Source organism: Haliaeetus leucocephalus, unplaced genomic scaffold (genome assembly GCF_000737465.1).
Source record: "Haliaeetus leucocephalus isolate CR32 unplaced genomic scaffold, Haliaeetus_leucocephalus-4.0 Scaffold555, whole genome shotgun sequence".
Taxonomy (NCBI): domain Eukaryota; kingdom Metazoa; phylum Chordata; class Aves; order Accipitriformes; family Accipitridae; genus Haliaeetus; species Haliaeetus leucocephalus.
In genome coordinates, this window is record NW_010972991.1 from 1,697,358 (window position 1) to 1,769,446 (window position 72,089).

The window sequence follows — 72,089 nt, forward strand, 5'->3', positions numbered from 1 at the left end:
CAGGTTGTGGCCTTTCAATATGCCTTTTCTAGTAGTCTTCTTGACAGCATAGCTCCTAAAGGAGAGCTTCTAATACAGAACATAATTTTTTAAAATCTGGGGAAAAAAAAGGGTATTTCAATAAGCCAGTCTCTTAAGCTATAAGAGCTCTTGTTGATGTATATCAGAAAACATTGTTTTTAACAATATCTGATGCAATGCAATACAGTTTGAAACAAAAGCATTGCTTGTACTGAATTACAGTGAAACTGAGAACCTATCCCTAATTATCCTTTGAAATAAAAACTACATGTTGTATTGTAAAGAGGACTGCATATTAAATGAAGACTTATCACTGTATTGTTGGACAGCAATTTTATCTATATTCAACTTATTTATTTAGTAGTTAAATTTAGAACTGGATTCTTTCCAGAAGGTTTCAGTACCAGATCAGCTCTAAAGTACAGCATCAGAGCAACAAATACAGTAAGACAATATGCTTCCACTACAGTAATAAGTGAAATTCAGCACTGACATACAAGCAGGTTCAACTGAGTGTCCCTTACTGCAGCTTCATTAGAGTTCAGCTTACTAATCAATAACTGAGTCAGCCATTGCTGCAGGCACTCTGAGGAGATGAAAGTGAGAAAAAATACTGTTCTTGGAAGTATCATTTCCAGGGGATATTAGCTCAAGGGTTCACAGTTATGTGCCACCAAAGCACTGATTCAGCCACTGATTTAAAATGTCATTGGGAGAATTTATCCCTTGGAGCAATTGGAAATTTCCAACTATCTACAGACATTGTTCTGGTCAGAGTTTTAAATTCAAAATGCTCACTGTGGACAGGTACATGAGAAATATTGGATTCAGAGAAATCAGTAACTTATCTAAGAATCCATCTGTACTGTAGGCATGAGCTTGTGAATCATTCAGATTCACCCCACAAAAGGAAATAAAAAATCATACCAATCCCACATACGCACCATTAGAGTTAGCTCATTGGTCAGTCATCCCCCTATTTACAATAAATTGTCTGGAATTTGACATAAAAACTCCAGTTTCTGCTATTGTGAAACAAACTGGGTAAGAAGAAAAAGAAAACATAATTTCTTTTTGTATTTATTTATCAATTTGTTTCCTTCAGTTTGTCATTTCAGCACATTTACAGGAAATCATAAAATCTGGGTAGCAGTTTAAAATAACCTGATTACATTTTTAAAAACTTTTACAAAAAGGTCTACCGAGCTTGCTTACTCTTTTTTAGAACTAGCAGATGTTTAAAGTACTTACCTGAGAGCCTGAACTAGTAGCTTTGAAGTGGCATTCATGGAATCAGCAATTCTGGTCTGTGGTTTTGACTGCTGTTCACTACTGTGTGACTTCTGGCACTCTTCCCTGTACTCTGCCTGTACTGCAGCCTCATGCTGCTTTTCCAAGGGTTATACTGTTTGATTTGTTGCAAAAAGTTGTGTTCCTGCAAATCTGCAAGAATATTCATGGGGTTTTTAGCAAAGAAATGAAGCAAACTACTAAAACAGAAAGAAGAAAACTGGGAGTAATAGCTTGAGTCCTCCTAATGTTTCCAAGAGGAGAGCCTTGCACATCTATTTCATGTTGTTCCTTAAAAAAAAAAAGATGCTCGTGCAATTATACAGCTTTTGCGCATATTTGTGAATGTTTACCCCAAATATCTCTCAAACAGTTTTCATGTTCAACCAAAAAGACCTTTGACAAAGGTCTTAGCTATAGTTCCTTAAGTGAACCTTAAAGTTTCCTAAGTAGCACTTAATAGGTGCTTCAGAAAGAAGAGAGGCTATTTACACATCTTCCCCTTCTACAATATCATATGAAAGGAAGTGACATAAACTCAGGCTTTGCTAGATGTCAAAAAATCCACTCTGGACAGAGATGTTATGAATACCACCACTGTGAAATGAAAACCCCTCTGACCTCATGCTGCATTGGGCATTGGCAAGTCCAATAGCACTACTCATTCCCAGGAGAACAAGGCTTCAGTATTCCTGTGCTTCATGAGACAATCATTACTTTGAGGATGAAGAGGCTTGTCTCACGATTTTGAAATACTTGCTTTGGGCTATAGTGTAAAGCACAATACAGGGGAGCCCTGCCCAGAAAATTGATCTAATGCTCCTTTTCAGAAGCACAAACATGCAAAATTTGAACGTCTTCATCAAAAATAAAAAGGTCTGTTGAGGCAACTTTCAAAGACAGTTAACTATCATCATTTAAGCAACAGGGAGACCATTTATTTTAAAATGGAGTTATTTTTAAATGAAGGTTGATCATTTATGATGTGTGTGGTATAACTCCAGAAGTGTCAGGACGTTATGGGAGCTGGCGGTTCCCTGGGGCTGGGGATCAGGGGCCATGAAGACTCTCCCAGGGTGGCGGGGCAAGACCTGGTAGCCAAAGCTGGTCCCAACACCCCCACCAGAAACAGGGTTGACCAGGGGACACCAGGGGCAACAGGGGGACAGCACCAACCCTGGGCTTTGGTACCATCCTAGGTATGGGAACAGGCCAAGGCCAGGACAGAATGTTGGCCCATTGATGGGACTGGCCTGGTGGCTTCCATGGCCAGCCGGGACAGGGTTCTGACAGAGCTGGAGACCAATGTCCTACAGTGTTGCTGAGGCAGGGACTGACAGCCCAGAGGGGCTGAAATGGGGTCTAGAGCCATGGGCAGAGATGGGGAAGAAGAGAGGTGCAACCTGTGAGTGCCCTCAGAGCCTTGACAACAAATCCATAGAGACTTGAGTTTGTACTAGTCATTGCAGTATTTATTTGTAATCCATATGTGGACAAACACTATGGAGTGCCACAATCTTTAATATGATTACCCTACAGTACTGTTGCAGGGTATAGAAATGATATTGTTGTATTTTATAGACAGAAACCTGAGAGACAGAGCCATTCCAGAAGGTCATGAGAGGAAAGAGATTTTAATCACTATATTTCCTGCCATAAAGAAATTGCCAACCATGAGATTATCGTTTTGGGCTGAGAAAAACTGCTGTGGTGCTATTGACAGGCTGAGAATTGTAGGGCCAACATTCTTCGGCACCTACTACAGCACTGGCTCCATTAACATGATGGGGAAACACTTGTTGCAGCACAGTTTTTTTGGAGGAAAGAAGTCCACAAGGCTTTTGTGCTCGCCATTCTTTAATACTGCGAATTAAGTGAGATTGTGCTTATTTCATATACATTCCAGTTCTATTTCCAAGTGGTCAAGTCCCTTTTAGTTTTGTGGGGTAAAAGCACATGCTTAAACTGATATTGCTCCTGAAGATAAGTTAGGGCACAAAATTAACTAACTCAGATGCATGAGTTCTTTCCTAGATCTGGACCATATTTCCCAACTCTGGGAAATGCAGAGTCCATCATGTATTGAGTTATCTGTTAGATCAGGAAAAAATTGATAAGAAATTATTAACCAGATGAAGTCAAATCAACCAAGGCATCATTTCAGGATCAGGCTAAAAAGATAGGTTGTTCATTATACTTGGCCCAACTATTTGTCTTTGCTTGTTCCGTGGATTTTTTTTTTTTTCCCTACAGGCCAATCATTGTCGCCTGTCTGCTGCTTGTCATCACATGCCATGAATAAAAAGAATAGTAGAAATCACACTTTAATATGAGACACCATTCCCCTTTTGCAATGTTCTTCTATGTAGTGGTTGTTAGATTGTTAGATAGAGTTTTTAATTTCATTTTCATAGTTAAAGAATGTTTCTTGAAATTGGTTTCCATTGTTTATCTTGTTCTCACTTAAAAAAAGACAGGACCACCTGCATATAGAAAACAGGAAGGGAAATGAGGTTTTGTATCTTCTATTTTAAGTACAGATATTGCTCTTTATAGTCAAAATCTTCTAAGGGATTGATGGTATTTTGACTGTACTTGTTTTACTTCTCCTCAATTCAATTTACAGAAAATGTCCTAGTGTAACAAGCAACGGAGTAAATACAGCAACGCACAGTATAACAGCATTAAATTTCTCTCATGGTGGTGACTTGCCAATGCCTCACCTGAGTACAAAAATGAAGACTCCAGTGTCTCAACAATTCAGCCTTAGAATTTTGTGATTTTTCTGGAAGAAATAAAACCAGTCACCAATGCTAGGACAAAGAATAATGGAAGGGGACTTGGTTTGTGTCATTTGTGGGATTAATCCAACAGAGAAATGAATACTCTTGGATAGCTACAAAAAGGTATGGCTTCTCATATAAACTTTTAGTGTAATTGTAATGTGGAGCAAACACATTACATAATACCCCAGTAATCCAAGTCTCCCCATAATCTTGTCTGGGAGACCTGTAGGTCAGCCCCTATGTCCATGCTTCACTAGTATGAAAATCATATTTTAATCATTGTCATCTAAAAGTAACAGTTATACCGTGATGCAACTGTGATCTAAAAACAACTTTAGTGATCTAAAATCACCTTTAAAAGTCTCTTCTTGCTTAGCTTGAAATTTTCTCCTGTGCCTGGAAAGTATGTCTCTGAACAAGCCCAAAGCTGTTTTGTTAATGATTCGATACATCGCTTCTGCCTTTGTCCCATGGGAAACATGGTACCTAGGCATTTTTTGCAAGGATTCTTCAATCTCCTCCTGAAGTTCATATTGAGACATGGTACAAAAAGGGATCATGATAAAGCATTCAAATTTCTAGGTGACTTAGTAGCTGGGACATTCAGCCTGGGTTTTGGTCATGGATCCACAGACGACAGCTACTTTCTGCCCCAAGAACTCTTTAATGTGAACTGTGTAATACTGGAGGAACAAGATCTAAAACTCAGAATTTCCCATACAGATCAGTAGCCTTAGCACAAGGCATAGAGTGCTTTCTGTGCCTTTTTGTGTGCTGCTTATTCTTTCACTCTGTACCTGTGAATGTAGCACGTCCTTTCTGCCAACAGGTGTATCTACAGCAAGGAGAGTAAAAAGAAACTAACTCTTTGGATGCTGTCATGGTTCAACCCCAGCCAGCAACTAGGCACCACGCAGCTGCTCGCTCACTCCTCTCCACCCCAGTGGGATGGGGACGAGAACTGAAAAAAACCTAAAACTCGTGGGTTGAGATAAGAAGAGTTTAATAATTGACATAAATATTAATAATAATAATAATAATAACGATAATAATAATAATGATGATAATAATAATAATGATAATGAAGAAAAAGAAGATAACACAAAAGAGAGAGAAATAAAACCCAAGAAAGACAAGTGATGCAGAATGCAATTGCTCACCACCTGCTGATTGATGCCCAGCCAGTCCCTGAGCAGTGGGTCACACCCCAGCCTGGCCAACTCCCCCAGTTTATATTCTAAGCATGATGTCCTGTGGTATGGTATATTCCTTATGCTAGTTCAGGCCAGCTGTCCTGGCCATGCTCCCCCCCCAGCTCCTTGTGCACCTCCTCACTGGCAGAGCATGGGGAACTGAAAAGTCTTTTACTTAGGATAAACACTGCTTAGCAACAACTAGAACATCTGTGTGTTATCAACATTATTCTCATACTAAATCCGAAACACAGCACTGTACCAGCTGCTGGGAAGTAAATTAACTCTATCACAGCCAAAACCAGGATAGACGCTCAAGTTATTCTGCTACTAAAATTAAGGACATACCTAATAATGTCTTTTGTGTAGATTTTCATTGGAATATGAACTAATGTCTTGTTAAGTTATGCTTTAGATAGATTCAAGGCTTCTTAGAGTCTTAATATATTTTTAGACTTTCTTTATACTGGATTACCTTAATTCATCCTGGAGTGGAAGTGAAGAAATTGAGATCCATCCTGAGAAGAGATATTACTGCATGTTTTCCAACAATTTTATGAATAGCTAAGAATCTTCTATAATCATTAACAAAACAAGCACTAAAACGTGTTATCTTGTGTACAAATACATTGGGATTGCAGATGTTAGCGGGTTCTGCTTCTCTTGTCTCTTCTTTGCTCTCATACAGTACATTTGATGTAAACTAATAACAGAAAGATGGGGTTTATTTTTTAATCAAGAATAATTCATAGTTCTGTTTTTCACTTGTATTTTCAAACTTTTAAATTTTATTTAATTCCTTCAGTGCTAGTTAAAGGGATCTAACTGTGGGATAGTAAGTTCTTGATTAGACATTTTGATGACATCAGGGATAGCCTTAAATGGCTAACTTTGTGTGTAAATTCTCCAATAGGACTGATCTCTGCCTTTTGAAAGTCCAGTTAACTCCGCCTCATGTACCACACTGGATTTAGAGAAACATGGCAACCTGAGAAACTTGGCATTTATTTACTTTTTTCCAGCTCTAATCTTCAAGTCCTCTACATACTGGTAAGAGGTGACATGTTACTCGATCATGCTCCTGCATAAATTATAGCAAAAAAGAAAACTGACTAGCAAATCTGCCACTAGGTGTGAAAACAAAAATAACTTTGAGGTTACATGCTCATTTGAAACCAGCACTTCCTTCTGCATCTACCACTACCAGGTAACTACTTTACTTGGACTGCACTTAAGCAAAATTAAACCAATGACTGTAAAATCTCCATGTCCCATTAGCCAGAGTCCCTGAATCGTAAAGTCCTGGCTATTCCTAAATGAAAAGTCAGGGGGTTTATTTCATTGACTGGCTTTATGGCAACGAAATACGGTTACGTCAGGAAAACTTTTGACCTTTTGCTGTATCTTTTTGAGAACTGCCCTGCTAATGACCATTGATATTAATTGGATATCTGAAAAACAGATGTTTCAGTACAATTCTTCATTCCCTGATGTTCAGTCACCCTGCTAATAGTACTTACTGCCACCCATCAAGAGATAATAGACTCAATATAGTGTAGCAAGAGCAAACTGAATATTTGACTAACATCAGTGTCTGTTCTCTGCCAGTGCCAGATAACTCACCCAAACATTTTAAGAAGTTTTACTTTGTTGACTCTGTCACAACACACATTGAACCTGACCCTCTTAAAACAGCAATGATATTATCTAGTGCTAATAAACCAATGCGTGAACATAGGAATTGAAGACTTGATACTGACTCAGGTCTACCACGCCTGCTGTCATGGCAGCAACCTTTCTTCGAAGACCAGGATAGACAAGGTAATAACTCCCAAAAGAACGTCCACATATTTCATCGCAGTTGTCAACACTTTTAGTCACTGTAAATCAGAGTAACTCAGTTGTGGAGATGATGTGAATCAGTTCAGTTAGCTTTTGTTTTTCACTGTTTGCTTTTGTCCTGTTCAAAAGCTGGAATTATGAGAACTACATGTAAACTCATCACGCACCATAAAAGTGGAGAAACACATCTTTCAAATACTATTTTTGATAGGATATTCAAAATATATTCCTATTTTTTTCACTAGTTAGTTAGGTTTCAAACTTGAACAGCCTGAGGTGGATGCCAGACAAAAATTTGGAACCGTGTTCTTTTTAGACCAGTTTCAGAAAATGAGTAGTGACTTTCCTATGGTTAACAGAGTGCAGCTCCCTCTTTGGCCCTTTTTTCGTCCCATGGGTGACTTCATCTACTGAGGCTGATCTTTCATTTCAGGGATACAAACTCATGTGTTCAAAACTAAAAGGGGTGGGGTCTTTGCTATCAAACCAGTTGAATATTTCTATATTTTTGATTGATTGATGGATTAACAGAAGGATAATATAAACCTAAAACTAACTGGTTATATCCAAAGCCAACTCAAGTTAATATAGGTTATTTTAAGATTAAATTAAATCTAAATTAAAATTCAGTTCCATCTATAAATATGGGAGCTATGGGTGTGAGCCTGTGACTATAAAAGCCCCCATATATATACTGGACTTTTACTCTAAGAGCTACTATTGCTGAGGGTGGAAGAGGTTAGCAATTGCCCTGACAAACTGCCTTCCTGAATATATAACTAGCACACTCTTTACAATATTAATTGAAGGAGGATCCAGGAATAGTAAATACACATTTTACTCTATAAATCAGTTTGACATACTATGGCTTACTTGAAACATATCCATCAGTGATGATCAGAAAATTAATTAATATAAGAGAAAGGAAATGAGAAGAGAAGACATCCTAGAAGATTGTTCAGATTTCCAAAGGAGCTTATTAACAAAGATATATTTCTGTTGTCAAAACCCTTGTTTCAGCCATCTTTCTTCAGAGCTTGTGCATGGTACCTATGAATAGAACCACAGCCATTTTCAAGAGGGCTGAAGACATATGGTAAATCTCTTTACCAGAATGTCTCTCTAACTTCACTGTGAGATTGCACGTAATTTCATAACTTTCTGAGCCATAAATCTTTAGGTGAGCAAAAGAACTTAAAGATCCTTAAAGGTTTATATAAGATTCTAATGCTTCTTATATACTGTGTGATATCTCTCATAAAGTGCTTTTCATGTGACCCTAATTGAGAGAACGTTCCTGCCAGCCAAACTGGTGGCGCTTGGGGGAAAACAGGTTTCAGAAAGGGCCAAAGGCGGCACAGGCAGAGGAGGAGGAGGAGGGAGCCGAGGAGGGAGCAGCAGCAGCAGCAGGAGGAGGACGACGAGGAGGAGGAGGAGGAGGAAAAAGAGGAGGAGGAGAAGGGCGGGAGGCGGTGCAGGCCCGCAGCAGGGATCCCCTGCAGCCCTGGAGAGACCCCGCTGGAGCAGACACCCCCCCTGCAGCCCGGGGAGGGCCCCACAGGGGCCGCAGCAGGGGGATATTTCCTGCAGGAGCTGCGGCCGTGGAGAGCCCGGGCGGGAGCAGGTTGTCCCTGAAGGACTGCAGCCCGGGGAAGGGCCCGCGCTGGAGCAGGGAGACGTGGGAGGAGGGAGGAGCGGCCCAGGGGGGCTGGGGGGCCCCCACCGCAATCCCCAGCCCCAGCCCCTGCGCCGCCCCTCGGGCGGACATGAGTTGGGAGGGAAGGGGTGAAGCTGGGCCTGGGAAAGAAGGGGAGAAGAAAGGTGTTGGTTTAGTGTTTGCCTTTTGTTTCCCACTACTCAAATTAGTAATTAAATTTTTATTGTAATTGGCAATAAATTAAATGAATTTTACACAAGTAAACCTGTTTTACCTATGATGGTAACTGGTAAGTGATCTTCTTGTCTTTATGTCAACCCACAACCTTTTCCATTCTATTTTCTCCCATCCTGTTGAGTAGGGGGAGAGAGAAAGAAGCTGGGTGGGAGTTTGGCCCTTAGCCAAGGTTAACCCTCGATGGTCCTGTTGACTTTTAGATGTTGTGCAAGTTTAAGGGTCTCATAAGAGAAAGGGAAAAAGACAGCTCCCAGTTTAGAGCAAAACCTTCTGTGAAGGCTGTTTTACCACTTGGACTGGCTGATACTTATTGGCTTACCTAAGGTGGCTCAGATTTATGAACTACAGACTTTAAGTCTGTTTGTAGATTTGGCCTTGTGCCAATCAATAAATAACATGAAGAGCTTGATGAAAAGCCTTCATGACTGCCAGAATCCCTTTGTTTCTGTGTTCAACAACTTCAGATCAGGTTCTCATGCTGAGTTATAACTCTTAGCAAGTAAGCTGTTGCCTTTTTCATCAGCTCCTGGATTGGTTTACACTGCAGACCCATACAAAGCACATTGCAATCTCCTTTCAAACAACTACATCACATGGATCTCAGCAGCACCCATAACATCTGAAATTGTCAAAACCCCTTACCAGAAAGAAGTGAAAAAAGTTGTGCTGACCATCTCCAAATATGACTAAAAGCATCTGCATAACTAACAGTCCCCATTAATCTGTAAACAGTAATTATTACCAATTCATGTAACAGAACGTTAATTGCAAGAATGAATGTTAATGTAATATATAATTAATCTAACAGGATTCTAAAAACACATACATTAGGAAAGTAAGAATAAGTCATTTATGCCTTTAATTATCTGTGTATATTTGGGTTGTTTTTAGTGAGACGGAAGCATAGACTGTAATACCCAGAAGAACCCTCCATTTTCTCTAGTCTCTTCAGCAACAAGCTATATATTTGGGTTAATGTGGGAAAAGAAATTACTTCCCTACAGCAGAATATGACCTGCAGAGGTATAACTCTGATGTCAGAGTCATGCTACTAGTCAACAAGAGCTCTGTTTACATTACTTGAGCATGTGATCAGTATTTGCACCACTATAACTGAAAGATTTTGTTCATTTTGACAAATTTTAGCTGCAGAAAAAGTAGCTATCTAGCATAAACTGGGTTGTGAAAGAAGTATAGCCATGATAAAACTGTCTAATCGTGATGGGCTGTGTACAGAGGGACACTACAGCTCTCATGGTTTTTTTATAGAAAATTCCTACACCTGTCAACAGGAATTGTGTGGATGTGTCTACAGCAGAATATGGCCCTATTTCTATTAGAAAGAGTAAGATTATGAGCAGAAATATTAAAGCAAAGTTTGAACCATTTTATTGTGGAGAAAGAATGATGATAACAGCCCTGCATAAGGAACAAATTACAAGACCAAGAGTCTTGGAAAACAACAGCTGGAAGCAGGGGAAGAAGGGGAAGAAAAAATGCTATAAAGGGCTGTAAAATCAGATCTGGCATGGAGAAGGTGAATAGGGAAAAAATGGAAAATTTGAGGAAGACAGATTTCAGCATTAATAGATTTCTAATATAAGGAACTTTTTGACTGGGATTAGACAAATTAATGGGACAAATATCTATCACAGGCTATTAAATATGAAGAAAACTATTCTGGTTAAGGAGGCCTCTGAATCACCAATCAAGGTGCTTGGAAAATATTCTAGAAATTATTGCAACGTTCTTGTCCTTTTCTTGTACCTTTTTCTTACACCACTCACTAGGGGTCAGTGTTACAGACTTGATCTGAGGCTATATGAGCCTTTAAACAAACCCAGAACTAGTTCTTACTAGGAAAAAGAAAAAAAAATTTGGTATCAATCAATAACATGGAGTATCTCTTCTATATGCATCATAACAAAACCAATCATTCTGTTGTTTCCAGTAAGCATTGCAATAGATCCTATTAACACTAAAATCCTCTTGACTACTGAAATCTATCCTAGGTTACCTTTCTTTTTAAGAACTATTGCCAGCTATTACTAATGGCTATGATGCAAAATGCAAAACCAGGGAGACTTCTGCATTTGAGCAGGAAAGATTTCCTAATTAGTTTTTTTCTGTTTCCAGTTTTTAAAGTTGCTTGATTCTTAACAAGTCTGATATAGAAATGTGTCTGGAATATTCTCAGAGATTATTGTCAGAGTGAGCAAAGGTCAGACGAAAGAAGTGCACTATTAAGTCTTTGAGGAGATGACAAGAGTGTTCAGCAGTTATAGGCTGATTAAATTATGCTAATCTACTTTTACTTACAAACGTACAATTCCCCCAGATGGGTTTTGAATAAAGTGCATTTTAAACAGGATAAATGGCAAAGCTTATCTTTCCAAAGGAAAGCTTCTAGCAATGATTTCTTACTGAATTATGTGGACAACTCTGTGTAAATGTGCATGTACGTTCATGCAGGGATGTACACAACATTGATCCAACGTGTTGAGAACAGAGCATCATCTGCACAGCCAGAATCACACCAGGACATATAGCACACACTAGAGAGTAAAAGCTTTTTAACACTCTTACCCACACCCATTAAATATACATACTCATGTACTCACTTTCACACACTGCTTTGATTATATGCTAATTTCTCCCTTTTTAGTATTGCAAAGGGCTCTGAGGTAGAGAAATAGTGATTATATCCATTTTAACCAGAAAGAAAAAGGATTTTGCGTTAGCAACCAAGCCAGAGAGAGATGTTCCCAAACTCCAGGCCCTGATTGGCAGGTTCTGCTTTTCCTGATTTCTGGAAACGTATTCTCAGAGTGGATTAAAAAGTCACTTATTGACATGGAAGGAGATAGTGCACCCCTTAATCTCATTTCTTACTAGTATCTTTGATGTAGTTTAATTTTCAGTTAAATGCCAGCATAAACAGAATCAACATTTTGATTTATGCATTTTAATAGATAAAAAGCCTTGTATCTTTGAAAGCTCTGTGACTGTTTTATTACATTTTTTAGTTAGTCTAATGAGAAAAATCCCCTACAATTCTATTTGTCACATTATTCTTTTGAAACTATCAAAATCTTTTATATAGCTAGCAATATAAAACAAACATAGTTCATATTAAAATCAATATTCATTGACTTTTCAATGCAAAACAGTTTCTACCTGAAGAGTTTTGGTTTACTTTAGGTTTTGTGTTGTATCATGAAACATCACTTTAGCTAGCAATCCATATTTTTACTAATAACACTTATCCAGCACATTTTCACTTCAATTTATTTAGTGCTGATCATCCAAGCATAAGAAAACATTTTGCAAACAGTGTCTAAATAAAAAATGAAGAATGTAGGTAAAAATAACACCTTTCTTCATAGTTTTTCGCCTTGTGCAATTTCAGAGCCAGTTTTGCTAAATTGACTGGCAGTTGCATGTTTTTCTTATTTTTACTCATATTTTTCTTGCAGAAGTCACACAAGGGTGTGAAGGTATCACTGCAGGTTCTTTACTACTACAGTGACTCTAGCTTTACTCTGTGCTTCTAATCTGAATCTTGGTCTGCTGGGAAAAAAAAAAAAAAAAAAAAATTACACACCAGAAACCCAAACTGAGCTCCAGACTTGTTTTATTAGACATTCTAGAACTATAGTGTGAGGATGGGATCCATCTCCTAGCTTTATAGTTTAAAGTGCTGAAGTAATAAACAGTTATTCCTACTACCACTACTACCACTGAGGATGACAAAACTCTCACAAAGGTCGTTTAAGTAGGTAATACTGTAACATTCCTGTGAAAATAACTCATAATTACTGGTAAAGAGACAGGTACTGTTAAGAATTAATTTCTATTATTTACCATCGGTAAACGGCACTGCAGATTCTAAAAAACCTAATATTTTTCCAAGATGGTAGTGTATTGAAATCCATGTCTTACTTCCTCATATTTTACTTTCTGATATATCTTCATCTGTTCACATTCGCATTATCTTTTATAATGTTATAAAATGTAGAACAAATTGAAAAAGACAATACATGAAATATTTTGGTTGATGGACAATATTTTGTTTCAGGTTTGTACGTAATAAACATTGGTTTTTTTCCAAAGTTAGTATCAATGTTTAGCATACTTTAAGGAATTCATAATTTTGTTTTCAGCTTAGATCAATATTTTTAATGCTAAGTCAATATATCATGACAAAATATTTGAACTTTATGGGTACAGCTTCCAAATACATTTTAAATTCTCTGTAAGGTAGTGTACAGTGCAGTAATGGACAGCACACACAGAGTTTAGAGTTGTCTGTACAGTTTGGGAAATCCAGAAATGGTCAGTGTGTAGTGAAACTTCACAGCTCTTTTCCATTCCATGTTGCCCATGTGTTCTGCTTCTGACCCAAGCCATGTTTCCCTGTGTCCTGGTTTCAGCTGGGATATAGTTAACTGTCTTCCTAGTAGCTGGTCCAGTGCTGTGTTTTGAGTTCAGTATGTGAAGAATGTTGATAACACTGATGTTTTCAGTTGTTGCTCAGTAGTGTTTAGACTAGAGTCAAGGATTTTTCAGCTTCTCATGCCCAGCCAGGGCACCTGACCCAAACTGGCCAACAGTGTATTCCATACCATGGGACGTCCCATCCAGTTTAGGAACTGGGAAGGGGGGGGCAGGGAATCGCCGCTCGGGGACTGGCTGGGCGGTGAGCAATTGCCCTGCGCATCATTTGTACATTCCAATCCTTTTATTACTACTGTTGTCATTTTATTAGTATTATCATTATCATTATTAGTTTCTTCTTTTCTGTTCTATTAAATCGTTCTTATCTCAACCCAGGAGTTTTACTTCTTTTCCCGATTTTCTCCCCCATCCCACTGGATGGGGGGGGGAGTGAGTGAGCAGCTGCGTGGTGCTTAGTTGCTGGCCGGGGTTAAACCACGACACCCTGATAACCCTGCTTGTTGTCTTTCTCATTTGCAGGTCTTTGTTTTGATTTTTTTCCCACTTAACTTGAATTCCCTGTAGCTCAGTTCATCTACAGAAGAACTTGTAAACTTCACTTTCTCTCTCTCATCTGCCCACTTGTTAACTTCCTCTCTTGACCCATTCCACAATCTTTTATAGGTGAACATTAACTCTGTGAGGTTTTATTCCCCATTTGTTAAAAATAATTATTCAAGTCTCTCATTTTTTTTTCTATTTTTATTTTGAATTTCTATGTGTGGAGCTGTCTTCGACTTAACATTTGCCTAGGAACTGGCACAGTGGAATTCACCTTTTTGAATTGGATCTTCTAGTTGGATCCTACTGTAGCACAAGCAGTAACTAGGGCTTGAAGTCATAGCTTTTAATGTCTTTTGTGATCTTCCTTACCAAGGTGACAATAACTAAAGACATATTTAGTCTCTCTTTCTTCCTTCCTCCTGCACATAGAACACTTCAAAGACTCTTGATCTCCTGTTTCCTTAGGAGAACAAAACGTAACAATACAGGCTGGTATTTGTACTAGCAGTTAGTACCAGATGTCTACTCTATTGAGCCCTCAACAAGTGGAGATATAATCCGTGCTTGAGAAAAAAGACTAACAACAAATGCCTCACACTCCAAACTGGAGGACAGGTAGGATCAAGCAGAATAAGAAAAATAATAGTGGTTTTCAGGGATGAACCATGAAGTATCAGCAATCAAAGGCCAAATACTCTTCTAAAGAGATGTAGAAATCAAACACCATACTCTTTCAAAAGGAAACTCAATATTTTCCTTGTTGGAAACCCGAAATAAATGAAAATGGTCTTTCCTGGTTATGAAAATGAAAGCAAAACTTGCCATTAAGGTTTCCTGCACTTGAGAACAATATGGGTCAGGGAGAAGAAAAGATGCACAAGCACTGGCTAGTAAATGCCAAGCTCACTAACACTATGAGCCAAGCTCGTGAAATCACAAGGCTCTTCTAAAACTTTTTGGTTTGCTTCTTTTTTTCTTTAATTCAGTTTCTCTTCTTTCTCCAGGCACAAAAGCCTGAAAACCGCTTTGCAAGAGCACTTGGATCTCCAGCACATGTCACAAGGATTTTTGCTATGACTTTTTCTTTGTTTCTGCAAGTCTTAAGTGGTTTTGAAGATGACTACAGCTCAGAATATTTCCTCACACCACAAATTTAATATTTTCTCACAGTGTATAGATAATGCCATTTCAAAGGCAAGTCCTAACTAGGATGCTTGAGAATGATTTAATGAAACAACTTTTTTTGCTACTTTGAAATCATGGGTTTATTGCAATGGAGAGAGTTTACAAGATTAAAGTATCGATGAAACTCATGTTAGAAAATGTTTCTTGGGCTGCAAAATTTCTGCAAAACACGGCAGAGATATGTCAACCTCTGAAAAACTCAGTGAGGAGGCCACTCAGGTAGACTGCAGGGGAGGAGAAAGCAGAGCTGAAACTGTCACTCAGTTGTCATCTAAAATTAATTCCTGCAACTGTACACTGGTGGAAGGGCCTCCCACTTTCACTTCCACTTCACCTACACCTTGAAATAAAGCTTCTTTAACAAAGCCATATATTTTCTTACAGCTTAAGCACGCCTCCACAGTCTTCCTTTTACTACTCTTACCTAATTTATCTGTTTTTCACATGATTCCTGTAATTTACTGCTATGATTTCTGGAGCATCCACTCCAGAAATGCATGCATTTAATGGCCCTCCTGTGTCATATCTGCCAGACCCATGGATTTATATGGTGGGTACCTGTTGTGGTTTAAACTGGCAGGCAGCTAAACGCCACACAGCTGTTCACTCACTCCCCCTTAGTGGGATGGGGGAAAGAATTGGAAAAAAGGTAAAACTCATGGATTGAGATAAAGACAGTTTAATAGGACAGAAAAGGAAGGGAAAATTATAATGATAAGAGAATACACAAAACAAGTGATGCACAATTCAATTGTTCACCACCCGCTGACCGATGCCCAGCCAGCCCCTGAGCAGTGGGCCCCCCAGCCCAGCCAAATCCCCCATTTTATTGTTCAGCATGACGTCACATGGCATGTAATATCCCTGTGGCCAGTTTGGGTCAGCTGTCCTGGCTGTGTCCCCTCCCAGCTTCTTATGAACCCCCAGCCTCCTCTCTGGCAGAGCAGCATGAGAAGCTGAAAAGTCCTTGACTGACAGCTAAGACATCAGTGTGTCATCAACATTATTCTCATCCTAAATCCAAAACACGGCACTATACCAGCTACTAGGAAGAAAATTAACTCTATCCCAGCTGAAATCAGGAGAATACTCTAGAACTTCTGAAGTGGCAATAGGCGTCTGTATCTGGGCAACTGAATTGAATCCTTCAGGTAGAAATACAGGAGTTCAGGGGATCATTCAGCTGATTTGCCAGTAAGTGTTAAATTTGGAATAATTTTCTTTCTAGTCTCAAAGTACTCGAAATTCCATTGATTAGAATGGGAAACTAGGTACTGATTGCATATGAAGACACCTGTATTCACCTGTCTTAACCTAGAGCTGAAGTCCCAACTCAAACTTCAAATCTGTTTTAGACTTCCTGTGTGATCTCAGGTAAAGTCACCAATAGTTTTGTACCAAATATTCTCAAATTAACTTTTCTTTTCCAGTGAAAGGCACTGTGAAGATGTATGCCATTCTTAAAACCAAGTGATGTAAACAACCTAGATGGATGTATTTCTCAGAAGTACCACTTAGCTGCAAGGTATGGCTTATGGAAATATTATGCCCAACTCTCTTTGTCATAGATGACAAATACTGTGCAATTTTAGGATGCAGTGAATAAGAATACATTACTATGAAGCTGACGATCTGCAGTACTGCTCTTGGACAAATCAATAGATTTATTCAGCTTTGAGAACAGTATGCAACATATGGGATTCTAAACTATGCACAGTCAAAATATGAGCCTGCAAATCCACTAGCAAAGTGTTATTTCACATAATTCAGTGAAGTTCTTGTCATTAGATATTTCCAACAAACAAACAAAAAACCTCAAAAAAACAGTTAAGAAGTTTACGCAATTCCGTAGCCAGCACAGCAGGTGATATTCATCTCACTGAATGTATGATATCAGCAGAAACTTAACTGGCTGTACTAGACCACTGCTATACCTAATGGAGAGACATGGATGTTTTCACCGGCAAGACATTTGGCCCATTTTAGGCCCCTACTTTAGGAAAAAATGTGCATATTTCTTAAGTGTCTTTTACAATCTGTTTTACTGTAATGACCAATAAAGGATTATAGACAACTAGCTCAAAGCATATATTTTTAATGCTCAACAAGGTAAGATCGTCTCCACATAAGTGGTGCCATTTTGAGCACTGTGGGGTAACTTCCATCTGGGGCTGGAGAAGAGTGTGGCTCTCCTAACTTCTGTGTAGCATTTGCCACCTGAGTGTAGATGTCTTTGGTACCCCGGAGCATCTCTAATGATCCTAAATGCCCATTTTTAAGCAACTTGATTTACCCTGGTGAAGTCTGTCTTAGTCTTAGATGAATGCCACCTCTCTTTTGCTTAACCCATCTGGAGTAGCTATTTATCATTCAGCCTTGCGTTACTTTAAGCCTTTTTCTTCATTGCACCTAGAATAAAATAGGACTGTAAGCCAGGAATGAGGAAAAAAAAAAATTTCAGATCATTTACTATACAAAAAAATATCAGTGAAAAAGATACTCTTGGAACAGAAGGCGGAAAAAAGAATTTCGGTTTGGTCCACCAAAATAGTTCATTCAATCTGAATGGAACTGTTTTTTAAAAAAAAAACATAGTGGAGTCAGATTACAGATTTATATTTTTAAAAAATTAAATATATGCAAATATATGCTAAATTATATACTATAATTAAAACTGATGCTATTTTCTTGTATTTTCAAGAAATAGAAATTATCCCTTACATGCTTATTTTGATTGCTACATTAGTTGCCTGTTGAAAGAGAAAAACTGAAAAAAGGCCATAATTAATAGACTCTCTATATTTCCTGCTATTCAAAAGTACAAAAATATTAGATTCAAAACCTTGTTGTGGGCAAAAGGAAACATACCCTATATCTAAAGTCAAGAACGTCTTATTAGTGTAATTGAAATCTTAACAGCCTACTCAAAGAATTGTTACCAGTCTATACCAAAGTAATACAGGAAAAACATACTACATTCTATACATTTTCAGTGGTGCTTTACACCTGCTTTTTTCTTCTGTGATCTGCTACTCCATGCTAGCATTGAACTTACCGTATGTGAAGTGTCTTACCTATACAAAGTATTTGCTCTGTTTACTCATTGCTACCCCTAAAACCAGTTTTCCCTCTACATTTCTCTAAATGACCATTGGTGAGGTGTTTATAACCTTGGGATTTTCAGCATCATGTTGTATCCCCTTCCCTTTGCCTATAGTCTTCTGCAGTGCATCCTGTGCCCCACTTTCGAGGACTCTGCTATTATCCCATGACAATACTCCTCTATACTACATCATTATGCTAAGGTCATAAGTAGCTGACGTTACACAAAACAAATAATTTTAATCACTTTTAATGTGAAAATTATGGTTACACCACAGAAATATAAAAAAAAAAAAGCAAAATTAAAATAAATCAGGCAATAACTACCTGGTCATTACAAATTGCTGCTACGGCTAAAGAAGCTTAAATAAAGCTCCAGGCAGGGCAGGTAAATTTGAAACAAAAACTGACAAGTCCTGAGGTCTGGCAGAGTTAATTTTAAGCCCATGGTCTGTTACTGACAATGATAAAATAGTATTTACTAATTTGCAGGGCTACAGAAAGAAGGCAAAATAGCATTTTCGTGGTTAATGTTGTTTAGTACATATACCATGAGATTGGTAGTCCAGATATTTTAATTCTATTCTTTACTCTTTCCCAGATGCATCATGTCTTTTATCTTTCCATAGCGCAGCTTACTGTCCTAAGAAATGGAACAATATTGCATTTGTTGAACAGATATCACAAAGATCAATTAGGTAATGCCTCAGAAAGATTTCAAGATCCTCTGAGGAGTTTTTGTCTTGTGAAGTGCAGAACACCATAGCTTTATTTGAACATTTGAATACATGTTTAGCTTGAACTGCTGGGACTTCTCATATATTTAAAGCTGAACACAAGAATCAGTGTACTCAAGGAAAAGAATCAGAGTACAAAGCACCCAGCAGGACTGAACTCAGAAAAGTAACCAGGCAGGGATAAAGTATTATTGGGTTTGGGTTTTTTTTCCCCCCAAGTCTTGTCAGGCAGCCATGAAAATCAAAGCACACTGTGACTCTGATGCCCTGGCTACTTTATTCTGTGAGAAGCATCAGTGAGACAAATTCTGCATGCCTTGCTCCTCTGGAGCAATGTTAGGATGTGACCCAGTGAATTCATTAGGCTTGCACCGCTACGGAAAATACTCTTTAACATTAGCATCATTATCAGAATGTAGCCCTTTTTCTTCATTTTATCTTTTTCTTCTTTTTCTTTTTCCTTTTTCTTTCCTTCCTCTCCCTCTCCCTCTTCCTTTCCTTCTTTCTTTCTTTCTCTTTCCCTTTCCCTTTCCCTTTCTCTTTCCCTTTCCTTTTCCCTTTCCCACTATTATTCAAGCCTTCCTCAAGTAAAACTCACATTGAAGTCAGAATGGGAAAAAGGACCACAAGAACCCCAGATACCAAACAGGACTTGTCACAATACAAGAATACCAGAATGATGGAAGGAAATTCCTGGGATTTCCTCCATTGATGGTTTTCAGCAAAGATATTTCAGGCATTTGCCAAGGAAGGGCATACTGTCAGAGATGCAGAACTGCCACCATGAGGAACATCCCTGCTTTGCTCATATTAGAGCTCAGGACTGACTGTTTTCCTGCTGTTGTGTGGCAATGGAGGAATGATGCCAAGTGGGACAATCAGTCCCAAAGTTCTGGAAGGACAGTGGCTCGCCCTGCACCACAGTGTCCATGAGTGACATTTTGCCCTAACATATTTTCCAGAGGAGCTGGTGCTAGGGAAAAAAAAATAAAGAGACCAGACCATAGTTCTTGGTTGTTATCAGCATACATTCCCCATTTTCAAGCAAGAAAGACTCTGTTCTGCCTACTGAGCACAGTTGATTCAGGGGAACATAAACATCCACAGTGCATCTGGCTTGAGAATCCTAATGGACAGAACCATGCCCTCCAACTAACACTAATCCAGTAGGGAATTAGACAACACAAGCACTTAAAAATGTGTCTAATCTTTTTACACACAAGATCGTAGTCACGCCACAGACACCAACCAGGCTTTCAGTTCCACCAGGAGATGCGTTACCAATTCAAGTGCATAAACAGTGTACTGCAGAGCTATTATCTGCCTATATGGGTTGCTGAGCTGTTAGAGATTTAAAGTGTCAAAAGTAATTGCATGGATCTGTGATGTGTGGAGATTTTCAACACAATCTGTATTGTTACATTGATTAAACTATTTCAGTTATCTGGGTCGTCAGACCACAATGCCAAGCCATTGATTCATTGCACAAGGGTGAATGAGACAAGGTAAGGATTTGTTTTCACTGGTGCTATCCCCTTATCATTGCAACTGAATTAAAATATTATTTTTGCATTTGTAAGACACAAAGACCTTTACTTTTCACACAAATGTAGAGAGAAGGAGCTGGTCATTTAATGGCTGAAGATCTTTATTCAGCTCAAAAACATGAAACTGCAAAATTTCAAGTACCCTTGGGGCAAGCTGCTTTGTCTCCATTTACTAGGAAGAAAGGAGTGAATTTAATTACTACATTATTTTATATCTGATACTTCCTGAATCCTTCTGCTGATCAGTGGAACCAGAAAACTGAAAAAAAATCTCATATCTGATTGTATTTTCAGTGATTGGACAGAACTTTAATATATCAACAGAGATATAAATGAAAAAAAAAAGAGTAAAGCTTATTGGAATGAGAAATTTAATGATGTTTTAAGTTTTGATAAGAAAACATAGATAATGTGTACCTAAGTGAAGTAGTGCAATTGAGTGTAACAGTTTAGAACAATCTAGGGGAAAAATTGAGATGTTTTAAATCTTTTTTCTTCCCCTTTTATGTCTATCTACAACCTAAGACCACAGAGTCAGAGGGAATGAGTACAACATGCAGAAACAGGGCTCCAATATATTGCCTTTGAAGTCTGTGGCAAAATTCCCATTAATTGATAAAACTACAGGCACTAAGACAGCTTGGTGCTTGGTCTGGCCTGCTGAGAGCTAGGATTTCACAGATTCAACTTTGTAAGGAGATGAGCCAATATAATCAGGTCATCAATTACTTGCTTTCAACAAGAGTAATAAAAAGATGAAATTCTTGAATAAAACAGTGGCAATTTACACCAACAAAGAATACAGCTTTACCTACCCATTAAGTTCAAATCTGGGTTAGGCATGTAAATCCTTTCTTTCAAAAAGTTAAAGAAGTATGAATTTCATCTTCAAAGGATGAACAAAGTAGGCTCCCCCTTTTTAAACTCATTTCTTACCACTTTATCTTTTCAGAGAAACACAGACTAGTCACTGGACTATGCGTATGAGATTGGGGAGGGCACTATCAAATAGAAGCCTTACGTTTTGCAGACATGGTGCCTGGTGGTTAAGGAAATGGAGCATGAAGTGAGAAACTTGGTTCCAGTCCCCCCACTGTTTCCTTCTATAGTTAAGACAGTGAAGAGGACTCTTGTTCCATGATAGATCCTGAATACATAATTACTTGTGCCTCTTCACATTGCACAGCAAAGAAGTTAAAAAGGCCATGCCTTCTTGGCTCAGCCAGCTACATGGTTTCTCTATCTTCCTTATGTGATAGGTATTTTTGGCTGCAGGGTTTCAAAATCTATGCCTAGTCCTTCTGCTGTACTGATTAGTCTACGCTTTGGTGGTTAGAAGGGTAGAAAACCTCCACTCTGGCCTGGGAGTCTCTTGCTTTCTGATGAAGTGTGCTGACGTCATGCAAATGGTGGGTTGTCTCTGACTCCATTTCCAAATGTCCTCTTTGAGCCTGCTGTTTGACCTGCACACTTCTGATACAGAAAGCCATAGGTTCTTCACAATCTTTGGCAGCAACAAACTGCCTTACCACTCATACTGGAGCACTTTGGAACCCAGACTCATGTTAAAGTATGGATGAAACTTTGTGTTCCAAAGGAGAGAAACTGATTACAATTCAGGTTCAGGTAGTAATAGCAAAGTGGCCTAAATCCTACAGGGTGTTGCCTAACACAAAAAGCAAGCTATACAAACTTAACAATCAGATACAATTGTGGGGAAATCAGGTTGTAAAAAGAAAGGGTGATTTCCCACTGGCCTGGACTGTTATTTAAAACAGGAAGTGCCGAAAGTATCATCCAACAACATCATGCAGTTTCACCAGCAAAGACAGTGCAATTGGAGAGCTATAGCAACTAATTATTCACCAGCTATCAACAAACCAAGGGCAATATTCTTGCTAGAAAATTAAAAAGAGACCTAGAAAATTTTTCTGTTGCTTTTTGGCCAGAAGAAAGAGGGAAAAAGTTCTTCAGAAATTATTTGTTACAAATTACTTCCTCAGTTCTATTTTTAATCTTTCCTCTTCAGGAAGAAACATATGCCTTTTAAGGTTTACACTCTTTGCTGTACCCATTCCTTATGTTTACCAGACTTTGTACGAGTCACTGCTTAGTTACTTCAGTATTTAAATTTGTAGCTGTCTATTTTCTTGGCATCCTATGTAGAGGAAGACATATAACAATAATCTGAGGTGATCACCATATTTCAAATGAGGGAGGTAGTAAAGAAAGAGGAAAGGTTAACTGACATACACAATTTCCTTTTTTCTTCATGTTTTCCTGTCTTCTGTCAGTGCCAACAGATTAAATTATTGTCTTTTTGTGGCTCTCAACTCTCTTGCCATCATTGCTTTGCAGCCTCAGGTGTTTTTCATCAATACTTGACTGTATGTAGCTTCATATGTACTTCTAGATCTTAAAGTGCATCCTTCAGCCAACAAGCTTTACTGTTCCATCATTTCTCATTGACTCATCAGTGACATATTTGTTATAAACATTCACCAATCCTGCTGTATCTGCCTAGTGTTTTGTGAAAAAAACTTTGCGAAGTAAAAGGGACTCTAACAGATACATTTTCTCCATGATTTTATTTTTCAGTTAAATTCTGTTATCTATTATTCTTGCTGGGCTAGAATATCTCTACTACTGGACATCTCTCCTGCAAACTACTGGGACATTTATTTCAGGAAACAATTTATCATAATCCTGTATTCATCTCTTCAGCCTTTTAGATACTTTTCAGATAAAAACATACATTAGTTTCAGCCTTCATCCAAAAGAAAGGATTTTAAAAAGCGAAATATTTAGTACCTTGATACACGGCTTCCTTTAGATGGATTGTTCTTCAAAGACTGTATTATATAGAAATTCTGTCAGTTTTAAGACTTCAAGATCTCCTTCTCTATCACTTAATCTCTACCAGATTGCTTTAAGATGACAAAGTATTAGAGTAAAATTTAAAAAAAAAATAAATTCTAGAGACCAGTTGCTCTCTTCTTCTTTTTCTCTGTTTTCTTTTTCTTTTTCTTTCTTCTACCACTTGACAACTGTATCTGTTTATATAACCTGGTTCTAATCTGAAAAGAACATGCAAAGATCTTCTTATTTGAAATATATAATAGAAACCAAAAAATTGAAAGATTAAGTAGACTGCTTAGTTCTCCCAACCAGAGCAGGTCTGTCACAGGTCACAGCGCCCTATGTTTTGTTCAGCTTTAAGTAACACGTATCCACTATGAACAAGTTATTGACACAGAGTGTGGTTCATTGCTGACTAAGTACTTAGAGGGCAATCCCAATTAGTATGCAGAAAAAAAGATTATAGAAAAGCTTTCATGGATATCTCTGACTATATTTCATATTTATAGGGTGATGTTTGGGGTGTCCGTGCCCAGGCACCGGCAGCGTGGCTGCAGGGCGGCCTGTGTGAGGAGAGGCCGGGGCCGCCCCGGTCCCGAACCCCGCGGTTCCCAGCCGGTCCCAGCCGGCTCCAACGGCCCCACCGCAGGACACAGCTGAGCCCCTCAGCCAAGATGGCGGAAAACAGGTTCCAGAAAGGGCCGAAGGCAGCACAGGCAGAGGAGGAGAAGGAGGGAGCCGAGGAGGGAGCAGCAGCAGCAGCAGGAGGAGGAGGACGAGGAGGAGGAGGAGGAGGAAAAAGAGGAGGAGGAGAAGGGCGGGAGGCGGTGCAGGCCCGCAGCAGGGATCCCCTGCAGCCCTGGAGAGACCCCGCTGGAGCAGACACCCCCCCTGCAGCCCGGGGAGGGCCCCACAGGGGCCGCAGCAGGGGGATATTTCCTCCAGGAGCTGCGGCCGTGGAGAGCCTGGGCGGGAGCAGGTTGTCCCTGAAGGACTGCAGCCCGGGGAAGGGCCCGCGCTGGAGCAGGGAGACGTGGGAGGAGGGAGGAGCGGCCCAGAGGGGCTGGGGGGGACCCACCGCAACCCCCGGCCCCAGCCCCTGCGCCGCCCCTCGGGCGGACATGAGTCGGGAGGGAAGGGGTGAAGCTGGGAATGGGAAAGAAGGGGAGAAGAAAGGTGTTGGTTTATTGTTTGCCTTTTGTTTCCCACTACTCAAATTAGTAATTACATTTTTATTGTAATTGGCAATAAATGAAATTAGTTTTCCCCATATAATCCTGCTTTGCCTTTGATGATAATTGGTAGGTGATCTCCCTGCCTTTTTCTCAGCCTATGAGCTTCTTCATTCTATTTTCTACCCCTATCCTGTTGAGGAGAAGGCATGACAGAGCATCTGGGTGGCCAGCCAAGGTCAACATACCACAGGGTAAAAATGTTTTTTATGTTTGTTTAAGAAAAAAATGCTTATCATCATCAGAACATTTTAGGAAGCCTTTGAAGGACTTTTAATATGGAAAAAAAAAAAAGCAAAAAAATCATAGGAGGTTGTTAAAATGACACAAGGTGAAGTGTTGTAGATAAGCTAATGCACACATATATGTATTCTACATTGTAAATTCACTTATTTGTTGCTGTCTGTCTTGTATAACTATCTGTGCTGTTTAACAAAGATCTCTGTCCCTGAATCACGCAAACAAATGTTTTTTTTATTACCCCTTGAAGGAGAAATACATTGGTGTTTAAGCATTTTTAATGTTATCTAAACATTTTAAAATATGGGTACATTTTATTGGAACAAAAATATTTGTTCTCTCAATAAATAAAAAAGTAAAATAATAATGACAATATTTTATAAAATAACTCAGGAGCACATTCTATCTTGCTAGAAGTAGAAAGTGCAGGTTTTGAATGTTCCTATCACTTAAAGATTTGCTCCTTGTTTACATTAAAAAAAATGAAAATAGAAATATATGCCATCAGGAGGAAACATTGAGGACATAAAACCAGACATGTCTACAGTTGTAAAACAGAGTCACCAATATTTGCAACATCTTCTTTCAGTCTTGCAAATTAGCTGTGTGCCTCAGGTAGACATTCCTAGTGCCTACTTGAGTGACTCACCTCATTCAACCAAAGACATCCATAATGCAGACCCACTTTTGTCATTGACCTGTTCTGAGGTTGAGCAAGTCGATCTCCCTGTTTGCCTTTCCTCAGCCTTGGTCAGCTTTACCTCAGGGAAAATACACCATAAACTCATGGGGATGCTCTTCATGTGATGCCCGTTGTAACCCAGTCTAGATGACAACTTAAGCCTTTCATGAATGCTCTCAGACCACAGCGACACACATGCACACGCTCACAGATAAGCAAAACATACATTAAATACATGCACACATGTTTTATCTGCCTCTTGTCAAGCCAGTGAATCCAATCCTCAAATTGAGTTTAGTTTGCAAGAGAAACAGCATTTCACATAATTGAGACATTAAAAATAGCAAACAGAAATTAATGGAGTTTACTAGAATTATACCTGTTAGTATTCTAATAGAAATCAGTAGAAACAAAAATGTTTCTATTTAATTGATTCAAATAAACTGTTTCAGAATCACACGACGTGTTCTGAGAGTTTTTCCTTTCAGCTCCTATTAAAGGCAACAGATTACACAGCATGATTAAAGTACCAGTCAAAATGTTCCAAAACTTCTCCTGGCAAACTGCTCTGGACTGAAAGCCTTTCTTTTCCCCCCTTCCACTAAGATTTAGCAACATGCTTTTATGAACATTACAAAATAATAACATCACAAGAACCAGGGTTGTTTCTCTATTTGAGCTCATCCCAGCAAGAATGAATTGACTTACCATGCGTGTGTGATGGTGAAAAAAATAGCCCTTAGAAATCTATTTTGTCTCATTAATTTTGACATAAAATTTAAGACTGTAGAGTCATAAAGCATAAATTAGGTGTCACCCTGCATCGATCTTTTAAAGAAAAGGAAGTTGATCATTCTTGGTTTATTTCACTAGAAAATTATTTGCCTGGATTACCTCAATGTTTAATTAAATTGTCATATAACACATATAAAATACCAAATAAAATAGTCTTTTTCTGTGCCACTACATTAATTTTCTGTCATCAAAAGTGTTTATCTTGTTAGCTGCCTAACTTAAACTTGCTCAGCGCCAATTAAGTGTTATATCTGAATACATTTAGAATATTTAAATTCCTTCTTTTATTGCACTCTTGTTAAACTTTTAATTTTCTTTTTGTTGTAATTAGCATTTGGGGAGTTCAATTTCTTTAATAGGATCTCTTTAATTTACATTTTATATTACTCTACTTGTTTGTCATGAGATCAGTGGAGCAACTCCAGATTTGCTTAGTGGAAAAATATTACAGGATTATTATATGGTTTATGAAAAATTTCATTAGCTTTATTTCCTAAGGAAGAAAGGCTTATGCATTAGCTTTTTGGACTTTCTGTCTTCTGAGTCCCCACACCACTCATGTCTGAAAGTAATATTCAGTGTTATCCAAACCTGACAGAAAGGGATAGAGTTTAATGATAATTAGATTGCTACCAACAGTCCCTGGAATATTTTCTGTCCATGGCAGCATGTGTCCTCCCGGACAACACCTAATCACAGTATAGAAGTTTGAACAAGTTGAGGACTGTTTCCAATACACAGTTTGTTGCCACTGTTTTGGAGACAAAGAAAATTTAGCAGTACCAGCTAGTATAGTCTAAAATAGACTTTCACAGTGAGCCAGTCAGAGTCCCAGGTGGCATATTTAATGTATTCTTCATGTCCAAGTATGCCTAAATTGTTACCTGAAATGCAAGCTCAGAGTCCGGTCACTTGGATAAAGGCAAGAATGAGGCAGGACATGACATCTCCAAGTGGCTCATATTTCAGGGCAGTACGGAAATAAATGCGGAGACTTTATGGGTTTGTGGCTAGAAGAGGCCAATCTCCAGACCAGAGTATGTTCCAAGTTCTCCCTGTCTCCCAAGTATACAGACAGCCCAGGTCATACTATCCCTTGGTGCCAGACATGGTGTGCTCTCAAGGACATCCCAGCCTTGCCTGAAGTCATCCTCCTCTGTAAGGAAGTCTTGAGTCTGGTACCCCTAAAAGGTGTGAAGTTAGACAGTGCAATTAAGATCAAGCTTCTTATTCCCCCTCCTCAAGTAATAACTGGAGAAATTTGTGAAGCTTAATGTTTCTAATGTACTTTGAGATCATTAGTTTTAACTGGTGTTATCATTACAGAGGCAACACTATGAATATATGGCTGTATTTTTCAAAAACAGGAACAGGGCCAATGCTTTAAATTAACCCAAGAGCCAAAACACTTTGATCTATTGTCTACTTGTTCTGCTTTACTAGGTAAACATCCAGAAAAAAACTTGGTCATTTTCTCTTCACCCAGAAATAAGCTAAACTAGAAATCTCCCTTTAGTCATTGTCACTCACTAATTCTGTGCAGGCATTTAGGAAGAAAAGTTATTGTGAAGGGTTGGGGTTTTTTTTTCCTTTTTTTTTTTTTCCTCGTTAATTAGTTATGTCTCTTTCCCCCCTGGTCACCATTATCCAAAGCACTAATAATTTGAAATTGATGGGAGGATAATGATGCAGCACAGGTTGCAGAGCATCACAAGGAGCTTGATTGTGCTGGAATACCAGTTTCTTTTTCTCATTGCTGGTGGCTAACACCTGGCTGACAAGAAGTGCATTATAGTTTGCTTACTTAACACCCGAAGTTGCAAAGAGGGATTCTGCCAGTTATGGCAAGAAATAAAAATTACCCTTTGAATTTTCTTTGAATCATGAAGAGGTTGATGTAACATGAAGAGAAACAGCAGAAGTGTCTATCTTCATGACTGAGGGGCTGAGAATCAGCTGACCGCATACAAATGCATATTTCAGGGTGAGTTGAATAGCTTTCCAGAGTACATTGAGCTTCATGACTCTAGTGAAAAACAAGACACCTGCCTCACATGGAATATCTGCACATAGAGGTCTGGATTTCAGATGTCTTTAACCCCCACCCTTACAATCCAAAGCTGAATCCCACCCATCTAGTCTGTCAATAAAATATCCACTTCAGGCAGGGGAGTTCTTTTACCCCTCTTGGTCCTGAACCATGTAACCTTGTAGCTTCTAGCTGTTTGCAGTGTGACAACTGCAGTAAGTGGTTATTGACTTTGGTATCCACCATCGCAGCCTCTTCAAACTCTAACAGAAACTACAGGAACATCTCCCATATGGCATGTTGCACACAAAAATGCCAAGCAGCATAGAGTAAAACAGCACCTTATTGCCATGCTAGCTGTGCAATACCAACATGTGAGAAAATGACACTGGTACTCCAGCAGTATAAGGGGGATACATACTCATGTGAGGCACAAGTGGGTGTGTTAATGGTAGTTTTTTAGGAACTAGAAATTACTACAAAAACAGGCCAAATGCATGGTTTTCTTTTTTTCCAGATTCTGAATGATTTATCCTGAGATGAGACTCATTTGAATTGTGCTTGAACACGTTCATAACATTTTAGTTTTGACATCATGAATGGAAGCCTCCCCACATTGTGGCATAAAAACTGCAGGCACTGAAGAGAAAAGGCAAGCTCTGGACTCTCAGAAAAACAGACACTTCTATCTTTCCATAACATTACACTTGTAAAGGGAAACTTCCAACCACCTCTATATACGTATGACACATTTTTCTCCTGAGAATGTCTTACACTAATTCTGCACAGAATGGTACTAACACTTACGGCACACACTGTACACCTCATTTCCACCTCAGAGTTCTGAAACATTAACTATAACTCAGCATCTTTGGGTCATCTTTCAAAAGAAAAAATATATTAGTTTTTTGTTCGCAGCTAGAGACTTTCAATATTCAGCTATGCTAAAGATTTTTGCTTGGGTTTGTTTTCCTTTTTTATTCCAGACTCTTTTAAAAGTATACACTGCCAAGACCTTCTGCTGGTGCTTTAGTAAGAACTATTTTACTTACACTTTATTATAAGCATAGTTTGGGACCCGGAATTGTGAAAGCATAGTGCTTCAGGGGAAAAAAAAGAAAAAAAGAAAAAAAGGAGGGCCAATTATAGGCACAACTTGATTCAATAAGCAGCAAAACCACTGGAGTGTCTTAATAAAGCCAATCCCCTATCCGGGGAATCCTCCAACACTCTTTTCCACCAGAACAGACCTTATCCAAGTAGGAAGTTCTTTTGAAATACATTGAATAACCTCCCTCCCCCTGCATAAAGAGGCTTATTGGTGGCTGTGAGATGGCAGGATCAGGGTCCAGCAAATATTTCTGTCATTGTTGCAAGCCAGCTGCAAAGGTTTAATATAAGTAATGGCAGTGGGTGGTTTCTAATACCAAAAGGTCAATGAGTCACAGGAAGCCACCTGGCCCTGCTCTATCTTTGCAGCTCACTATTATTATCTGTTATTGTTCTCTATTTATAATAAATGCATCAACATCCTGAAAAAAAGAATCCATCTAGAGATTAGGTATCCTTGCCAGAAATAAAATATGAAATTTAAATTAAAACCAGCAGCTGCTCCTAATCAGCAAGCCAAAAAGAAATAGCCAACCACAATAAAATGAAGTCTATGCCTACAGACCATGCCTACATTTCATGCAAATTTAAGATCTTAATGTGTCATTTCCTGAAATACTGGCTAAAAAGACGGAGGGAGGTACATACATAAACCTGGGTACCAGAAGGATGACAGCATTACAATCCAATGTCTGCTTTCTGACCAGTGGCTTCTTATATATGCTGAACAGCAGAAAATGTGGTACCATTTTGAAATGTGTACAGAAATGCCCTTTGGGATGAAGAGAAATTGTACAGATCTGGTCTCTGGGAATGATAAGCCAAAAAAGACTCCAACCCATGCTGACAGCTGTACCACTTTCTGTTCCAGTCTGATCAACCCTTGGTCAACCTTTACTATTATCAAAGGAAACAGAAGCGATCTAACAATATCGATATGGAAATCCAATTTTTGTTCATAACTGTGTTTACTTTGAACCTTCATACATGAGTACAAAACACACGTCCAGCAAGGGTGATAATTTGTGCCAATGAGTTTCACAAAATAAGTCTGTGTTATATGAAATTCTTTTAATCACTTTTTCAGCTTGCTTGCTACTGAGCTTGCTGTTTCTCTTTGGGTTTATATTATGGCAAAATAGAGGAACTGGTTTCTGTGCTACTTACTCTATGCCTCTTCCTTTTATTTACCCTCTGAATTACCACAACACTTAAGCTCTGTTTTGAAGATTCACAAATTAATACAACAAACAAAGCATTCCTAAATAATTTTTCAGGAAAATTTCAAGGTTCAGAAACCTGCTCTGAAATAACTGTCAGGAGTTTGTATATTTAATATTATATCAGATAGTAATTGCAGAAACATTATTAAAAGAAAACAGAAAGCTGCAGTGGAATTCCTACCCTATTACTGAGGCGTATTAGAAAATTTCCTGCAGTTTTTTGGTTCAAGAAAACTGCTTATTTATGCAAAATGTTCCAGAATATTTTCACTATTTCTTCAGTGGTCTTTATGAGGACGGTTGTCTTTATAACATTTTTTTGTTTTATGACATCCGACATTGTGAAGTCTTGATCTCACTTCTGACATTTAGGCACTATTTTAATATACAAAACAAATCATCCAAGGAAAGAAAATTGCAATTTTGGTAACCTTTTCCATGAATGCTGAAAAGTGTCCAAATGCATCATTAAGGTCAACACTTCCATATTTGTTTCCTTACTAAACCAATATAAAACCTAACTTTTCTTTCCTATTATCATCCTCTTTCCACAACACCTTGTTGCTGCTTCAGACTTTGTAACTATATGAAGCAATCTCAGCTCCAAATGTTTTTTAACAGATATATATATATACATATATTCTTTGCTTGTTCTGTTCAGTCATTCTTCTAACACATCATGATTTTAATATTATTCTTTGGCCACCTCTGCTTTAGAGCAAACTCTGCTTCCTGTTCCATTTTCAATTTAAAAGGGTTCTTCCAGAAAAGCTTAAGCGCCAGTGAAAACAGAGTTTGAAACTGCATGTGCCAGTCAGAGATGAACATCAAATGGGTGGTGTTAACAGAGCCTAGAGGTGCCACATTTCAGCAACTGAATGAGGCAATCAACCAGCTGCTGGCAGAATAACTCCTGATCTCATGGTATTCCAAATGTACCCTTTTCATTTGCCAGAGATCATCTGAATGTCAGATTTTGCACCAGTGTTTCTCCAAATTTCTGAAGGGGATAAAATGTTGTTGGGGTTGGTTTTAAGCTTTGCATTCCTCCTGACAGGGCAATGTTCACTGAATGGCAATGTGTTATTACCTTAGCTAGGTGTAAATGATCAAGTTTCTTGCTTTTTGTTGGGGTTTTTTTTTTCATAAATGATTTCAAAATGAAACAATTCTGATGTTGGAAAACTAATATTTCTCCTCATTTCTAACATTTAGTGTGCTGCAATGGCATTATAGAAAACCCCAAGTTCCTGAAAATGTTTGCTGATATAACTGCAAGTGACAGAAATTTGAACATCATTCTGATTTTTACCTCACAGTGAGGAATTCTTATTTGTTTCATACTTACCCTTCTTCACTCTTAGTTTTTAACTCATGCTTGCATTTTCTTTGCATCTACTCTGCATTGCTACAGGTAGATTACTGCAGAAGGAAGCACACTCAGATCTGTTCCTGGGAAGCTGTTGACACAATCTCTGTTTACCTTACCACAAGCAGAACTTCTTTGTACGGAGTGAATATTGATTTATAATCAAACCCAGCATAAGCCTCAATTTTAAAAGGCACTGAACATTCACAATTTAAGGCAAGGATTCAAGCTACCGCAAAAACAAATAATATAAAACCAAATATAGTTAACAGATATTTTGTGGTGGTAGAGATTCATCAGTCAATGATGTGAATTATATATTTACAGCTGAAATGAGATAGATAATAGATATCAAAGTTCCTAACAGGATATTTTATAGGAAGAAAAAGAGGCATCAAAATTTAGCACAACTAAATTGTGTTGTTTTCAGCATTTAATAAAGATTTGAACAAAGCCAGGACAGGCAAGATCATTGAAAAGATAAACCATTTTAAGATACTAAGGGAAGTTGCTCTTTTTTAAGGCTATTCTGTAAAAAAATCCTTCTACAGGATAGCTCTGACAGTCTAGATGAATAAGCCTAGAGATAGAATATGAAATTTAATGGCCTGTGACATAAATTTAGCTACATCAGGGATCATTCTAGGTGAACAGAACGTATTAATATACAGATAATTCCCAAACTAAGGTGAATCAAACTGGTATCAATAAATTAACAGATGGACAGACTTGATATTCTGACAGGCTCAGTGTTTGTGCTAGTGGAGAAGTAATAGTCCTGAAAAAGGCTAGAAGGACATTTGAAAGGAACAGGATCCACTTGTAAGACTAAGCATGTTTTGATATACCCAGTTAAGATAGTGTGCAAAGACAGTGCTCCATTTCAGGTAACTCATCACATTTAAGAAACCAAGTGGACAACTCCATATTCCCACCTACTCCCCCTCTCCCCCCCAACATTTTTTCCCCTAAAGGAGAAAAAAATTATTTTTTCAGGAGCTGTTCATGAGAAATCACTCCTATGATTCACCCTGCCTAGTCAAGACTTGCTATGTCCACCCGGGAAAAAGGGAAGACTAAGAGGCACATGTTACCCATCACATGGGGACACGTGGATGTAAAGAGCTAACATTGCTCCTGTCCATGACTTTATGGCCTATAAGTGAAAGAAAGTTGTGAAGGTAAGATCTGTCTCCCAGCACTGCTGAGTGTAGATCATTTGGTCTTATTAGAAGAAACCTGAATCGTCAAAAGACCATTGAATACAGCATAATAGGAATGAAATGGGAAACCACTCAAAATCTTTGGTAGCCCAAGTCACATGGTAAAAATCATTATTAAATAACTTCTGGAAGAAGAGGCTCTGAAGAATCTGGCAGAACCTGGTTATGGCTGACAGGACAAGCTTCTTACACGTCAGCTCCTAGAAATCTGTCCTGTGGGTTTGCCTGTCCCCGGCCTATATAAACCGTTTATTTTTAAAACTGTAAAGGCAAATTTTTAGAAACATTCCAACTCAGCTAAGATGAAGGACAATATGCAAAGAGTTGGTTTTTTTCACTTTTTTCCTTCTTTCTCCCACCTGAAATTTGTAAACAACTTGGTGCATTTACCCATTTAGAAATTTTAATGCAGAAAGCCATTAGAAGAGTGACAAGGGGGAAGTGTTGTTGTAACCCAGTTTCCTTCCTGTTAAATGAAAAACCAGAGATATACTTTCTACTGGTTAGATTTATTCCTAATCATATCCTTTTCTGTAACTATCCCAGAGAAGAAGAGAAGAGGAATTATTGTGCTTGATTTATCACAGGAGCCATTCTCATGTCCTTACATATCAGAAGCGTACCCTGCCTTTGTGAAAATGACAAAGAAGCTGGAGAGGAATTTTTCATCAAAATGTCTTTCCCACGAGAAGGAAAGTTTGAAAAAAAAAAACCAAAGCAAAATTTAATTCTAGAAAAATTAGATTTTATTAATTTGGAATCTCACAAAAAAAAAAAAAAAATTACTCCTGATGACCCAGGGTTTCACCCGTCTAATGTACTTAACACATCTAGGCATTGTATTTCACACAGAAGGCCCAGTCTGCAGAAAAAAAAGTAAGGCCATGCTTTCTATATTGTGTAATGACTACTTCAATATGTTTTAAAAAATTGTGTGCAACACCATGAGAAAAAATATTTCTGCTTTGTCTTTTTGAAGCTTTTCTTTATTGAAGAACTCTTATACAAAAACAGAGAAATCTTCTTCAACGAAAAATTCTGATTTTTCTTTTTTCTACATAGATTTAGAAGGAACATAAATATTGAAATATGAAAGTTTTAAAGCATGCTGAACTATAAGAGTGTCGTAAGAAGGTTTATATTTACTCCAGCACAAAGGCTCCATCCTGCAGGCTAACAATTTGTTTTAACTTCAGAAATTTCCGGTCACTGAAGTTACAGGAAATTGAGAAACAACAAAAGATCTTCATTTCCTGATTTTGAATTTACACTGCATTAGTATATTGTATTTATTTAGTGATCATCCAGCTAACATTAAAGGGAATATATTTATTTCAGTAGTGTTATCAATTAATCCTTATGTGACAGTATGGGATTTCAGAATTTCTCAGAGAAGTGGCAACTTTCTTTTTTAGGAAACAATTCCTCTAGAAAATGTTTTCAGGTATGAAAAATGCACTCAGGAAATTTTTCAGCCATTAATTTTATATAATTTATTTGCAAAATGTGTCACTGGAACATTATCTTCATGCAAGATGTCAATGCATTTGAGATTTTGAAAACTCCTAACAGAAAGCTAAATACTGTCTACAGGAAGCTCTGTAACATTTGAGATATCAGAGTAAGTCTATAAATAAATTAAAATTCATGTTTAGAATGACTTGACATTTTAGAAATGCCTATTTGTCACCGTCAGCTTTCCTTTAAGACTTTCCAAGTACCACAAATTGCAAAGAGCAGCCAGGAAGTAGTTCAATACCTCTTCATTGCCATCAAAAAATAGCTCTATTTTCACTTGGAAAAAAACTCTTGTCAATTTTATTCCAGTTTAAGAATGATAAAACATTATGCCCATAGACTGTTTGCAGTAAAAATTGTCTTTGTTTCCAGACTCATTGCTGTCTGTCCATTTGAAAAGTTGATGAAGATAACTCCTGGCTTTCTTGGAGTCTAGCATGAAATATGGAATGTTTCATAACACCTTGGTGACACCTTAAAACTAACATCTCCAAACCTTTCTCAGCATGATTCTGCAACACAGTGATGAATATATATCATATTGCACAGATTCCACTGATCCTCCTGCAAAGCAGACACAGGGCTATGAGCAATGTAGCTAGAAATTGGGCATTAGTCACCTCCCTATGCATAATCCATGTCATTCCATGCTAGATGTCCTCGAGTATCCCAGACTTCTGTATGTGCTAGTAGATGTAACACGTGACCTACAGGAGACCTGTATGCTCCAAGATCAGCAGTCGAAAGCCACACGGGATGACATAAACATCTCGAAGAGCACCAGATGTTTCTGTTCGGAGAACATCATCACATCTTTTCGGTCAAGCAAGATGGCAGAAAATGCTTTCAAATAGAAGGGAGGAATAAGTTATGGAAATAAACACCTTTCTATCACTTCTTTTTTTTTTTGTAGATTTGGGAGAATAGTGTAGTCAATCATATCTGAACAGGAAGTCAAGAAGCAAAAAAGAATTTGTGAAGGCCTTTGTGTCCCATCAGGGAGTGAATCTCAGTGGTGAGTTTGAATCTTTTTGAGAGAATGTCTAATCCAAATAAATGTTAGAGCATGAGTAATCAGGTTGTGAACTGCTGCACAAAACACCCAGAACTGCTGCTTGCATTGTCACCGCAAGTGGAGAGATACTAAAGCGCCTGCATTTTCTCCTTGACCTTAGAACCAAATCAGGCTTTCATTGTGCTGCATTTGCACAGACACTTACCAAGAGTCAGCACTTGCAACAAAGGCACCCAAAAAGTTTACCACCGAAGGCTCTGATGCTACTAATACACAAGTATATATTGATTCCTGCACATGAATAACCCTATTGAATTAGAACATGGTTATCTGCAAGAAAGCAGGTCTAAGATTTTGGAGGACATGTAAGAAGCGGTGTGACAAAAACACTAAAATGTTGCAGAGGAAAGCAGAAGCACTTTCATATATCCATCAATGCAAAGGGCAGACCAAGCAGGTGTTCATTTAATCACAATAATCTTGCTACCATAGTCCGATTTATTTCTTCTCCTTCCCAAGCTTACTTGCTACACCAGTTGGTCTGATGTAGCACAACCATGTTCCCCGTCTTTGTATTTTTTGTCACATGGGAATGCTGGCATTCATGCCAGGTGACTGTCTTTGCAGCAATGATCTGTGTGTATGTCTTGAATTGTAGACGAATGTCTACAGTGTAAGGCAAATGCCACTCAGAAACCCAGGCTGGCTTTTAAACAAATGGTCAAAGCATTTTGTCAATTTGGAGACAGCTTTTATACCGAGCTCTCCCGTTTTCACATAGGCTGACTTCATGAATTCTAATGTAGCATTTTAAAGCTACAGCACTTTAAAAAGCTTTCTGGCTTCCAAAAGAAAGACTTCAGAAAAGTAATGATTTTTTTTTCCTCTCTCCATTTAATTTTTGCATGCTGTGTGTGGTGTGTTTCCTCCTATTTATACTTTTTTCTTTAAAGAGGTTTGCAGGTCATACACAAACAAGATTAGATCAGACAGAGAGAAACCCAGCTACATGAAATCTCTGCACTGCTTCTCCCACATGCTTTTCATACAAGTTCCAACATTCTCCAAAACCTTTTTTTCTTCTTTCTCTTTCTCTTTCTCTTTCTCTTTCTCTTTTTTTTCTTTTTCCCAATATGAATAAAGAGTAGTGAGGTTTGTTTATGTAGCTGTATTTTTTTCTCCCTTCTCTTTTTCTCCCCACCCCAGGGCTCTACCAGAAGAGGAATTAAACCTGCAACTGCATCTTTTTTTTTTAAACAGAATGCGTCTCTTAAAAATCTGAAGAGGAAACGTATATCTTAATGCAGCATCAGTGCACAAATAGGACTGTGGGACTAAGTTATTCTTTGCTGCTCAAACTCTCACTAAAATGTCTGTTTGCATCTTCTGGCTTTGAAAGTTTTAGCATGTCTAAACAAAAAGGTATTAGAGCCATCAAAAATGAGAAAGAGGTCACTTTTTTGCTGTTACCATATAGCATTTGTAAAATGCTGAGCAGTGATGATTTTTCTTTAATGTGACATGTAGTGCTGGACACTGAATAAGGTATTTGCTTATACTAAATCTTATGGTGAAAGAACTGATAAACCTATGAGAAAGCCCAAAAAGGCAGCAGTGATATTTTATAGTAAATGTTGCCTTGCACTTATCACTAATTACTTGGCACCCCATGCACATAGCACTGGCTTGGAAAAGTGAGAAGCTGAATGGATAAATTTGTTTTGTTAGAAAATCGTGAAAGATGTAGAAAGAAATGAACAGATTATCTTAATTTATTTCTACAGTATAGTAATAAACACTCAAAAAACTGAAGTGATTCATGTTGAGAACGACAATAAAAGGAAAATATTTCATACTTTAAGTTTAATTTTGGGTGATTGTCTTGGCTTGGTTCATTCCCCTTGCCCATCTGAAAAGAAAACAAAGTTAGATGATTTCAGGAGGACTTCCCCCCTACTCCAAACACAGAAATGAAACCTGTTCATTGTTCAGAGGAGGACATCTTTGCTAACTAGACAGCCCTACCAGAAATGAAAAAGCATAGGATGGTCATTTTATGCCACCTTCTCATAATCTCCTAAGAAGAAGTGGATGGGAAACCAACAAGTTGTAACTGGAGACTTAGTTTCAAGGAGTAAGCAGAGTGGCGAACCAGTTACTCATGGTTTAGGCTTCATTCAATTACAGCTTTGAGAAGCAGTAATGGAAGAAGCTACAGCAGAGTTTTCACAAACATGATACAGTCTAACTGAACAAGCTAGAAAATACAGTTTTCATCACATGGGAACTGCTGAGATTTCAACATGTGGGTTTGTGGGAAACAGTGAAATCTCAGGTTTCTTTCTCCATTGTGAAGCATTGCAAACTATTGATATTTGACTCTATATGATTAGAAACAGAATTAATGAAATCTGAATAATCATTAAAAATGCAACAAAATAAGTTGGGGTTTGTTTGCTTGCTTGCTGGCTTGCATTTTAAATGGGCATTTTGCAGAATAAACCCATGACATGGAAAATTTTCAATTACTTTTTTCTTTCTGGAATGCTTCTGTGTTGGTAGAGTTTAGATGCCATCCCATGTAAGAACATTCCTCAGCAAATGTAATCAAAGTACATGCTTTGTGAGGGAAACCAACCAGCAGCACAAGCAAAGTAAAAATTAGAGAAGGAAATAATGTTTAACCATACATAAAGATCATTGTTTTTAAAAGCAACTTTTAATGATTCATTAAATTAGTATACAGACAAATTATTCTTGCTAATAACTCTGCTGAAGTTTAAAACATACTTGCTTTTATAGTCAATATTCTAAGATTTAGCAAATATTTGTGCTAGTCTAAAGAACATAGATACTATCTTTTTAAAGGCTGCCAACAATACTTGGAAACTTGCTGGAAATATACTGGAAACTTGTTATGTGGCTATATTAATGTACTTTTTAATTTTCTTTTTAATTACAAATGAGTCTCCTATACATTATGTTAATGTAAATAGTAGGTAGCAATAAATGAATGTAATGCAAGAGCACAGAAATATTGGCATTTCCAGAATTTGAAATTTGGTTTAGGAAAAATTTAATCACAGTATCTGTCTACAGGACATAATGCTCACTTATACTGAGAAATAAATAATTTTAATTATAGTTGTTCCTTTTTGCCTCAATTGATTTAGCATAGAAAGAGAGAGAAAGCAGAAATACTCACATAATAGCAAAGAATCAACAAAATGTATGTATGTACACATATATGTATACACACACAATAATGCTTATGTATCATAGTATCATAGAATCATAGAATGGTTTGGGTTGGCAGAGACCTTAAAGATCATCCAGCTCCAACCCTGCTGCCCATGGGCAGGGACACCTTCCACTAGACCAGGTTGCTCAAAGCTTCATCCAACCTGGCCTTGAACACTACCAGGGATGGGGCAGCCACAACCTCTCTGGGCAACCTGGTCCAGTGCCTCACCACCCTCACAGTGAAGAACTTCTTCCTTACATCTAGTCTCAATTTACACTCTTTCAGTTTAAAGCCATTACCCCTTGTCTTATCGCTACATGCCCTTGTAAAAAGTCCCTCTCCAGCTTTCCTGTAGGCCCATTTAGGTACTGGAAGGCTGCTAGAAGTTGTCCCCGGAGCCTTCTCTTCTCCAGGCTGAACAACCCCATCTCTTTCAGCCTGTCTTTGTAGGAGAGGTGCTCCAGCCCTCTGACCATCTTCATGGCCCTCCTCTGCACCCTCTGCAACGGGTCCATGTCCTTCTTATGTTGGGGCCTCAGAGCTGAACACAGTACTCCGGGTGGGGTCTCATGAGAGCAGAGTAGAGGGGGAGAATCACCTCCCTCAACGTGCTGGTCACACTTCTCTTGATGCAGCCCATGATACGGTTGGCTTTCTGGGCTGCAAATGCACGTTGCCAGGTCATGTTGAGCTGATATGAACACATAGATAGACAGTTAGACAGACAGACAGATAGATGTAATCACAGTGGGGAATGTAATCTGGTATCATGCATTTCAGGGCTCTGAGAGGAAGTTTAAATCAGAGTTTAATGCTCAGACACAAAATTCTACTAAAATTGTGACTGATTATTTGGGCTCCTTAAGGAAATGTAATAAGAAAGTTTAAACAATGCAGTTTAAATAACGCTCTTCCCCTGTTCCCTTTTCAACGAGATCCAACCTCTGATCTTTTCCCCTTGTCCCTGAGCTCCAAATTAAACTCTTTCTTGACTGAAGATGAATTTGTAGGCTTTCTGAAGTAAAGGTGAATTTCAATCCCTTTTGGTAGGGGCAGCATTTTATCCCAATCAACTTAAGTCTTTGCCTTATTGTAAGCTTTGGGGATCAAACCAAAACTAATCAGAAGGAGATCATTGACTCCAATGGCTTTGGGTCACTTTCCCACTTCAGGCAGTCAACACCAGCATCTGGGAGAAGCACAGAATACAATTGTGCTTTCAACATCTGTTTGCATCTGTACCTGCAGAAGGTGCAATATTTGACATTTTCCTAATAAAGACCTCATTTCTAAATCCTTTAAAACTATCTGTTGTCTAATACATCATTTATATTATTATTGACCTTTTAAAGTGTGGTGTTCTCATGTCTTTTTGAAAGATTTTTAACTCTTGGCCACATACTGGTCAAGATAGTTCCCTAGCCTCTGAAAACACTCAAGGTTTCTTATTCTCCCTTTTTAAAATTTGTAGGTCATGTTCCTTTTTGAGATTCAGCATGAATCAAATTCTCTCATTATATTAGCCAGATTCAGGTCACCACCATCCTCAATCTGAATTTTTTTTTAGATGTGTCTCAGAATTTTATCAGCCCCCCCCCAGGTATGGTGGGGTCTTACCTACCTTTTTGCCTGTCTGCAAAGATGAAGGACAACACTGAAAAATCTGCTTGAGATTTGTTTTAAATTTGTTGCCTGTAATAACGACTGATAAAAAAGATGAGTAGGTATTTAGCCTCATTTCCCTGTTTTTTTTTGTTGTTTTTTTTTTTTTTCATTATCCTTTTGGCTTTATTCAGCATTTACAATGTTCAATGTTTTAGGTCCTTATATACAAAATAATAGAACATACACATATTTTGTATTAATTTCCAGCGGCAAGAAAGATTCTATTTCTGAAGTGTGATAAAAATCCCACCAATAGCTGTAATAACAAATAAAGGTGCTCAATACCTCTGATGAAAGAAGAAATAAGAACATAAGACATTTCCAGGAAGATATAGGGCAGCAAGACACAGGAAGCCTCTCTGTCAGTAGTCCACTCAGGGTATTTTAGTATTTCTTCCCTCAGTCATAACTCCCTCCTGTCTACGATTATTACAGAAGTCTGCACTTATTAAAGAAAGTTCCTTTTTGTTTGCTGACTGATATTTTTGCTGATATGTTACATTCAACAGGAATTTCTCCTTTGTCCCAAAATTCAGTGGCTACAAGACAAATTTCTTCCACATGTCCCTCCTTTTAGTCTACCAAATTTTACCTTGTTCATAATTCAAGATCACAGCCAAGCTATGGGTTTGCTTTTCTGTCTAGGGCCAGATCTGCAATGCAAATAAAACATTATCAAATCCCTTTCCTTCTTGTTACATACAGTGATTATACTAAATCCAGTAAATCATTCAGATGAGGAACGTTAACAGAAGAGGTGTAGTGTGAATATATGCACAAAGCAATCACAGATTTGCTGCTTCTGTCTGTCCTGGTTTCAGCTGGGATAGAGTTAATTGTCTTCCTAGTAGCTGGTATAGTGCTATGTTTTTGAGCTAGGTATGAGAAGAATGTTGATAACACACTGATGTTTTCAGTTGTCGCTAAGTAGTGTTTAGACTCAGTCAAGGATTTTTCAGCTTCTGATGCCCAGCCAGCAAGAAGGCTGGAGGGGCACAAGAAGTTGGGAGGGGACACAGCCAGGACAGCTGACCCAAACTGGCCAAAGGAATATTCCACACCGTGTGATGTCATGTCTAGTATCTAAACTGGGGGGAGTGGGGTGCAGGGGGATCGCCACTCAGGGACTAACTGGGCATCGATTGGCGGGTGGTGAGCAATTGCGCTGCGCATCTTTGTACATTCCAATCCTTTTATTATTACTGTTGTCATTTTATTAGTGTTATCATTATCATTATGAGTTTCTTCTTTTCTGTTCTATTAAACCGTTTTTATCTCAACCCATAAGTTTTACTTCTTTTCTTGATTTTCTCCCCCATCCCACTGGGTGGGTGGGGGGGAGGTGAGTGAGCGGCTGCGTGGTGCTTAGTTGCTGGCTGGGGTTAAACCACAACACTCCTAAGCAGTCATACAGGCAGGATTTGGGGACAGAACTGCTCTTGTCCATTTTTTTGTTCTTTTTTAATTGGAACCATCAAAGCCAAATCACAGTAAAGGTATACAATAAATATAGTCTGCAAAGAGACTCACACTTCCTCTGTTCACCGTGAATCTCCACCATCCTCCGCTAGCTAACAATGCTCTAAGTATCCCCTGGCATAACGTGTCTTATTTAAAATAAAACCTCTTTGGGGTAAAAATGTCAAAAGCAGAAGTGACGTGCCTATGGTACCACATAAATAACAGTAATATGTCTTCAATGCATTGAATTGCAATCCATTCAACCATTGCAACAGATGTAAGAGCGCTGCAGTCAGACTGTGCAAATCACAGAAATTCATAGGTTAAAAAAAATAAGTCCTTTAATTTCTGCTAATATTATTGTGCATCTTTCACTTCCACTTAATAGCAGTGAGACTGGTTTCATTAGGATAGTAATAAACTATACTGTGAAGATTTCTCACCTCAAGGGGGGTACAAATGACTCTTTTGCATGTGTTTTGTGATCTCAATTATATGAACGGTTGATGACTTTTCAGTGTCTGGAATTTAAAATACAGATGTGTCAGCATCTGGCCTAGAGGTCTCAGCCACTACTGCCACAACCCCTTTCATAAATCTCTAAGGTTTTTATTCCCAAAGCATATGGGTAACGTGTTCCCATGACAGCTCAGCTATAACATTGATGTTTCCTAACTGTGGCAACACTTCTACAGGGATGTGGGCTGAAACCACCAATTTAAGTTACACAGGCCACAGAGCGTTCAGAAGGGAGACTCCTTTGCTGTTACTCACTTGAACTGGTATTGAACTATGTTACCCAGAGGTTCAAAGGCTGCTACTGATCCTCAGAGCCCCCTGAGAACCTCTATGCTAGCATTTGTTTGTACAACAGCTAGTTCCCCATGTTTTTACAGTAATTTAAAGGATGGCACTGAAACTTGTGCCATCTGCAGCTATGCATCTAAGCAATGGCTGCTTTATTTCCCAGTAGTATAATGTATATTACAAATATAAAGCTGTACTTACCACAACCAGCTCTGGAATTAGATAAAAATACACCAGCTGGGACAGTGAGTAGCATGAAGCAGGTATTTTATGGGGTAGTACATGTATTCTCTATCACTTTCATAGACACTTTCCTGATATTAATGTCAAATGATATAAGCATCTTTTCTAAGCCTGGCTGTATTTCTGACTTTCAGTCACCATCATCTTATTAGCATTCTTGACATCTTTTCCCCAATTTTTCTGTGATAGAGAAAGGCAGGGAAGTTTTCTTCTCATACCTTCGAGGTGTTTTTAATCTTCATCTACAGGTAACATGTCCCCCCAGTGATGTGTGTGTGGTTGTCTCTGCAGGCGGGTCTTTATCTAACCTTTTTTTATGCTTCCCTTACTCACAGCATGCTTTTTCCACTTTTCTTCTTTTGGCTAATCACACTTGCTTTCTCTCCTTATCTTGCACATATTAGTCTTTCTCTAACCCAGTTTCTTTAACTTACATATCTGCTTCATTGTTTCTTTTTCTCTGTATGTATCTCAATTTTTCTGCCTTTTTCCTGAACCAATTTTATTAGTTTCATTCTCTTTTTCATTCTCTGTCCCCTCCTATTGTCTTCTGCAGCTGTGCCTTACTGAAGGCATAAAGGTGTGCAGAAATATACACAACATTTCTCTGTTTATTCCCATTTTTCTTAGCAATCATACAACTTTCTTGAAGATGAATCCTGAATATTGTGAATGCAGATGTGCTCAGCCCCCCTGGATTTCCCAGAGGGGCCAGAACCAAACCACAGGATTTGTCAGCTTGAATACAGACACTTAAGTGCAACCCACTTTACCTGAACAGTGGATTGTGATCCATACTGTAACAGAGGGAAAGAAACACTTTCTGGATGACACCATAAGTCAATGGTTTTAGTTTTAGGCAGTCCTGTGAGGAGCAGGGAGTTGGACTCGATGATCCTTATGGGTCTCTTCCAACTTGAGATATTCTATGATTCTGATTCTGTGACTGCTTCTTGTGGTCCTCAAGGCTTGCCCTCTCAGTTTTGTGTCCAAATGCCTTATTCTTTTCATAGGTCCTTTTTTTTTTTTTTTTTTCATTTATTGGAATAGTTTGCAAAGAGCAAGCTTTCCTGGAGTATAAATAACCATGTGAAAATCCATGTCACAGGTTTGCAATCTAACTTTAAGGAGCAAGCTGTGCTATTTCACTTCTCTTTATTGTAAGTCACTTCTCTAGTTTCAGGATAAAAATCTTCTGTATTTAAAGATCTTTTGCATGCAATTTTTAAAAGATCTCAACATCTGAAATCTCAGCAACATTCTTAGGTGAGCTTTGTCCTTACTGAGGTATTAAAAAAGTTCTGAGCAGATTCAAATCAAACTAAACATCCTAATAAGCTCAGACTACCTTTTTAGAGAAAGGTCTTGTGCTGGTTTTGGGTGAGATAGATAGTTAATTTTCTTCATAGTAGCTGATATGGGGCTATGTTTCAGATTTGTGCTGAAAACAGTGTTGATAATGCTGAGAAGTTTTGGTTACTGCTGAGCAGTGCTTACACAGAGTTGAGGGCTTTCCTGCTTCTCACCCCACCCCACCAGCAAGAAGGCTGGGGGTGCACAAGAAGTTTGGAGGGGACACAGCTGGGACAGCTGACCCAAACTGACCCAAGGGATATTCCAGACCATAGCACGTCATGCTCAGCATAGAAATCTGGGGGAAGAAGAAGGAAGGGGGAGATGTTCGGAGTTATGGCGTTTGTCTTCCCATGTAACCATTACGTGTGATGGAGCCCTCCTTTCCTGGAGATGGCTGAACACCTGCCTGCCATGGCAAGTGGTGAATGAATTCCTTGTTTTGCTTTGTTTGTGTGCGCAGCTTTTGCCTTACCTATTAAACTGTCTTTATCTCAACCCATGAGTTTTCTCACTTTTACCCTTCTGATTCTCTCCCCTTTCCCACCAGTGGGGAGTGAGTGAGCAGCTGTGTGGTACATAGCTGCTGGCTAGGGTTAAACTACAACAGGTCTTTAAAAAGCAGATCCACTTTTTAGCTACTAAACATCTGCGCATTTAGCTCTGTTGAAGCTCTTTCAAGTATTGGTGACTTTTTAATCCTTAGTATTTAGGGACAGAAGGATCCCATTACAAGTCAAAGAACTGTTCATTCGCCCTATATTCAGCTTCCTAATTTGAATTTTACTAAAGTATATCTTCCAGTAAGTTGTAACTTTAAATACCTCAAAATTGCAGAATTTTATGTCTCCCTTACTAGTGTTTTTTTCAGTTATTTTTCTTTTGATTTGAATAAAAGTAGATTTAAAATAGTTTGTATTTCCATATACCAATATATCCAGTACTTCAGTGAAAGCAATGCAAGAGAAAGTCAAGTCACACCACAGCAGCCCACTACAGAGATTATATGTGACACAGAAGTACAAATGAAAAAATCTACATAAATACATAATAGTTTCCTTAAGCAGTGATTTTTGAATGCTCATTATGTCTGATTCTAGTTAAACATGGATACAGACAGTTTGTGCTCCTCTCAACCTGCAGATAAGAGACCCACTTAACAAACTTGAAATTGCACAAAGATATATTATTTTGTCAAATGTTCACAATGAAAATTTCTTCATAAATTAAAATGGTTAAAGCAGCATTACCTGCTTTGTCATTAAGATGGTGCATTGTGTTCATCCTGGACCTAATTATCCTTTTGATAAATAATTATCTGTTCTCCCATTTCTATAATTTAGACAACCTGTTACATAAAAAAGAATAGGTCTGATTCTCTATTGCACTAAGGTATACTTAACCCCCTCACCTCCTTGAAATGTAATGGAGACATTAAACAGAAAAAGACCCGCTAACAATGACCCTGTGGCTTGCAGATGATTATAGAGGTAAAGATTTTACACTGACTCAGCTGCCAGCCCTGGGGATGGTGTGGATTCTGGTCAAAGTTCAGTGTAAAAAATCTGCAGACCAGGAACATAAAAAGTGGAGATAATATAGTAAGATTTAGTCTGACTTAACTTTAAGCAGGAGCTAACTAAGCTCCTGACCAGCACCAGAATACTCTGCTTGAAATTCTGCTTCCCTACTACTTTGAGCATCTCCAAATACAGCAGGAGCCAAAAGCTGACTTTTCAAGTGAAGACATCTATGTCTGGGCTGATGCAGGGTTGATGCTTTTCTTAGTGCATTACAGTGTTTCAGAACAGTGAAGCCAGCTAAAAGCACTCTGATGCTCCCAGGCAGGATAGGGTTTGGGTCCTTTCAGTATTGGGTCCAGTCCAGTTAGATTCTTCTTAGGTAACAAGGTTTGGTTTTGATTTGGGTTTGGGGGATTTTGTTTGTTTGGGGTTGGTTTGGTTTTGGGGGTGGTTTTTTGTTTACTTGTTGTTAATATTACTCTGAGTAAAGCAGTAATACTTTTGGGATGGAAGTCATCTTCTCCACCCTTTGCTATCCCAATGTTAGTTATGGCTCAGGATGCAGGACCTACAGGAAACCCACATCCTCCTGGACCAGTTGTTAGATATCAAGCAAAATGTCCTGGAACGGTTAAAACAACACTAAATGCCTAAGGTTAGGCTAGACATTAAGCATCTGAGTCACACCCTAAGACTTCATACATTACACACACTTTATCTGAATGAAGTCAAAATCAGATATACTTAGACAATCAAAAGGGGACATTTACACGGGTAAGCAGATACTTCTGGGCTGGGATACTCATCTTACCTGAGTTTGGGGGGAGGCAATTCAGCTCCACACTCAGACACCTATGTGTAGGGGTCTACCACTGAGCTAGATGTAAAGGAGCTGATCATGTTCAGTGACAGCTTAGTGGCTGAACTCTGGAAGAGGAAATTTGGTCCTCCTTTCTCTGAAGTGAGTGTCTCTCTCACTAGATTACAGGATACAGAAGATACTTTTCCAACACACCTTCATGAAAGGGCTTTTGTGAACCTTGCCAGAGAAACTGAAATGCTGTAGAGGAACTGAAATACTCTGGTAGAACAGAACATTTCTTATGTATTCATCCCTTTTTTAATAATTTTTAGCTGGAAGAACATTTGTTAATTCTTGAGTCGCTTGGGCTACTCTGAAAAGGCCCTTTTCTTGAAAAAAAAAAAATTTCCTACATTCCCTTATTTTAATTTGTTTGTTTGGGGTTTGGGGGTTTCTTTTTGCCTTGTTCTATCACAATTTCAGTAATTGTGGCAGGGGAAATACAAAACAAGATTCAGTAGTAGTTTCTAGCCCTTAGTCCATAAGAAGCTAACTTCAGGTCTACTTCCTCCTTTGGTGGCTCATAGTTGGCTACCTTGGTGAAAGAAGGAAGAGATAATAACTTTAGGAAGGGCAGGCTTTACCTATTTTAAGTTTAGCTGGGCTGAATTGTAAAGAGGATTCCTTTGCTTCCATGCTATAAGCAATATCCCCTGAAGAAAATGTCTTGCTGGATGGTTTCTTTATTTTTCTTACCAATTTCTTGTTTAATCAGCTTAAAGATTAGACTGATTTGCACATTTAATTAGTACCAAAAAACCCCCAAACACACACACCAACCCCCCCTCCCCCCCCTCTGTAATTTATTTTGCATATATCCAACATTACTGAAGACAGATTTTAGCCAAATATGGTTTTACCTTCAATGGATTATTTTGGCTAAAATCTTGTCCACCAAAAACCTGTATCATACAAAAAACTTAGCTCCTAACATGTGTTTTGACAGCTGCATATAAGCAGTGGTCCAGGGATGTGGAAATGATGAAGAGAGAATCCTCTTAAATTCATGACAACCTGAAAAAATTGTATGCTGAGAAGAGTTTTGAAGTCAGTGAACTTGCCACTAAAATCCTCTGCAGATATGCTTCTTAAAAGTTACACTGATACATTGCACAGTTATGTTGCCTGTTTGAACCAAAAATGACTATGATGGCCAAAACTATAAAAGGAAACAATGTAAGATCTGAATCTGTATTTTTCAAAGGGAAAATAACCTGATATGTCACTCACAAAGGCAGCTGGACCTTTTTTGTCAGCAACCTCCTCCAGTGGTCTAGTAATTTCATGGCTTTCACAAAACAAAGCTTTGCCAGCATTGGGAATGCTAAAAATTTTTTTGATGTAGTGAAAAAAAAAAAAAGGTGCTTTCTTGTTTGTCTGTAGTTTATGTGTTGTCTGACTTTTCAGGAAGCTCTTATTAATTCTCAGCTTCTACCTTCTGTTCTGAAATGGTCATTTGTGACATTTATTTATAAATATGATACTCAAGGTCAGCATCTCAAAAAGGTGAAGCATTGATATATGAGGACATCCTTCACATTCATTAATTTATCTCAAGGATTTTAAAACACTTTGCAAGCTATATACAAGACAGAATGTTTTTCCTTCCCAGATGGCCTGCAGCACAGTCCAGGTGTAGAACCTGAAATCTTTTAAAAATGTATAGTAACACTACCCAGCAATGGAAGGATGAAAATGAAAAATACTGTTTCCATGTTGCTTAAGGAACAGAATTTGAACTATAACCACAGAAACCCCACCTCTAATGGCAAGGAAATGTGAGGAATAATTTTTAATAATTACTTAATTCTTTTTAATAGTTTCATAATAAATTATTTTTTTTAATTTAATGGTGTCTTAAATCTTTTACATTTGTCTTGTTTTGTTCTTGTTTGCCCATCGACCAGTTTTATTTTCTGGTCAGTACTCTGCAGATTGTTTCTTTGACCTGCTAAGTTAGCAGCATCACAAGAGTATAACTGGATGGGACCAAGGATCCATGTAGTCTGATGGTGAATGTTGATGTGTAATAGTGAGTATAAGGGTAAGGAAAAGATTTAGTTATGACCCTCACAGTTTCTGGTAAGCAGTAGCTTGGGGATTTCTTGAACTGGAAGCTGATTCAGTCTTTAGATAAACGTATGTCCTTGTTCTGTTTGGGTTTGTTAATTCATGTTCTTTCACAATCCACAATACCCAGTCCTAGTAAGTTCTGCAATTACAACATGTAGTGTAAGAAAAATCACTTCTTTTTTCCTAGTTTTTAATGTGTTTACTGATAATTTCTTTGGGTTTTCCTTGTTCTGGTATTATAAATGCAGTAGATAAGCATTCTTTTTTTTTTTTTTTCCCCTTTCTCAACCTCTTCTCTCCCCCTTCCCAGAACATCCATGTTTTCACACTAACCAGAAATGGACCATTATTTTTGATGGCTTCTGAAATATTTTATTTTCTCAGGTTCTATGAAAAAATGAGAATGCAGAAATGTACAGAGAGATTTCAATAAATCAAGAAGCAGCTAAAACAATACATATCCTTCTCAGTGGGCATTAGCCATTATTCCCCTTTGGTCATGAACACGGGAGAGCTGACTCTGCATGAATTCATACAGAAGAATTAATGAGCCATATCTGAAATGATAATAGCTGAGCTATTAAAGCAAAAAAAGAACCTAAAGGAAGAACAGGGAATGCTGAGGAAAAATTAGATGAGAAAATGCTGTAGCAGGGACTGTGTATATAAATATATATTCATATACAATGTTACAGACAGTATGGTTTGTTCCATTTCTTCTGCTCACTTTGTTTCAGATTTTCAGAGCATTTGTACGTAAAAACCAGGTCTGTCCATGCCACCACCGAAGCACACGATGCCCTTCAGCAGCCTTCAGCAATGTTATATGACTCAGAAGGGTTCTGCCAGGACTTAGTTAAAAATGAACTTTAAGGAGGTTACTATAATAATAATAATAATAATAATAATAATAATAATAATAATAAAAAGAAACCCACAACAAAAACAAAAAACCCCCAGACAAACAAAAAAGCAAACCCCAAAGCAAACAAACAAAAAAAAAACACCAAAAAACCCCCAGGATCCTGGCACTATTATACTAAAACTTCCAATAATCAAGTGAGTATATTTTCTCTTTTCACCAAATGTGAATCAGATACCAATAATTTTTTTTTTTTTTAGTTAAAGAGAGGAAAAGAAAACAAGGTAGATAAACAAGCAGACAGCCTGTGTCTATAACTAACTCTTAAAGTGAAATTACAGCCATACTAACCTGCTAGGTGAACCAGCTGCTTTCTCTTTCCTGAAGTAGTTTTCATGCACAATTTTAGATGTTAAAATCTTGCTGGTCACAAGAGCTGAACTGAAGCTGAACTGACCTTTTGATGTTTGACTGTACTATCTATGCCATGCTTTGCTGGTGAGCTGTCTCACTGTAACTGAGTTTTTTGTGCCAGTACTTTCCTCTAGCTGCTCCCTTCTCTAATAGGTGCTTTAGCTAACTTAAAACCTTTGCACAGTATTGGAAAATAAACACAGATGATCTATAGCATCTACTTGTGTCCCGGCTCTCAAGGGACACCTTGAAAAAAGATCAAATTCTTCTCTTTCTCATACTGCAGAAAACATCATACAAAAAACTTGATTTCCATCTTTCTTTTTCTCTAGTAAAAGAGTTTTCTAGTTTCCTTCTTTTCTTTTTTTCTATAATTTTTGCCCTCTGTGCTAGAAACAATTGTTTAAGTTCATGGTAACTGGATTGATCCTTCTGCATACATTTGACAGAGTTCATTAGCTTGGACTTCTGTACTATATTATAATTACAAGTCTTCTCTGCTTTATAACATAACTGCTTTTTTCTTTGTAAAGAAATATATGTCAAAAGAAATAGTGCAACATATGAAATACTATGCTTTGAGCATGTCCATTAGTCTTTTCTATTTATCTATGCTTTGATCCACCAGCTGTTCACAGAGCATCCCTTCTCCGGTGGACTCACTCCCCAAGTAACTCTTGAGGTGAAGGGATAGGAACAGAGGCGGCACTTTCACCGTAGCCCTTTGCCACCAGATTTACTTGGGCAAGACAGTCAGACAGCAATGCAACACCTTGAACGTGGTGATTTAGATAAAATCTGATTTTTCTCTCCCACTTATTTTGTGCACTACAAATTTTGAGGAGACCTGAAATATCCATCCCAGATATAAAGATGCCATGTAGTTCCCAGAAAGCATATAGACAGTAGAGCAATGAGAGTGTGATGTGAGAATCTGAACATAGCAGACCTAAGTAACACTCTAAGGTTGTGATAGTCAGTTAAAACAAGGCAGTTTTCCTTTAGAACTAGTTGTAAGGGAGGAAAACTATTTTCATACCAAAACAGTGGACAAATATTCTTAGTGTCTCACATAGCCTTCTGTGGTCAAAGACAAATGTTGCAGAGGGCAATTCATGGTGACCTAAAATGGGCCCCTAGGGTGAGACAAATCAGCTTCCAGAAGAGCTGACTTTTATCTCTGGCTTCAGAGACAACCTAGGTGGGGTTTTTTTGGCTGTATGCCTACCTCATTGACTTTTAAGCCTGTCGACATCTAGCACCATGTCAAATACCTTGGGGTGTACAAGAGAAGCACAGGAGGTTGGTGGGTAACCTACAGGACTGATGGGACACCTTTGCTCTTCTGGACAGGCAGAGAGAGGGTACCTTAGAACATCTCAAATGATTATAGGTACTTGTGTGCATGCAAATTATTCTATATGTTAATAATATAGAAGACAAATACCACCCTAACAGCAGCATTACAAATGAATAAAAATACAGATATTCAATAATACTGTGTTTTATGTGACAGCAAATATGGATGCAGTATATATACAATTTTATTTTAGATTTATTTACATTTTCATTTATTCATATGTAAGTGGATGAAGAAATTGAGTAGATTTTACTTACAACCTTAATTATACCCACTTTACATTTTGAGGAGTGGAGAATTACTGAACACTATGCTGTGAGAGTTTGACCTAAGTACAAACTGCCTGATTTTACACTATGTAAATAGCAGTTTAATCCTCTCTGGGTGACCTTTGTCTGATTCAGTAAAACAGCATTTAAACAGATGAGAAAAGTTATGCACTCACTTAAATTCTTCCCTGAAAAGAGATTAGCTTATGGTTATGCATTTTCTTGGTTCCTGGGCTATTGAAGTGACTTTCAAGTCATAGTCATTGGTCGTTATTTTTCCATATGTATTTGTATTTTGCAAATAATTCACTAGCAAAAATAATTCTACCTTTATGGCCATCATGAAAACAACCTCATGTGAAAAATGGGAAAAAAATCCTATAAGCCTGGTACAAAGGAAAGAATTAATGAATTCCAGCAGAAGAAAGAAAACACTAAAATACCTCGACAAGATGGCAGGCTGTTTTTTTAACCTGACATGGGGGACTGGGGCTCAAGACAGGGGGCTTAAGATTGCAAAGCTTTCTAGCCTCTGTCTTTTTACTGGCCATAGAAATAGAAAATATTTTTAAGGGATCTTTATAACTTGCCTCACTGTAACTCACTGAACTTCTCGCTAACATTTTCTACATGACATAGACTATGACAATTTCTAATAGTAAGTGAAGACTTAGAAATAAATGTCCGCTATTCTTTTTCTTTCCAAATGCGTCCTGTTGTGCTGTAGAGTTTGCTCTGTCCCAGCTTTATGAAACATAAGCAATGAACTGTCTCTGCTCATTTAGCTTTTGTCTCAAAGTTACAGCAAGTGACAGAGTCTTGTTATGATGTGACTCAAAGCAAAATACTTGGGGCTGGATTTTCAAGTTCTCAGCACCCTACGTTCCACTGCAGCCTTTTACACACTTTCAAAAAAAGCAAAAGGGTGTGATCCACAAATAACTCATCAATATGCTGTCTTTTCAGGAAAAACTTTAAGAAAATTACTTGAAAATAAATTTGGGGATTGCTGAAAGGTTTGAGCTGGAGAGAAAGATTTGCAACAAAAATGTAGCTCTTTGTGGAGTTGTACGCGTTCCCCATGGACTCATTAGTGTCAGCTGGAGAGATCACTAGATAGGTTATATCTCCCACAGCCCCATTTTTTTGCTTGTTTATGTTTTTGAAGATGGAAAGTTGTACAGCAAGAATTTCCTAACTGTGATACATAATGGCAGATATACTTCACTTAAGGTCATGGCCTATCAAAAGTAAAGGTGCAAGGAATGCGCTATCTTCTCCAGGAGTTTCTGCAACTTCCTTCTGAATAAAAGTCATTCCCTTACTTCAGGGTTTTGTGGGGAAAAATAAAGAAAGAAAATAAATAGTAATTTCCAGTGGAAATAAAAATATTCTTGACTTTCCCGATCCATAACTATATTGCTGAGTGCTGATGAATACCATATCCATAAGTTCTGCATGCCTACAGAAAACTTGGAATTAGTAGGGAAGTTCAAGTGCAGAAATCCCTGCCCATCCCGCTATTGCATATTGTTCTTCCCACCTGCCTGTGCACAATCCTTGTCATTTGCCTTATACTCAGATTGTACATCCAGCTTACAGGGCATTTAGAACTGCAGGGGACTTCTCTATGACTGTGGACACTATGGACTATGCTAATTGCAAAAGCACAAAATAATTTCGCAAGCTGTGAAATGTATACAGTCAAACATATCTGTCTCAGTGGCATACTACAAGAATTAATTTATGTATTCCCTTCAGTGTGTTCAGAGCTGCTCTGATAAGAGGTGCTACATAAGGCCTAAGAATTACTCATTTATTATTTATTAGTCATGTTACCTTGGTTTATTATACGTGGAGAGAGAACAGATAATGAAACACTGATTCTCTAAGCTCAGTTTGCACTTTAGGCAGCTTTTGCAGTTTCCCTGGATTTATTTGTAGGCACAAAGAAATTGTCATCTAGGAACAGATCAATGGACTAGCTGGAACAAGTTCCCATCTCTAACAGTTGTCATTGCAGCTGCTTCAGAAGAGAGTGCAGAATTATTATAGTGAATCTGACTGTGTGGTGTGATATGTTACGGACAATTTTGTCTAACCTCAGTGGGTCATATTATACCTTAAAAATAGGATTGGATAGCTCTCATAGTTGTACTCGTGCTGTTGTAATACCATTGTTATTTGTGTTTTTGGCACGATCCAGCTCTGTTCTTAAATCTACAAAACTACCCAGTGGTATTGACACACCACCTTCCTGTAGCAACGAATTACAATGGTGAGTTATCCAGTTTTCCATGAAAGACATTACTCTGAGCAATTTTTACAAAAGGATATGCCTTTGAATTGAATTGCATGCCTCCTCTCCCTGAATTTTGCTTTGTTTACTTCCAGTAAAGGGAGAAAGGAGAATCTCAGTGTGTCTTGCTGTAACGTCTTTTATGCACATTCTTCTGTAGGAGCCTCCTGGCTCTAAGATCACAAAGTTTCTACCACACATCCCTGCTAACACTCAGAAACTCAGGAGCAGGGAGTCCCTTTGATCCTGAGCACAACTTTCTAATTACCCTGAACCACTATACCACAGCACAGTTGAATGAAGACAAACTCACCGGAGGAATGGGTTTGCAATGCCAAACTCATTTTATGTGAGCCAGATGTGAAGTTGGGTCTCCTGGGCTGCAGCTTGAATGCATTATCTTGGTCCTAAGAGAATCCAGTGTTTTGCATCCCCATGGAATATTCTTCACAGCAATCATTTTAATATACTCTGAATTTTCTCATGGTACTTCTTGCTGTTGACTTTGCTAAGGCTACTGAACCAGAGATAAGGAGTACTCACATGCTTTCTGAGGCCCAATGGCAAGCCCATTTAATTTGTCCTTTAAGTGACTTCCTATGTGTTTCCTGGTAAGTGTGCTTTATGTCCCAGAAAGCCTGGCACATGCTCAGCCTCATGTTTCTCCCTAGCCCCTGCCACTACATCTTTTATTCCTCATACTCCCTTACATGTGACAGACAGAGAGGCCACTGCTGTTACAGTTCATGTGTCTAAAGATGTATTACTTGAGCATGTCATCAAGCAAAGTCACTTTAACAGCATAACACAGCAATACATTATCAGAGAAATGGTATTTTGATGATGTATTGCTGTGGTACATCAGAGAAATGCAAAATGGCAGAAAGGCTGTACATATAGTGACCCTTAATGAATGTAAACTAACAAGGCCATATCTTCAGCTAGCTAAAATCTGGGAATCTCAGCTGGTTTTATCAAGTCTAATGAAGTATCTTTTTATGGCTATCTATATGCTCCGATATAGAGACATTCCTTTTTATACTCCCTATCCAGTCCCATTTGTGTGTGTATTCTTCATGACAATTATTCCAGCGTCTAGGTTCTGCCTAATAAAGCTCAGAGCCTTATGTTTGTGGATCATACTCATTTCTTTGGCAATGCGTAGAGAAGACTCAAACAAGCCAAAGGAGCAATCTCACCTGATGATTGCACAGCTAAGCACCATGGATTTCTGCCAGATGGAGACCTTGAAAACCAAGAATGAAGTAAGTCTTTACGTGCTGAAGAGGATGAAATTATATGAATGCAAGATCAGCTTTAGATTGTCCACCTCTTTCTTGCATGTCAAGTCTGGCTTGTTGCTTCCAGAGGAATGGACCAGCAAGGACAGTTTCTCTTGGGTGCAGAGACCTCACTTGTCCATCATTCTCCTTCTGTGGTCTCCCCATGCGTGCTCCACCTCACCTTTCTCACAGTCTTCTCTCTGCCCCTCCTAGTCCCATGACAGACACAGCACCACCCTCAACGTAGCTATATCCCATTGAACCCCACTTCTGAAATAGCTAAGGTGACTCTGTGCAAGTCTCTGGAACACCAGAGGACCAGATCAACCACCCCAGGCACCGTCTCCAGTTCTGTGTTCACACAGCTACAGGAGGAAAGAGAGTAGAGAGATTCCTCTAACTGCAAATTAAGTCTTTGGACTTATGCCAATGTCATTCATGCTTGAAGGAAAAGAAGAACAAAATAAATAAGAACAGCTAATTTTCAAAGTTGATTTTTAATGCACAGTGTTTTTCAAAGTTTTTTCTTTCCAGTAAAATTGTCTGGAGTTTGGCTGTAAGACAAGTTCTTCTACTGCTAGATAGGAGGGCTCTATTTTCTATAGGTAGTTTTGGCACCCAGACTGCCACACTGAGCCCCTTGCTTAGCACAAAATAACACTTTATATGAAACAGGAGGCATGAATCATTGCACTATAAAAATAGTCTCTTCACCAAAAACTCCACTCTAAGTAGGTTTCCTTGTAGTCAGATTGTAAAGTGTGAGGAAAAGGCACTTTGACTCAGAGTGGAATCAAAATCAGCCCTATTTTTCTACTAATATTCGAAAGACATTATCCAGTTATTCCCTACTGCTCCCCTGCAATTTGTCTGAAATAATCTCTCTGTCACTTTGCCCTTACAATGCCTGTTTTGAGTTACCCTTACATGGTGTAAATCCAGCACACTGCCACTGAAGTCAGTGGAAGTATACTGAAGTAAAATGAAAGAGAGGTAAGAACTAGACCTACTACTTGTTCACTCCATGTAATTTTAGAAAGGTTCCCATACTTCAAAATATTCTGCTTCATTTACGCATAGATATTTTTTCAAAGCTTATTACAGGATAACTGTTGAATCTGTTCAACCAGCTTCCATAGCATCAGGAGGTACACTTTGATGTACTTCTTTGATGTTCAAAAAAAAGAGCTTTACCATTTTATGAGACACCATGATTGGGTTTCAACAAGCTTTGTATTCATGCAAAATCCCTCAGCTGATATCCTTGCAATTTTGTACCTTTCCTGCACATGTTAAAAAAAAGTTACTTTTGCAGTGCTTACACAAACATAGCATACATACAAATATAATACCAAGCAGCCTGATGTTTTCAGTACTCTGTCTCTCTCTTTACATTTGTGAAAATCCCAGCAGATCTTCTTCCAATGCCTGTTAAATCAGCTCCTCTGCTGACGTAAATTGGTCTTACTCTATTGACTTCAATGGGACTATGCCAATATACACTGGCAGAGAGTCCTCCATCATGTCTACATCCATAATTAATTCCAACTATTGCTTTTTCACTCTCATATATTACTTTTTCAGAGCTTAAGGTCAACAGAACACCCTCTTTTTAATACATTACACATAATAATAAATAAGCCAATGAGATAATAATACTTCCAAAACACTGAGAAGAGATTATAATGAACTAGTGGTTTATGAAGATGTTTGAATCCATCATTTGAGATGCTAGCAAAACAACAAGTTCAAAAGATGAATACATTTTATGCAGTTTAAGTATTCTGCTATCATGAATCATCAAGTTTAAATATTACAGCTCAAAATCCTTTTTAGCTTGTTCCCAAGAAATATTCATCACTTTTTAACTGCACTTTTTCATTTCTTATGGAATGGATTAGCCCTGAAAAAGATCTCTCCATTCTAATTATGGGTATCCATCTAAAAGCAAATAGCATCAGAAAAATGCTGGTTTTCTGTTAACAAGTTCCTCTCAGAAGGTTACATTTGCTTAAAGATAGATCTGTTTATCTAGTATATACTCTCCTTTCCACTGACAGAGAAAAATCAATTTGGAACAAATTGTGGCTGATAAGGTTTTGAGCAGCATCACCATTGCCATTTGCCTCGGAGAGATTATTGTGCTAGGGCACCAAGCTGAGTTTGGGTAGGTGGGCTGCTGTACCTTCAGAATCAGAGAATCTGGATGGTCCGCTCCGCTCCCACACTGGGCAAGCACTGAATTTCATCGTCAGAGGAGGGTCAGTGTTCTTGCCCTACCAGAGTTCCTATTAGTCTTCTTAAAAAGGAAGAACAAATGTGTGGGAGTGTGGCTCCAGCTGGGTTACCCAACAAGCACAAACATTTGCTCCCTTGAAGCTCTACTCTGCTACTGCGGACTTCAGAGCACCTCAGAAACGCCGAGCAGGAATAACCAGAGACATTAGTCAGATGTCAAATTTGCTTTTTCTTCCCCAAATGCCATTAGTGGCCATCATAATTCAAGCAAGTACATCTGTATTTTTGATTTATTTATACTTAACATAATATTGCATTACCTGTCAAGAGGGCAACATAATACTTCATCGTAAATGGATCGGCAAGAAAAATGTTTTTACAATGTCATGAATTGTTGATGGCTTCCTCTGCCAAAGCTGACATCTGGAAGTTTAATATAGCAGTATGTTACCAACAGCGTTTGCACTCCATAATGACCTTTTTTCAATTTGAGAACCAGTAGGCCATATTAAGATTAGCTACATCATGGTGCCCAAGGGAAAAAATCCTAATTTGAAGAAAAAGCAATGAATTTAAGGTGGCTGTTGTTGTCTGTGCAAAGATCCCTGATACCCTATTTTACTTTGAAAACATGTGGATGATGTCATCTTGGTCACCAGAAGTGGCAATAAGATGGAGGAAGATACTTGTCCAAATATACATTGATGAGGTAAATATATCAGTATGCAATAGCACATACTACACCAGAGTGGATATTTTGCATATATGTGACTGAACACGTGCAAATTCTCAGATAAGCAAAAGACTAGTACCTTTTCCTGCCTATGTGAGGAGACACATTATAAAGAGAATCAAAGCAGAAGGAGCAGATTTCATCAGCTGTTACTGAAGAAAATCAGTTTCTAAAAGCAATATATTGAACTGGCTGACAGCATCCAGCCATCCAGCCAGATCTTAACTGTGGGTAAAATTCACCTGGTTAAACATACTTGCCTACAGCAGAGATATCTGTATTTGAGTCACTTCTGGTTTCCTTTACAATCAAAGGAGATCAAGTCAACCTGGTTACTGAGTGCAGTTCTCCTCATCTTAAGGAGCAGTAGAAAAGTTCTCCACATGACAAGGTAGAGTTGTTACCCTAATTTGTACATACCAGAACCAGCTATAGAGACCACAAGAAGTGTTCAAAGCTACTGAGTTTTCACACAGTTCAACGTAGAACTGAACTCCCATCTTTCTGAAGTCTAATTCAGAGCCCGTTGACAAGGTTAGCTCACCAGACAGCTCAGGGGACGAAAGATTCATCTGCTTGCTGAAGGGTTGGATACTGAACATAGCAGAATGAAATATCCTGGCTGAGCAAATAAATATTCTGGTGCTTTCAATGGCTTCCAAATACTTTTGTGTATCCACTTGAATTTAACTTTTAAGAAAACAAGGCAAAAGAAATGTTTTGTCTTTGTGTCATTTTTCTCTTTCTTCTAAAGTATGTTCAAAAAGGAAAAAAAATTCTGACAGCAGCTATACATTCATGCTAGTTTGTCTTAAAAGATCACTTCTTCCCTGAATCAGGAGAATTAAATGCATAAACCCTTTCATAGCAAGATATGCTAGAGATTAAAGAAATAACTATCTTTCATAATTCTCATATAGCAGGGGTGAAAAATAATCTGTTATTATCTAGAGCAAAGAAAGTAATTTATATCCAGACATGAATACTTAATCATTAAACCAAGTGATGTTGCTCATACTAATACAGACAAAATAAATCAGCCTTCGAGTCTACTGCAGCCCTTAAAATAAAAGGCAGATAAATCAGCTGTTTGCCACTGTAAAAAAGAACTTTTACAGAATGAGTATGCAGTGACTATCCCCCAAAATAATGCAGGAACAACATTAGAAAGGAGGATCAGTTTGATTATCACAAGACAAATTAATTACACAGGTTTTCCTGGTACCTGCTAGTCTACCAGAACAACATGACAGAAGGTCACATTTCTTTGTTATTGGGGGAGAGGGGCTTGGCTTTGTTTTGGGTCCTTTTTTTCAAAACAAAATGGCCTGGAGCAATGTGACAAAACATTATTTTCTGAGGTCTCAAAAGTCCTGTTCAATGTTATTGTTCATTCAGTAACTCATCAACACCAATCAAATTAAAGGGCTTCCAGTAGTCTAAAAGTAAAAATCAGATAAAAGATGCCTTATTCTGGCACACACTGGCAAATGTGCCCACTCTGTCAAGAAATAGCATTGTTCAGGAAGGGATTATAATCAAGGAAAATATTAGTTAAATATGAGACGTGATAGCCACCTCATTCACCATCGGACAGCCTGGGTGAAGTGATGGATTCAGCAGCCACACAGGAGATGAATATGAATGTGTTTGGGTTTTTTTCAAAAATTCATGTTCATAGTATTCCACATTACTGGATGGAGGGGATCAGGAATCCACTGGAAAAGGGATTTCATGGAAATGTCCTGCTTTGCCCCAGCTGTGAGTGATACACCAGGAATAACGTCTTGGAAACATTCTTGAAATGCTTGTGTAACGAGATGAAATCTTATCTTGGTACCTACAGTTCATGCTCCCAAGTAGTCAGAATAATTATTATATATTCTTGCTGGATTTGTTCTTAAACTTAGACTTTGGGCTGCTGGGGACAGAGTGCAAGCTTCCCAGATACCTCTTCCAGATACAGACTGTGAGCCTCCATGCATGTTTTAGTTATTTACGTATACAGAGTCTGTTATAGCCTGTGGCCAAATACAGTACCTTGTTTTTCCTCTGTATTCTTTGCCAGGTATAGTCCGATCAGATTGGAGAGTAGAACTTAAATGATCAGTGAATGTCTAATGCTTAATTTCAATCACATCAGATGCTTGTAATTTTCAGCAACCAGATCCAGCTATACTAGTAGGGTTGGCTCCAAATCATGATGATACACAGACAGACATACACACACAACAGAGGTTTGTGTGAAGCTTACATCAATTGCATGTTCTGCCTCATCTTATCTAAAAAAATAAATACATAAATTTAACCTTAGCGGAAGGAGATGGAGAGATCTCTAGAAAGGGAATAGAGCTACAACATTTATAGCAAGGGCTGTAGTATAACTCATGTACAAAAGTAACAATAACAGTGCAGAGCTTCCTTCATGTTATGTCAATATACCTTAATCATGATGAAAAGAGATGAAAGTTCATGGGAATGGGAAATATTTGCTGCATATCCAGTCGTTACTCTGCTGAGAGCAGATAAGATACTGCTAAATTTGTACCTGCCTTTGTAGAACCTTTTTACCTGTGTTCGTAAAGTACCTGCAACAGTGGTTCCTTGTCTGTGCTCTTAATAAACAAGAGCCTGACAGTATAAGATAACACTGGGAAACTGGAGACAGCCCAGTGATGAAAGTTCAGACAGGACATGAGGAAATATTTCTTTTAACTACCTAATGCCATTTAATCAAATAATCTGATGTAGTGGAAAGGAAAGGAAAGTCCATAGATTAAATAAAAAAGATAATAGTGAAGATGAAGTCTACAAAATATTCTTATTTGATTAAGGAAGCTGTAAATTTTAAAGTCAAATATTTCTACTGAAGATTTCTTTTGAGAGAAAATTGCCTCAAAATTAGAAAAAACTTAATGATTTTCATTTGACAAGCACTGCCATATGAATAAGATCCAATATTGTGCTCATACTTGCCTGTGTATGTATATGAAATAACTAGCAATTGTACCATATTATCTACTTTATGCATAGGCTGCATAAAAATAATGCTTCTGCAGTATTTTGATAATGTGCAACAAAATAATGGGTTCACAGAGGACAATGGAGCAGAGTTTTATTGAGGTAATTTCTGAATTTAAGCATTTTTAGAGTACTAAAAATCCAAACACAGTCTACAAGCGTACAAAAATCAGAAAGAGGAACTTACTGCATGAAGGTTATGTTTGCTCACAGTATCCAAACTAAGCTTGAAATGCCTACATATGCAAGGAAAAAAGACATGCCATTAGAAAAGACAGAAGAAACATTAAAGAAAAGTAAAGAGCCAAAAAAGAGTTCATACCACAAATAATTTCACTATTAAGCCTCAAAATATTTGGGCCTTAAGTATTATTTCATGACATTCAAAGGTTCATCATCATGAGACCAGGGGGACAGTTTGAAGGCACTCTGCTGCTGAAAGAGAAATCTCTTACGATTTAACACCAGAGAGTTTGTTCTTGGTTATTTTTTAAAGGATTAGTTAGAAACACTCCTATGACAGTCTTTGGGGAATTTTACTGGAGTGGAGCCAAAGACCTGCTTAAAGGAATTTGCTAACTTCAGAAGAGCTCAGCAGATAACAAGGGCTCAGGGGTTAGACCTTTGCCCTGTAAGAAACTGAAGAACATTTGGGATCAACTTGCCTGCTTGGCAAAAATGTGCCTGGGACACTCCTTCATCGGGAGAGAAAAGGAGAGTGTGGCCTCTGTTCATATACTTATTAATTTTTTGTGTTTCCTTAAACTGTATCCTTCAAATTTGTTGAAATATATATATTTATATTTGTAACATTTATATATAAATAATGTTCTCAAAGTATTCCTCTCCCACCCTTTAACCCCTACATGTCTGCTTCAGGAATACATTTATTTTTTTATCACTGCAAGCATAAGGCATTACTTCTAGATCTAAAGAGAACGTTACTTTTTAGCTCCCAACAGAACTATGAACACTAAACTTTATTCTGCCTTTGAAAAGAAACCCTATAGAGTTTATTTTTGTTGTCTGTATTTGTAAGAAAGTTGTGCAATGACAAGAAAATAGAAAAGTAACTAAAAAAATAACTTGTTTCCATTGGGGGTTACTTAATTTACAACAACATTGATTTTATTAAGAGAGGTTTGTTGTGGGTTTTTTTAATTCTTACTTCTGAATTTATAAAGAAAATACCTTTTTTTTTTGTAGCTGCTCTTTTGTTGTTGTTTTTCTTCTTCTTCCAGAGATCGCAATTAAATTAATAGAATAGAATAGAATAGAATAGAATAGAATAGAATAGAATATTTCAGTTGGAAGGGACCTACAACTATTATCTAGTCCAACTGCCTGACCAATTGAGGGCATCATCGTGACCAAGTTAAAGCATGTTATTAAGGGCATTGTCCAAAAGACTCTTAAACACTGACAGGCTTGGGGCATTGACCACCTCTCTAGGAAGCCTGTTCCAGTGTTTGAAGGGGCTTTAAAACTCAGTAGTCCAATTACTTCCTCTGTATCCTTTAACTTTGCTTAAAACTGAAGAAATTATGAAAAACAACAGGAAAAAAGAAACTGTGCCACAAAACCATCTTTTGAAGATCCCATGAGAGGCATATACCACTTGTATACCATGCCAAAACACTCGGTACTTTCTCCCAGATACAGAGAATCACTCTGTTGTCACATTTTTAAAGAAAAGACCCAAGAATAACCATGAAAATAAGAAACAGTCTCTCCGCATGATCCCCTCAGATATATTTGTTCAATAACAAACATGTTTTCAGTGAATTAAACAGAAGCAAAACAAGGCTTGTTACCTTGATTGGATAGAGGAAGAGATAGAAAGGGAAGAGGCAGAGCCCTCTGGGGAAAGCTGCTGTGCCATGAGCCTCCCTGACATGGAGCCAGGCTGGTACAACCCCTGCTCCAGCCGATAGAGCTGTTACTAAAGTCTTACATACCGACGTAACATCAAATGCCTCAAACTCCAAGGGCATTGCAAAGCCTAAGTTAAAGTAAGACTGAAGGGTGTGAGGTTTTGGGGTTTTTCTGTTTGTTTGGTTGGTTTTTTGTTTGTTTTTATACCAAAGTTTAGGAAAGTCCCTGTAGAATCCCAAAATACAGGAGGCATTAAGGTGGAATAAAATCATTCTTCCCACATTTTCATCCACTCCTAGCTCAAGAGGGAAATAAAGCCACTGAGTATCTCCCATCAGGCAGAACTCTTCCATTAAATACCCCTGGCAAGCTCACTGTCCTAGTGGTTATGTCTCTAGGAATATATCCAGAAGAAAAATGATCTTGTTGTGTGTGCATCCTGTGAAACCAAATGTCACAGTGAAACCTTGGATCGGTACATTTTTCGGGTAATACCGGGCTCACTCTTACTAGCTAAGGAAATCTGACTGTCTGCAAGCCTGCTAGGGTCTATGCTGCAGTTCTTGCCAGGGATCACGCTGACATCCCTCCCACAGTTTGCTTAGAGAGCAGATGAAATCTTTGTCACAAGCCACAACACCTGCCATAGCTTCCTATCTATATATATCCATGCTCATATCTCATCTTTTTCTTCTCTCTTTTGTTTTATACATCAGGGGATGACAGCAGTGATTCAGATTATTTGACTGTTTCACTGGAACTTGCCAAAAATCTGGCTCTTGACACACCTTTTCTAAAAAGGAGTAACACTCAGAGGTCTCAGTGAAATAGCCAGGCTGGAGTCTCAGGCACACAGCATTGCACATTACATAGGGGCAGGGAGAAGCAAGGACGGGGTAAACAGGCAGGAAAGGCTTTAGTGAGTGAATGATAAAGAGTGAGATGGATATCAGATCTCATGCAGACACAGAAGGAGAAATCATATTAGTTACTGAGAGAAAAAAAAAGAGAGAAAAAAAAGTCATTATTTTTTCAAAATGGTCAATTCCTATCTTTTATTGTCCATTTCTCCTCTCTTCAAACATGGTGTGCTGGTGTAGTAGAAAGCAGGAATCTTAAATTAATAGAGCAAGAAGGTATCTTCATGTCTACCCACCATGACAAATTAACAGACTTATAAACAACTGGAAAAAAAAAGAAAATGTAAGCTTAACTATAGAAGGTCTTCTCCATCTGTACAGTACAGACATCAGATTCTGATTAACTGTGATACAGAACTAATCTTTTCAATTAATGCAAATGAGCTGCACTTTTATGTAGACTATTACCAGAGGGCATTCAATGATATTCTTATTCACCACATTTGACCTTAAAAATGTTTTGTAGTCATCAAGGATACAATTTTTCACACAGTGGGGATGTAGGAACAGCTAATTAAATGGTGTTTAATGACATTTGTTCCTTAAAGGAGGGCTGATTAAATGTAGCATGTAATTTTTTACCAAATCAAGCAATTCAGCCAATTTCCAAATGTGCTTAATAAGCTAGGCCTTAATAATTACACATCTTACGTAGATGCACCACAGTCACAAAGATTTGTGGGCTGGTAAATTTAATGTTACTTATTTGCGAGCCTTAGCTGGTTAGAATGCAAAACTCTGATTTCTTATTCCAACTATATTCCTTTTTGAGAATAAAAGAAATTGTGTCAGTTTTAGCAAGTGGAATACACTCTGTATTCACTTGTGAACAGTCACTGTGAAGAAACCTTGAAAGAATTTCACAATGCAGTTTTCCAAGATCTTACTTTTGGCAATTTTAAACCACCCTTTGCAAACAGAACCACAGCTTGCCTTGGATTTGAGCCATGACTAGCATGAATTTTGAAAATCAACCTGTCTGCTTAGCAGCGCAGCTTATATGGTCTAAGAGAAGCTCAAGAAGGCATCTGGGGTGGGTGAGCGAGTGAGTGAGCTCATGTACTAAGAAAGATGGAAGAGATGGAACAGGAAGCTCTTTTTTTCACTGAAAATCAAGCACACTATTTTCACCATGTTTAGGAGAGTTGAATAATTGCATTTCGCCAGGAACTGCTGATGTCGGTTGTTTACTGTATTACACATACTAGGACATATATTCTTTTAATGCCTTATGGCTGGGTGTTTCTTAGGAGACCACTGCTGCAACCACATCACTGCATTCAGATATCCTGCCTGTTTTCTCCAGAAGGACATGGATCTCCTGCAGGTTTCGTATCACATCTGCCAGACTATGAAGGTGTAATGCATATGTTAGGGTTCCCAAACAGCACCAACACCTCTGTTCGGGCATCAGAGTTAAACCCTACAAGGCTATTACAGCGTGACCTGGGTCATCATGCACTGGTGCAGCCCCAGCTTGAGTACCGTGTGCAGTTTTGGGTGCCTCAATATGAGAAGGACATCAAACTATTAGAGTGTGTCCAGAGGAGGATGACCAAGATGGTGAAAGACCTCAAGGGCAAGACTTACAGGGAGTGGCTGAGGTCATTTGGCTTGTTCAGCTTGGAGAAGAGAAGGCTGAGGGGTGACCTCATCGCAGTCTGCACCTTCCTCAAGGGGGGCATAGGAGGGGGACGTGCTGATCTCCTCTCTCTGGGGACCAGGGGTAGAACGTGAGGAAATGGCATGAAGCTGCATCAGGGAAAGTTCAGATTGGACATTTGGAAAAGATTCCCACTCAGAGGGTTGTTGGTCACTGGAACAGGCTCCCCAGGGAAGTGGTCAGGGCACCAAGCCTGTTAGACTTCAAGGAGCGTCTGGACAACAGTCTTAGTTATATGGGTTAGTTTTAGGTAGTCCTATAAGGAGCAGGGTTTTGGACTTGATGGTCCTTATGGGTCCCTTCCAACTTGAGCTAGTCCATGATTCTATAATTCTGTGATCCTCCCACTCTAGACTGCAGTGACTAAAGTTCAATTGATTGTAGGTGAAACAATCAAATCTAAAGTTTTGCTGGCTGAAAATCTCAGCCAATGTCAGTAAGTGCTTCACTGATTCTAAAGAGTTACAGATATACACACTTTGTATAGAAGCAGCAACAACACCTCCTCCCCAACAAAATATTCAGGATTCAAAGAGCTATGAATCAACTGTATGGCACTGAGTCTCAAATTTTTCAAAAAAAAATCTGAAATCCTCCTACAGCTTGATAGTTGCAGATCAGGGATAATGATACATAAATAAAATGCTTAGCATGTTCATAATCAAAATGTTATTGCTTTATAAAAATGTTAATTTTATTGTTATAATTACAAGCACTCTAATTACACTCTAACAGCCATCAGGGGTCATCTCCCAGTTTCATCCACCAGCCGGCAGTGACTTTTGTGCCAACTGCAGGAATGTACATGCACGTGTGTTTTCAAAAATAATGATAGTTTTCACCCACTTTTAAGACTATTTCTAAATTATTATGGGCCTTCAGTGGTATGAGGAGCTCCACTGGAGTGGCACAGATTCAGGAGAATCATAACATGAACATGGCTATATCGCAAACATAGTTTTAGCTCTCATTTTCGCTCTCTTGTAGTGGTGATAAACACATATTAAGTAGTATAATCTTGTAATGATAAACTGTCGAGGTCTAAACAACATTTACCAAAGATTTATTCACATTATGATCTTTTTGAGATGATAGGGCATCCCTGGCATTCCCTAGTCATTGGGAGTGATGACCTGTATTAGTGGTTCATGTGTTTGGTGAGACCCAATAGCCATGACAGAATAAAATTCCCATCTGTCTGTTGCAGCTCTGGCACTGTATTATCACAACCTGATGCTTTGCAATTCTTTAAGCTATATACCACATTGTATATATGCATGGTGATACAAAGAAGTATTTCCTATAAGAAGTTTCAGTCTTTATTCAAGAAAAAAGATGCTTAAAGCAAACAATTAAGGAGCGTGTTTTAAGATCTCTGTAATGAGAGATATCAAATAGCAATCATTAATTCCAGATAATACTTGCATTTCAGTTCTTTTCAGGACAATGAAACCCACCTTGCATCACATATTCTCAGTAGCCAATTAAAGATGATGTAAATTGACTCCAGTGTCAGTATTTTTTGACTTAACTACCTAATGTCATTCCCAGAGGTGGTGTTTTTTTTTTTTTTTACTTTTCTTACTCAGTATTCTGAATTTAAATCAATCCAGCAGTAACTTTCTTCCTTCTTCCTCTTGAGAGATTCAGATTTTTCAGCTTCATTTTTTTCCTGTGAGCACCTTCTCACCAACCTTTTTCTGAAATGTCAAGGGCAGAGGACCCAGTATCTGTAAAAATCATCAGTGACTTGAACTCACTCCTCTATCACACAACGAAGTCTTCAGTTTCCCATGCACTGACAGCCTTTCACAGTTTGAAACAAATCACCAGGCAATGGTTCTATTTTAATAAGAGATTTGGTGGAACTAGACTGATTTTGGCTAATGAACTGGCTGACACTAAAGGCTAAGGTGCCAGTTCATCAGCAGAAGTGGCCAGACAATACCCTGCTCAGCATTTCTGAGAACTCATACATCATTGACCGTTGACTGCCAACAGCCAATAGCAAGGACCTGCTCAATAGATGTGCTGGGCTTGGGTCTTCACAACTCTGCCTTATGAGTGACAAAAGAACAAGTCAGAAATGTCCATATTATTGGCAGTTGGAAATTCCAGCCATCCCAGTTCATTTCTCTTCTTATTCCTGATAGCAAACTCACTCACCACAATTCCATCCCTGTCAATAGTTGACTTTGTATTAGAGCTAATTGTTTACGGAGTGGTCAAAAGAATGGAGCTTGGCCGCTGAACGCTGTCATGTTTGCCATGATGTCTCTTTTTCTCCTTTCCATGCTCAATTTTGGAAACCGTTTTGAAAGGTTTTCTTTAAAAATGGAAACATTTCCTTACACTTTTTTCCCTTCCCAACTTTGCAAACTGATATATTTTTGCCTTTGTGTGTCTCAGCTGGGTACACAGCATGGTGGTAAAATAGGAACGTTTTTCCTCTGGCTGACAGTAGGATTTTTTCCTGTATCCATTAAGCATCTACATATTTATATACTTCAAATACCTATCAGAGAAAGGGAGAAAGAGGGAGGAAAAGGGAAAGAAAGCTGTAAATATAACCAGACAGAGACGGAAGAGAGACCTTGTTGATCAGCTAGTCTATCTCCCTTTAAAGGAAATACTACTCTCCACAATATATTTTCCTCAAGATCTGTCCAGTCTCATCTCAAAATATTTTAAGAAATAATTTTTCTTCTAAGATCATTCCACAACACAATAGATCTCATGGCTGGGAACTAAGCCCTAATATGCAGACTAAATGTACTCTGATTTGTAAAAACTTTTCTCATAATCTCTTCATATGAAGTGAGAAGATACTTCTAACAGTTGAGTTCCTAGTGGGGTGTGGTGAAATTCCATGTATTACTACTTTGCTTCTTATTTACCATCTGTTACTTTACTAGTTAGGGTTTATTGTTTTTTTTTCCCTGTTGCCTTTGTTTGCTTTATCAATGCAATCATCATAGCTAAATCAAAGATACATGTCATACCAAAATCACTTGGCACATTGCTTTAAGATTTATGTAATTTTGACTTATAATTAAGGCATGGGTTTCACATTCTTTAAACCTAGCAATGTATTTGTTGCCTCACACCAAGTAACACATATAAGATACAGTTCCTCATCTGTAAAACGGGTTCAATCTGTAAAAAGAGAGGAAGATACTTCTATTTTGGTCTATTTATGCTGTGAGCTCTCCAGGGAAGAGCTGAGTAATAGTCAAGAAACAATCATATGATGAGAAATAATCAAAAGTTGAAAAATAATCATGATCAGGCTGGGATTAATTTTGATTTATTTTCTTGACAAGACATGCACATTACTTCTAGTACAAGAATTACTAGTTCACTGAATTCAGATTTAAAAAAATATTTCCTAACATTCTATCTTTGTTTTGAGTTTCTTGCAGTTGCTTGTAACGGCTAAGTTTTGTTGTCTTACAGTACGATAAACACTATCAAAACATTTTGAAAATTTGTCAGAAAAGTTCGAAGTATACACAGTTGTGCAACTGATATTTCTAAACAACTGATTTCTGTCTTTATATCATGGTGCCCATGCAACATTAGCACCTGTCAGTTGTAATTGAAGCCTGGGATCCCAAATCATCATTTTCCACAAAATTTAGCACAGAAGTAGCTATTTTCAGTATAAAAATAAACAAACCTATGTATGAAAGCCCAGAGATCACTATTTAAGATAGAGTATATTCTCTAGCCAGATAAATTACTTAGTTGATTTTCTCCATTTGTATATAATGATCTCATGAAAAAACTATGTAGTGAAGTCCTGAAGTTAACTAGGTTTGAGAATTTTTTTCATAAAAACAATTTAATTGAGTCAACAGAAAGTTGCAAATTTAGTGGTACATTAGCTTAGAAATAATGAAAAATATATACAATGTTTGACTACATATAACTTAAATTTTAATAAAAACAAAGGACAAACAAATTAAACAACAAATTAATTTGTGCTGTGGTATAAGTTTAAATCCACAGCAAAGGAGTTCAATTTTTCACAAGAGAATTTGAATAATGTAGTTTTAAATCAATTGAGTATTTTCTTCTTTTGTATTCCAACTCATTCAAAGTACCAAAAATGCAGTTATTTGCACAGCTTTAGTGTCAACACTGGAGCTAGTGAAATTCTCCAAGGTCAAGTATCACCAATCTTTCTTCTTCATCCATTTGGGAGGAAAACACATTAAGTGGCAGAGGTAATGACCTCATCTCACCTTAACAGCAAGTGTTCAGTGTGGGTTTTTCTCATACACTCTACATACAATGTGTTTCTCATTCAGTCAGTATGGGGAGTAGGACTCCTCTGATTAAACACACACGTCCGCATTTGAGCTAGGCAATGGACAATTAGTTAACACAGGCAATAAAATCCAAGATGCACAAACCTGTATTAAGAAATCTTTCTGAATCCCATTTCTGACTGTAGCTCAGGCTCAAAGTATATGATTTCCACCTGCAAGGAATGGAGCTCACATTATTCTCTTCAAATACACCAGTTCTCAGATTCACTTCTGGTATTTTCTGTGAACCTAACCCAGCAAAGGACACTCTTTGACATAACAGAAAGCTTTCATAAACTAGAATCTTTCCCTTTCTGCTTTGCTTTTCCTCAAATAGCAGACTTCTTCATTGATAAGAAAATTTTCCCATAGGCAGCGAGATGTGTAACATCCCTGGGACCAGCTGAGGTTTGGAATCGCCTCGGCAGCTTTCTGTTTCAACAGGTGGCCAAGCAGGATAACTTGGCTTAATGGTGCTGTTTCAGCACTAACTTCTTTGGCAGTCATCGCAAACATTTTCAAGATAGGAAACAGGTGTTCCAACATGCTTCGCTGGGCAGAATGAAGAACAATTCCCTCCCTGGTGTCATTGTACATGATGTATTCAATGATTGCTACTTTCTGATCAAGAATACGCTCACTCATGTAGTAGAGAGCAATCCATCTGGTTTTGTAGTCTGGAATGAGTTGTTGAAATAGAAAGTCATTACTTTGGTGGGGAGGAGGGGAGTAATGTCTGGAAATAAGGCTGGCTAAACATGTTTGCTTAACTTTGAAACCAGCTGAACACTGCTAATGTGGCTAGAATATTTGACGAGGGTTTTTTTTTCATATAGGGGAAGCATATGTAGGTGGGAAAGAAGTTGAAAGATGAAAGAAGAAAGTCTAATTAAAGGGAAAAAAAAGATTAATCAAATTCTTATCCAGTGTATGTTATTGTTTCAGAGGCAATGAAGTTCTGCTGACTAATGACAGGTGAGGATTTGGTTGTGCAGAAAGAATCATAGAGTCATAGAATAGTTTGGGTTGGAAGACACCTTTAAAGGTCATCTAGTCCAATCCCCCCCTGCAATGAGCAGGGACTTCTTCAGCTAGATCAGGTTGCTCAGAGCTTCATCCAAGGGATGTTTCCAGAGATGGGGCATCTACCACCTCTCCGGGCAACCTGCTCCAGTGTTCCACCACCCTCACTGTAAGACATTTCTTCCTTATATCACTTTTGTGGCCCTCCTCTGGACCCACTCCAACAGGTCCATGTCTTTCCTGTGCTGAGGGCTCCAGAGCTGGATGCAGTACTCCAGGTGGGGTCTCACCAGAGTGGAGTAAAGGGGCAGAATCACCTCCCTTGACCTGCTGGCCATGCTGCTTTTAATACAGCCTAGGATATGGTTGGCTTTCTGGGATGCAAGTGCACATTGCTGGCTCATGTCCAGCTTTTCATCCACCAGTACCCCCAAGTCCTTCTCCACAGGGCTGCTCTCAATCCCTTCATCCCCCAGCCTGTACTGATACTGGGAGTCACCCCGACCCAGGTGCAGGACCTTGCACTTGGCCTTGTTGCACCTCATGAGGTTCACATGGGTCCACTTCTTGACCTTGTCCAGGTCCCTCTGGATGGCCTCCCGTCCCTCAGGTGTGTCAACTGCACCACTCAGCTTGGTGTCATCTGCAAACTTGCTGAGGGTGCACTGGATCCCAGTATGTCATTGATGAAG